General features: G+C 44.9%; 1 protein-coding gene across 4 annotated transcripts; it reads right to left on the reverse strand.

Moving 5' to 3' along the window:
- Window positions 1–24,265: 24,265 nt before the first annotated feature.
- PRXL2A (peroxiredoxin like 2A) lies at window positions 24,266–46,018 on the reverse strand. Of its 4 annotated transcripts, none has more exons than XM_082855224.1 (6): window positions 45,891–46,018; window positions 35,096–35,258; window positions 32,661–32,752; window positions 29,393–29,533; window positions 28,625–28,789; window positions 24,266–25,784 (listed from the first exon to the last, which is right to left on the reverse strand). In XM_082855224.1, exons 2-6 carry the CDS (start codon window positions 35,238–35,240, stop codon window positions 25,671–25,673), a joined length of 657 nt encoding a protein of 218 aa, XP_082711350.1. In that variant the 5' UTR covers window positions 35,241–35,258; window positions 45,891–46,018; the 3' UTR covers window positions 24,266–25,670. The 4 variants fall into 4 exon arrangements, with proteins under 4 accessions (XP_082711350.1, XP_082711347.1, XP_082711349.1 ...); XM_082855221.1 differs by having other exon boundaries at window positions 35,096–35,275; window positions 45,891–45,994; XM_082855223.1 differs by having other exon boundaries at window positions 45,840–45,944.
- Window positions 46,019–70,318: the final 24,300 nt, after the last annotated feature.

A 70,318-nucleotide genomic window follows, 5' to 3' on the forward strand; every position in this document is an offset into this window, starting at 1 on the left:
GAGGGATTAAGGAGCCTGAGAAAGAGCAGCCAGTGAGATAGAAGCAAAGCCAGAAGGATGGTGTGTGTGCAAGTCAAGGGAAATGAATGTTTCCGGAAGGAAGGAGTGGCCCCCAGTTTCTAGTGCTGCAAGGAAGGCTGCGAGACAAGGCTGAGGAGTGACCACCGGTGTTGGGAGCTTCAGAGAGCTGGGCCAGTGGATAGTTGGGTCACAAGCCTGTTAAGTGGGCTGGAGAATAAATGAGGATCAGAGTGAGGTCTTTAGCTGGAAGATGATGAGGGTAAGAGGCTGAGGGAGAGGTTTGTTTGTTTAAGAAAGAGACTTGAATATGTTTAAATGATGTAGGGAAGAGGCAGTAGAAGAAGAGAAATTGAAGAGTCTGAAGGAAAAAAGATGATGCTTGCTGGAGAAGGTGGGAAGGATTGGGGTTCAGAACAAGAGGGCAGCGAAAGACTGGAGGACAGATAGGCCTCCATGGAGACAAGAGGATGGGGGAAGAGCTGAGTGAGATGCAGATGTTTGTGGATTTAGTGGGGGTTCCTGAGTGAAGGCTTCCTTTTTTTTTCTGAAAATAGGAGGAATAGGTCACCTGTTTAAGGAAAGTGGATGTTTGGTGGGATCCAAGGATTTCAGAGAAACTTAGTAGAAAGTGAGAGAGGCTTCTGAGGAGGGGCAGACAGAAGGATTTGAGGAAGGATTGGGAGCCCAGGTGAGGATGGCGAACCAGAGTCAGAGTTACAGCTCAAATGGCACAGCCTTCATCAGTCTTCAGCGGCTGGGGTAAGTCCAGATGCAGAGAGCACAGGCAGTAGGATTGATCAAAGTTTGAGGGTCTGCTAGAAAGGCATGATAGAAAAACAATAGTGCCGAGGATTGAAGAATATTGGAAAGAAAGCACTGAGGTGTCGTATCATGAGTCTTGGGTGGTAGGGGAGAGAAGTGACAGCTGGAAGGGCCAGTAGGTGGGAAGAAAGGAGAAGGTAGGGGTGAGGCAGGAGGGCCCTCATTGACCACAGAAGACAGGAATGGTTGCACGTGGCTACGGTCAGACAGAGGGATGTATCCACGGGAGTGAGTGATCAGGATGAAATGAAGGAATCAGTGGCCCTTGCAGTGAGGAAGTCAGGGCCAAGAGGCCAGTGGGAGGATGGGTCGCCCCAGGAAGTATGGCAGGACTTGGCTGAGCCAGGTGCTAACGTCTTTGGTAGACCTTTCACTCCGAGCTGTTTTGAATTGATGTTGCCTTTCTTGAAAAGATCAGGGAGCCCTAGAGAAAGGTGAACAGAAAAGAAATTAATTTCTTGGCCTGTCACCCAATGCCTGCCCTATTTGTTCCAGAACCATCTATTTTTTTTTTTAAATCTGCAGGACTTCCCTGGTGGCACAGTGGTTAAGAATCCACCTGCCAATGCAGGGGACACGGGTTTGAGCCCTGTTTCGGGAAGATCGCACATGCCACGGAGCAACTAAGCCTGTGCACCACAATTACTGAGCCTGTGCTCTAGAGCCCGCGAGCCACAACTACTGAAGCCCGAGCACCTAGAGCCCACTGAAGTGGGAAGCCACTGCAGTGAGAAGCCCGCACACCGCAGTGAAGAGTAGCCCCCACTCGCCTCAACTAGAGAAAGCCCGCACACAGCAATGAAGACCCAACACAGCCAAAAAAAAAAGAATAAATAAAATACATGAAATTTTTTAAATGTTAAAAAAAAATCTGCAATTTCCCAAGGGCTTCTTGCTCCTATTTGCATCTGCAGCCACAGCCCTGAGACCTCTGTCCTCAGACAGTGTCCCCTACCACACTATAAAGATTTGTGATAGGAACCCATGTGTTAGCACACGACACAGTGGAGCATACTTTAATGATGGAGGCCAGGACTCTTATAGATGATGGTGACAAGGAGTCTTATCACCCCTTAGTTGTCCAATCCATAAATTGAAGGTGGGAGGGAGAGGACAGTTGTTTAGTAGGTAACCTCCCAGAGCCCTTCTAACCCTGACTGCCTGTGAGTCAACCCTACTGTTATTTCTCCAAATGGAAGAAGACGGTTTTGCCAAAGAAGGAAGTCCAGATGTGGCCAATAAGACACCAGAGGGAGGAGGCCAATCAGAGAGGTCGAGAGCAAGGTCAGACTGCCTAGGTTCAACCCCAGCTTTGCCCCCTGAAAGCTCTGTCCACCAGGGGAACTGTGGACTATGTGCAAATGTGAAAATCACTTGACAGTGAAAAATTTTTTTCTTCTGAAATAATCTCATGTGAACTGACTTTCACAGAGCTATGCATTTGTAGGACAAATGTGGAAAGTAGGCTCCGAGGGAGTCACTCTCCGCATAAGTGGTAGAATCAGAAGTGTTAGCTTTATGTCCAGACCTTTGTGTCTCAGTCTTCCACCCAAGACTGTAGAGTCACGAACACACGGATTTGGGGGTCCGCTAAGCCCCTGGGACCCCTATGTATGTTCAGGCCCTGCCAGGAAGGACCCTGATAGGAACCCCTAGGAAGGGGAGAAAGAGGCACCAGCCCCACCCACCTGAAGCAGAGCAGAGCACAGGTGGATGCTGCAGGCATCACAGGTGCCTCTGCCTGTCCCTCGCACGGCTCTGGGGACTTTTCCCTGGTCCCCTGGGAGAACCTGGCCTTCCCTGGAGAGCAGTGTGGGACAGCTGCTGCCGCATGCACACACTGCCATCTAGAGGCAGCCGGCTGAACTGAGTTTACAGAGCCACAGCTGGGTGTGTTGGGGCAGGAGACAAGGTCTTTCAGTCTTGGTCTGAAGATTCCTTCCTGGAGCACTTGTTCTCCTGGCTCCCTCTTCTAGTTACCCACTCAGGCAGCACCACATGTTGTAGTGGCAGGACCACGCACCTACTCCTCTGAGTGTCCTGATCTCCCCTCCCTGTAATTGTTGCTGCTCTTCCCCGTGCCCCCATCTCCACAGGGTCTCTGAGGTCTCTGCTGTTCCTGTGTCTTTAGATGCCTTCCCTGGCCACACTTCATGTTTATCACCAGACTTGCTCTCTCTCCTGAGCCCCAGCCCCAGTCTAGAAGGAAAATCTGATCCCATCATCCCCTTCCCCCAGACCATGAGAAATTCATTTCACTGAACATTCTTCAGAGGCCGACCACACCTGGTCACTATAACCACATCTGAGCAGGTCTCTGTAATCACATCTCTGACCACAGGCCTCCTTCACACTCGGTGACCCAGTCTGTCACCTCTAGTGTAGTGGTGACCACACAGACTGCCCTTCAGGACCAGGTATGGAATCTGATAGGAAGGAATTGCCCCGGGTAGAAGGGAGCTACCTCAATCAGGGTTCTTGGGCCCAAAGCTCACCAAATCCCCCTTTGCTCATTTCTGGACAACTAATGAGTGATCCCGGCTCCAGCCTCCCCATGGGGTCAATTGAGGCCTCCCTTGGAATAACCTCACAGTTCAATTTCTCCCCCCACCCTGTCCTGCTTCCCTCACTTCCTGCGCATAAATCTCCGGATCAGCTTCTGTTTTCTGTGCACTTAGCCTCAGCACATGTCATCACCTGAGCTCAGAACATCTTTTGCCCATTCCTTTTGCCTGTGTGAGAACACTCAGGGAAGTAGAAACTAGCCAGCCTAGCCCCTCAGCCAGGCTCTTCAGGAGAACGGGCCTGGGTGTCCCCATGTCACCAGCTCCCAGATGGTCACTCATGCTCTGGCACCAGTGTCTCACTTTGTTTCTCCGGCTCCAGCTGCTTCTGGCCAACTGGTCCCCAGCTTCCCCTCGGGCCCTGCCTGAGGTCTGCCCACTGTCTCCTCTGTGAGTCTTCAGCCCTTGCCCCCTTCATCTCTCAGGCACATTTATGTACCCCAAGAGTGAGATGCTGATTGCTTTGCTCAGCTGTCACCATCCACATCCCTTCTTGGGCAGAACTTTTGTGCCAGCCTTGCAGGTTGGCATTCCTTGCATGTCTGGCCAGCCTATGAGGTCCTGACTCAGAGTCCAGGACCAGTGATTCTGGTCCAGTCACTCTGCCCAGGACGGACAGTTTGGGGTACAGAGCTCTGGTGAGACCAGAGCTGCGTGGCCAGCTCTCTGAGATCCCCAGGAGAGGGCAGTGATGGGTGACAAATGGGTACATAGTGTCGTGTCTATCGAGTCTGCTGCTAGGGCTGCTGACTCGAGATAATGAACAAATTTAGACCTACACGTTAGCATTTGTCATTTTCGGGATGAGTTTCGGTATGAGTATGCAGATCTGGTTTTGTGATGATTATATTCTTATTTGTCGATTTTTTTTTTTTTTTTTTTTTTTTTGCGGTATGCGGGCCTCTCACTGCTGCGCCCTCTCCCGTTGCGGAGCACAGGCTCCGGACGCGCAGGCTCAGCAGCCATGGCTCACGGGCCCAAGCCGCTCCGTGGCATGTGGGTTCTTTCCGGACCGGGGCATGAACCCATGTCCCCTGCATCGGCAGGCGGACTCTCAACCACTGTGCCACTAGGGAAGCCCCTTATTTGTCGATTTTTAAATGTGTTTGAAACATTTATGAGACTGAAGCATTAGAATTGGGAAGAGTGTAATTGATTACATTTAACTTCAATTGTTCAGGGAACTCTACTTTGTTAAAATTATAAAAAGTCAATTTGTTAGTTATACCAATAGTATGTGAATATTTAGAGAAACGTTAACTGTTTCAGTTTTCCTACATTGCACGTGAGACAAGGTGCGGAGTTGGCTATGTTTCTCTGTGGGTAAAGAGCTCCTTAGGCATTAAAGAGCAGCTGTGGGGAGCCCATGGGGTGCTGGGAGCCAGTCCAGGGAGCAGGACCTTCACTGTCTATGCACCAGGAGGTGGGAGGGTGTCTGTCCTGTGCTCTGCCCCATGGCCCAGCTGGGGCCGGTGAGGGGCCTGACCCTGTGCACTTGGGTGAGGGGTTCACTGCTGGTGGCCCCCAGCCCTCACCCCACATAGGCCCAAAGTTACCCCAAGGTTCTCTTGAGTCACAAATGTTGGGATAGAAATGAGAGCCAGATAAGAGCAGCCAAGGCCTCTGCCTGGCAGATGCTTCAAAGGCTTTCTGCTTGAAAGGGCAAGCCTCACGGCCCACCCCAGGAGCTGGCTGTGTCTCCAGGCCCAGCTCCCAAGCCCCTCCTGTCCGGAGGGTGCTGGCCGCCTCCTCCTTTTGAGTATGATCGGTGCTGGGGTAAGGGCCTGGTAGCAGAACTGGCCTTCTGTCCCCCTAAACAAGCACAGTCAGGAAGGGCACAAGGAAGGCCCAGTGCCAACTGGGTCCACTGTCAGGGAGAGCAGCTCTCCCAGCTGCTTATCTGAATTTGCATTCCTCTCCAGGCCTCTGCCTGTGCAGGCCCACAGGGCTTCCCTGGCTCCTCAAACCATACTGATTTAATAGAGCTTAATGTGGCCCAACTTTCATGCCACATCTATAACCCTCTCTGAGGGGCTGAGGGTGAGGGCACAAAAAAACTTCTGATCAGTGAATCAGATATGGAGGTTTACTAAGTGCACAGGATAATGCTATTTTATTACTTTGTTAAAAATATTTAATTAGTTAATGCATTCATATGTATTAAAGTTCAAAAGGGCATTAAAAGGGACATTTTCCTCTCACCTGTGCTCCCAGCCACCAGTACCCTATTCCTAGAAGCAAATACTGTTACTGGTTTTTCATGTATTTTCCTATCAATATGTTATGGCAGACACTGTTGGTTGAACCCTAAAATCCATTCTGTTTTCTTTTTTTAGGGATAGAGTCACCAAAGTTTGGCAACATATAAAGCCATCCATGAGAAAGACTACATTTCCCAACCACTCTTGCAGTTAAGTACAGGCATACCTCATTTTACTGAGCTTCACTTTATTGTGTTTTTTACAAATTGAAGGTTTGTAGGAACCTGCATCAAGCAAGTCTATAGGTGCCATTTTTCCAACAGCATTTGTTCACTTTGTGTCTCTGTATCACATTTTGGTAATCCTAGCAATATTTTAAACTTTTTCATTATTATTATATTTGTTATGGTGATCAGTGATCTTTGATGCTACTATTGCAAAAAGATTATGACTTGCAGAAGGCTCAGATGATGGTTAGCAGTTTTTGGCAGTATTTTTAAATTAAGGTATGTACACTGTTTTCTTTGACATAATGCTACTGTCCACTTAACAGACTACAGTATAGTATAAACATAACTTTTGTATGCACTGCAAAACCAAAAAATTCATGTGACTCGCTTTATTGCTATATTTACTTTATTGCAGTAATCTGAAGCTGAACCCACAATATCTCCAAGGAATGGATGTACGGCCCTTAGTCCTGGCCAAAGGTATGTGAGCAAAAGTTATATGTGCTTCTTCCAGGTCATACCTTAAGGGAAAGAAGTATGTTTAGCATTTGACAAAATTCAACATCCTTTCATGATAAAAACTCAACAAATTAAGTATGGAAGGATTATTCCTCACCATAATAAAGGCCATATATGACAAACCCATAGCTAACATCATACTCAATGGTGTAAAGTTAAAAGCCTTTCCTCTGAGATCAGGAACAAGACAAGGATGCCCACCATCACCATTTCTATTCAACATAGTACTGGAAATCTTAGTCATAGCAATTAGGCAAAAAAAAGAAATAAAAGTCATCCAAATCAGAAAGGAAGAAGTAAAAGTATCTCTGTTTGCAGATGACATGATATAGAAAACCCTGAAGACCACCAAAAAAACTGCTATAACTGATAAATGAATTCAGTAAAGTTGGAGGATACAAGATCAACATACAGAAATCAATTGCATTTCTATACATTAACAACAAACTATCTGAAAGAGAAAGAAAGCAATCTAAGCTTTCTAAGTTAATACACATCTAAGCTAATAGACATCTATAGAAAACTCCATACAACAGCTGCAGAATACATTCTTCTCAAGTGCCTATGAAACATTCTTCAGTAGAGACCATATGTTAGGCAATCAGATAAGTCTTAAAAAATTAAAAGGATTGAAATCATACAAAAAGTTTGTTTTCTGACCACAATGGAATGCAATTAGAAATCATTACCAGAAGGAAATTTGAGGAATTCACAATTATGTGGATATTAAACAACATACTCTTAAACAACCAAGAGGTCAAAGAAGAAATCACAAGGGATATTAGGGAATATTTTGAGATTAATGAAAACAAAAACACAGCATACCAAAATTTATGCAGCCAACACAGTGCTCAGATGGAAAATTATAGCTGTAAACATCTATATTTTATTTTATTTTTATTTATTTATTTATTTATTTTTGCAGTATGCGGGCCTCTCACTGTTGTAGCCTCTCCCGTCGCAGAGCACAGGCTCTGGATGCGCAGGCTCAGCAGCCATGGCTCACGGGCCCAGCCGCTCCGCGGCATGTGGGATTCTCCCAGACCGGGGCACGAACCTGTGTCTCCTACATCAGCAGGCGGACTCTCAACCACTGCGCCACCAGGGAAGCCCAACATCTATATTTTAAAAAGAAAGATCTCAAATCAATAACCTAACCTTACACCTCAAGACACTAGAAAAAGAAGAGCAAACCAAACCAGACACAAACAGAAGGAAGGAAATAATAAAGATTAGTGCCAAAATAAATGAAATAGAGAGTAGAAGAAATATAGAGAAGAAATCAACAAAACCAAAAGTTGATTCTTTGAAAGGATCAACAAAGTTGACAAATCTTTAGCTAGACTAGTAAAAAAGTAAAAGACTCAAGTTGTTAAAATCATTAATAAAAGAAGGGCCATTATTTTATTTTCAGAAATAAAATGATTATAGCAAAAAAATAAAGCAATTGCATTTACAATAGCATCCCCAAAAAACAATAAAATATTTAGGAATAAATTGAACCAAGGAGGTGAAAGACCTGTACACTGAGAAGTATAAGACATTGATGAAAGAGACTGAAGAAGACACAAATAATAAAAAGGAAAAAGAAGACACAAATAAATGGAAAGATATTCCATATTGCTTGATTGTAAGAATTAATATTGTGAAAATGTCCATCCTGCCCAAAGGAATTTACAGATTCAATGCAGTCCCCATCAAATTTCCAATGGCATTTTTTAAGGATATAGGAAAAACTATCCTAAAACCCCAAATAACCAAAGCAATCCTAAGAAAGAACAAATCTGGAGGCATCACACTTCCTGATTTTGCACTATATTACAAAGCTATAGTAATCAAAATAGTATGATACTGGCATAAAACAGGCACATAGACCAGTGGAACAGAATAGACAACAGATGACATGATAATCTGTGTGGTTTTAAAATAGATATCAAGTTGAGGAAGATCCCCTCTTTTCCTGTTTACTGAGGAGTTTTATTATGAGTAGGTTTTGGATTTTGTCAAATGCTTTTTCTGCATCTATTGATTTGATCATGTGGCTTTTTTCTTTAGCCTGTTGATGTGATAGGTTACATGAATTGATTTTTGAATGTTGAACCAGCCTTACATACTAGGATAAATCCCACTTAATTGTGGTGTATAATTCTTTTTATATATTGTTGAATTTGATTTGCTAATATTGTGTTGAGGATTTTTGCATCCATGTTCATGAGAGATATTGGTCTGTAGTTTTCTTGTAATGGCTTTGTCTGGTATTGGTATTAGGGTAATGCTGCTATCATAGAATGAGTTAGGAAGTATTCACTCTGCGTCTGTCTTCTGAAAGAAATTGTAGAAAATTGGTATATTTTCTTATTTATTTATTTATTTTTGGCTGTGTTGGGTCTTTGTTGCTGCACGTGGGCTTTCTCTAGTTGCAGCGAGCAGGGGCTACTCCTAGTCACGGTGCATGGGATTCTCGTGGTGGTGGTTTCTCTTGTTACGGAGCACGGGCTCTAGGCACGTGGGCTTCAGTAGTTGTGGCACGTGGGCTCAGTAGTTGTGGCTCACGGGCTCTAGAGTGCAGGCTCAGTAGTTGTGACACATGGGCTTAGTTGCTCCGCAGCCTGAGGGATCTTCCCGGACCAGGGCTCAGACCCCTGTCCCCTGCACTGGCAGGCAGATTCTTAACCACTGTGCCACAAGGGAAGCCCGAAAATTGGTATATTTTCTTCTTCAAATGTTTGGTAGAATTCACCAGTGAACCCATCTGGGCCTAGTGCTTTATGTTTGCAAAGTTATTAATTATTGATTCAATTTCTCTAATAAATATAGGCCTCTTCAAATTGTCTATCTTTTCTTGTGTGAGTTTTGGCAGATTATACCTTTTGTGGAAATGGTCCATTTCATCTGGTTATCAAATTTGTGCATATAGGGTTGTTCATAGTATTTCCTTAATATCCTTCTAATGGCCATGGGATCTATAGTGATGTCCCTTCTTTCATTTCTTATGTTAGTAATTTGTGTCCTCTCCATTTTTTTCTTAGTTAGCCTGGCTAGAGGCTTATCAATTTTATTGATCTTTTCAAAGGATAAACTTTTGGTTTAGTTGATTTTCTCTATTGATTTCCTATTTTCAATTTACTTGGTTTCTGTTCTAATTTTTATTTCTTTTTTTCTTCTTACTTTGGATTTAATTTACTCTTCTCTCTCTAGTTTCTTAAGGTAGAAGTTTAATTATTGATTTTAGATCTTTCTTCTTTTCTAATATGTGCATTCAGTGCTATAAATTTCACTCTAATCACTGCTTTCACTGTACCCCACAAATTTTGTTAAGTTATATTTTCATTTAGTTAAACATATTTTTGAGATTTCTTCTTTGACCCATGTATTATTTAGAAGTGTGTTGTTTAATCTTCAAGTATTTGGGGATTTCCAGCTATCTTTGTGTTATTGATTACTAGTTTAATTCCATTGCAGTCTGAGAGCAGACACTGTATGATTTCTTTTCTTGAAGAACAGAAGTTACGTTTGATGGCCCAGACTATGCTCTGTCTTGGTGAGTGTTCCATGTGAGCTTGAGGAGATTGTGTATTCTGCTGTTGGACAAAGCAGTCTATCAGTGTCCATTATATACATTTGATTGATGACTGTTGTTGATTTCAACTATGTCCTTACTGGTTTTTTGCCTGCTGGATCTATCCATTTTCTGATAGATGGGTGTTGAAGCCTCCAACTGTAATGATGGATTCATCTGTTTCTCCTTGCAGTTCTACTGATGTTTGTCTCATGTATTTTGATGCTCTGTTGTTAGGCGCATACATATTAGAATTGTTTTGTGTTCTTAGAGAATTTACCCCTTTATCATTATGCAGTGCCCTTCTTTTTCCCTGATAGCTTTCCTTGCTCTAAAGTTTGCTCTGTCTGAAATTAATATAGATACTTCTGCTTTCTTTGGATTAGTGTTAGCATTGTATGTATTTCTCCGTCCATTTTTTTTTCTTTTAATATTTTAAAAATAAATAAATTTATTTTTGGCTGCGTTGGGTCTTTGTTGCTGCACGTGGGCTTTCTGTAGTTGCGGCGAGCCGGGGCTACTCTTTGTTGAGGTGTGTGGGCTTCTCATTGCGGTGCCTTCTCTTTGTTGCAGAGCACGGGCTCTAGGCACATGGGCTTCAGTGGTTGTGGCATGCGGGCTCAGTAGTTGTGGCTCGTGGACTCTAGAGCACAGACTCAGTAGTTGTGGCACACGGGCTTAGGTACTCTGCGGCATGTGGGATCTTCCCAGACCAGTGCTTGAACCTGTGTCCCCTGCATTGGCAGGCAGATTCTTAACCACTGTGCCACCAGGGAAGTCCCCATTTGTTTTTAATGTATACATATCTTTATATTTAAAGTGGGTTTCTTGTAGATAACATATAGTTGGGTCTTGTTTTTTGGTCCACTCTTGACAATCTTCTTTTATTGGTATATTTCAAACATTGACATTTAAAGTGATTATTGATATAGCTGGATTAATTTCTACCATATTAGTTTTTATTTGTTGACTTTTTTATATTGTTCCTATTTTTGTCTTCCACTTCTTTTGCTGTCTTTTATAGTTTTAATTGAACATTTTATATGATTCTGTTTTCTTTCATTTCTTAGTATATCACTTATCCTTCTTTGTTTACTTCTTTTAGTGTTTGCCCCAGAGTTTGCAGTATACATTTGCAATTAATCCAAGTCCACTTTCACATAACACTATACCACTTCATGGTGCAGTGTGAGTACCTTGTAATAATAAAATAATTACAATTCCTGCCTCCCATCCATTGTATCATTGCTATCATTCACTTCACTTATACATAGCATATATATAAGCATGCGTAATTGAATATATTTTTACTATTATTATTTTAAACAAACTTATCTGTTAGATCAATTAAGAATAAGAAAAATAAAAATTTTTGTTTTCCCTTCACTTATTCCTTCTCCAATGCTCTATTTTCTTTATGTAGATCTGAGTTTCTGACTATATCATTTTCCTTCTCTCTGAAGAACTTCTTTTAACATTGATTGCCATGCAGATATACTGGCAACAAAGTCCCTCAATTTATGTTTGTTTGAGAAAGTCTTTATTTCTCCTTCATTTTTGCCAGATACAGAATTCAATGTTGGTGTTTTTTTCCCCCACCACTTTTTCTTTCTTCCTTCCTCCCTTCCTTCCTTCCTTCCTTCCTTCCCTCCCTCCCTCCCTCCCTCCCTCCTTCCTTCCTTCCTTCCTTCCTTCCCTTATTTATTCTATTTTTTTGGCTGCACTGTGCAGCATGTGGGATATTAGTTCCCTGACCAGGGATCGAACCTGCACCCCCTGCAGTGGAAGCACAGAATCTTAACCACTGACCGTCAGGGAAGTCCCTCCCCCAACACTTTAAAAATTACACTCTACTCTCTTCTTGCTTACATGGTTTCTGAGGAAAAGTTGGATGTAATTCTTATCTTCATTCTTCTATAGGTAAGGTGTTTTCTCCCCTGATTTTTCAAGAATTTTTCTTTTTGATTTTCTGCAATTTTAATATGATATACCTAGGTGTAGGGTGTTTTTTGTTCTTGTTGTTTTGTTTTTGCATTTATCCTGCTTGGTGTTCTCTGAGGTTCCTGGTTCTGTGGTTTGGTGTCCGACATTAATTTGGGGGAAATTCTCAGTCATTACAGCTTCAAACATTCTTTTGTTTCTCTATTCCCCTTCTGGTATTCCCATTATGCATATGTTACACCTAACTTTTAGTTGTCCCACAGTTCCTGGATATTCTGTTCTACTATTTTCAGTGTGTGTGTGTGTGTGTGTGTGTGTGTGTGTGTGTGTGTTTTTGCTTTGCTTTTCAGTTTTGGAAGTTTCTTTCTTTTTTTTGAATTTTTGAATTTTATTTCATTTTTTTTTTATACAGCAGGTTCTTATTAGTTATCTATTTTATACATATTAGTGTATATGTCAATCAAAATCTCCCAATTCATCCTACCACCACCACTGCCTCCGCCACTTTCCCCCCTTGGTGTCCATATGTTTGTCTTTACATCTGTGTCTCTATTTCTGCCCTACAGATGGGTTCATCTGTACCATTTTTCTGGGTTCCACATATATACGTTAATATACGATATTTGTTTTTCTTTTTCTGACTTACTTCACTCTGTATGACAGTCTCTAGATCCATCCACGTCTCTACAAATAACCCAATTTCGTTCCTTTTTATGGCTGAGTAATATTCCATTGTATATATGTACCACAACTTCTTTATCCATTCGTCTGTCGATGGGCATTTAGGTTGCTTCCATGACCTGGCTATTGTAAACAGTGCTGCAATGAACATTGGGGTGCATGTGTCTTTTTGAATTATGGTTTTCTTTGGGTATATGCCCAGTAGTGGGATTGCTGGATCATTTGGTAATTCTGTTTTTAGTTTTTTAAGGAACCTCCATACTGTTCTCCATAGTGGCTGTATCAATTTACATTCCCACCAACAGTGCAAGTGGGTTCCCTTTTCTCCACACCATCTCCAGCATTTGTTGTTTGTAGATTTTCTGGTGATGCCCATTCTAACTGGTGTGAGGTGATACCTCATTGTAGTTTTGATTTGCATTTCTCTAATAATTAGTGATTTTGAGCAGCTTTTCATGTGCTTCTTGGCCATCTGTATGTCTTCTTTGGAGAAATGTCTATTTAGGTCTTCTGCCCATTTTTGGATTGGGTTGTTTGTTTTTTTAATATTGAGCTGCATGAGCTGTTTATTTATTTTGGAAATTAATCCTTTGTCCATTGATTCGTTTGCAAATATTTTCTCCCATTCTGAGGGTTGTCTTTTCATGTTGTTTGTAGTTTCCTTTGCTTCGCAAAAGCTTTGAAGTTTCATTAGGTACCATTTGTTTAGTTTTGGTTTTATTTCCATTACTCTAGGAGGTGGATCAAAAAAGATCTTGCTGTGATTTATGTCAAAGAGTGTTCTTCCTATGTTTTCCTCTAAGACTTTTATAGTGTCTGGTCTTACATTTAGGTCTCGAATCCATTTTGAGTTTATTTTTGTGTATGGTGTTAGGGAATGTTCTAATTTCATTCTTTTACATGTAGCTGTCCAGTTTGCCCAGCACCACTTATAGTAGAGACTGTCTTTCCTCCATTGTATATCCTTGCCTCCTTTGTCATAGATTAGTTGACCATAGGTGCGTGGGTTTATCTATGGGCTTTTTTTTTTTTTTTTTTTTTTTTTGTGGTATGCGGGCCTCTCACTGTTGTGGCCTCTCCCATTGCGGAGCACAGGCTCCGGACGCACAGGCTCTGGACGCACAGGCTCAGCGGCCATGGCTCATGGGCCCAGCCGCTCCGCGGCATGTGGGATCCTCCCAGACCGGGGCACGAACTCGTGTCCCATGCATAAGCAGGCAGACTCTCAACCACTGCGCCACCAGGGAAACCCTATATCTGGGCTTTCTATCCTGTTCCATTGATCTATATTTTTGCTTTTGTGCCAGTACCATATTGTCTTGATTACTGTAGCTTTGTAGTATAGTCTGAAGCCAGGCAGTCTGATTCCTCCAGCTCCATTTTTTTCCCTCAAGACTGCTTTGGCTATTCAGGGTCTTTTGTGTCTCCATACAAATTTTAAGATTTTTTGTTCGAGTTCTGTAAAAAATGCCACTGGTAATTTGATAGGGATTGCATTGAATCTGTAGATTGCTTTCGGTAGTACAGTCATTTCCACAATATTGATTCTTCCAATCCAAGAACATGGTATATCTCTCCATCTGTTTGTGTCATCTTTGATTTCTTTCATCAGTGTCTTATAGTTTTCTGAATACAGGTCTTTTACCGCCTTAAGTAGGTTTATTCCTAGGTATTTTATTCTTTTTGTTGCAGTGGTGAATGGGATTGTTTCCTTAATTTCTCTTTCTGATCTTTCATTGTTAGTGTATAGGAATGCAAGAGATTTCTGTGCATTAATTTTGTATCCTGCAACTTTACCAAATTCATTGATTAACTCTAGTAGTTTTCTGCTGGCATCCTTAGGATTCTCTATGTATAGTATCAAGTCATCTGCAAACAGTGACATTTTTACTTCTTCTTTTCCAATTTGTATTCCTTTTATTTCTTTTTCTTCTCTGATTGCCATGGCTAGGACTTCCAAAACTATGTTGAATAATAGTGGCGAGAGTGGACATCCTTGTCTTGTTCCTGATCTTAGAGGAAATGCTTTCAGTTTTTCACCATTGAGAGTGATGTTTGCTATGGGTTCGTCGTATATGGCCTTTATTATATTGAGGTAGGTTCCCTCTATGCCCACCTTCTGGAGAGTTTTCATCATAAATGGGTGTTGAATTTTGTCAGAAGCTTTTTCTGCATCTATTGAGATGATCATATGGTTTTTATTCTTCAATTTGTTAATAAGGTGTATCACATTGATTGATTTGCATATATTGAAGAATCCTTGCATACCTGAGATAAGTCCCACTTGATCATGGTGTATGATCCTTTTAATGTGTTGTTGGATTCTGTTTGCTTGTATTTTGTAGAGGATTTTTGTATGTATATTCATCAGTGATATTGGTCTGTAATTTTCTTTTTTTTTCTTATCTTTGTCTTGTTTTGTTATCAGGGTGATGGTGGCGTCATAGAATGAGTTTGGGAGTGTTCCTTCCTCTGCAGTTTTTTTGGAAGAGTTTGAGAAGGATGGGTGTTGCTCTTCTCTAAATGTTTGATAGAATTCACCTGTGAAGCCATCTGGTCCTGGACTTATGTTTCTTGGAAGATTTTTAATCACAGTTTCAATTTCATTACTTGTGATTGGTCTGTTCATATTTTCTGTTTCTTCCTGGTTCAGTCTTGGAAGGTTATACCTTTCTAAGAATTTGTCCATTTCTTCCAGGTTGTCCATTTTATTGGCATAGAGTTGCTTGTAGTAGTCTCTTAGGATGCTTTGTATTTCTGCGGTGTCCATTGAAACTTCTCCTTTTTCATTTCTAATTTATTGATATGAGTCCTCTCCCTCTTTTTCTTGATGAGTCTGGCTAAAGGTTTATCAATTTTGTTTATCTTCTCAAAGAACCAGCTTTTAGTTTTATTGATCTTTGCTGTTGTTTTCTTTGTTTCTATTTCATTTAATTCTGCTGTGATCTTTATGATTTCTTTCCTTCTACTAACTTTGGGTTTTATTTGTTCTTCTTTCTCTAGTTCCTTTAGGTGTAAGTTTAGATTGTTTATTTGAGATTTTTCTTGTTTCTTGAGGTAGGCTTGTATTGCTATAAACTTCCCTCTTAGAAATGGTTTTGCTGAATCCCATAGGTTTTGGATCATTGTGTTTTTGTTGTAGTTTGTCTCTAGGAATTTTTTGATTTCCTCTTTGATTTCTTCAGTGATCTCTTGGTTATTTAGTAACGTATTGTTTAGCCTCCATGTGTTTGTATTTTTTACATTTTTTCCCACATAATTGGCTTCTAATCTCATAACATTGTGGTCAGAAAAGATGCTTGATATGATTTCAATTTTCTTAAATTTACTGAGGCTTGACTTGTGACCCAAGATGTGATCTATCCTGGAGAATGTTCCGTGTGCACTTGAGAAGAAAGTGTAATCTGCTGTTTTTGGATGGAATGTCCTATCAATATCAATTAAATCTCTCTGGTCTATTGTGTCATTTAAAGCTTTTGTTTCCTTATTAATTTTCAGTCTGGATGATCTGTCCATTGGTGTAAGTGAGGTGTTAAAGTCCCCCACTATTGTTGTGTTACTGTCGATTTCCTCTTTTATAGCTGTTAGCAGTTGCCTTATGTATTGAGGTGCTCCTATGTTGGGTGCATATATATTTATAGTTGTTCTATCTTCTTCTTGGATTGATCCCTTGATCATTATGTAGTGTCCTTCCTTGTCTCTTGTAACATTCTTTATTTTAAAGTCTATTTTATCTGATATGAGTATTGCTACTCCAGCTTTCTTTTGATTTCCATATTCATGAATATCTTTTTCCATCCCCTCACTTTCAGTCTGTATGTGTTCCTAGGTCTGAAGTGGGTCTCTTGTAGACAGCATATATATGGGTCTTGTTTTTGTATCCATTCAGCCAGCCTGTGTCTTTTGGTTGGAGAATTTAATCCATTCACGTTTAAGGTAATTATCGATATGTATGTTCCTATTACCATTTTCTTAATTGTTATGGGTTTGTTTTTGTAGGTCCTTTTCTTCTCTTGTATTTCCCAGTTAGAGAAGTTCATTTAGCATTTGTTGTAGAGCTGATTTGGTGGTGCTGAATTCTCTTAGCTTTTGCTTATCTGTAAAGCTTTTGATTTCTCTGTCAAATCTGAATGAGATCCTTGCCGGGTAGAGTAATCTTGGTTGTAGGTTCTTCCCTTTCATCACTTTAAATATATCGTGCCACTCCCTTCTGGCTTGTAGAGTTTCTGCTGAGAAATCAGATATTAACCTTATGGGAGTTCCCTTGTATATTTTTTGTCATTTTTCCCTCATTGCTTTCAATAATTTTTCTTTGTCTTTAATTTTTGTCAATTTGATTACTATGGGTCTCGGTGTGTTTCTCCTTGGGTTTATCCTGTCTGGGACACTCTGCACTTCCTGGACTTGGGTGGCTATTTCCTTTCCAATGTTAGGGAAGTTTTTGACTATAATCTCTTCAAATATTTTCTCAGGTCCTTTCTCTCTCTCTTCTCCTTCTGGGACCCCTGTAATGCGAATGTTGTTGGGTTTAATGTTGTCCCAGAGGTCTCTTAGGCTGTCTTCATTTCTTTTCATTCTTTTTTCTTTATTCTGTTCCACAGCAGTGAATTCCACCATTCTGTCTTCCAGGTCACTCATCTGTTCTTCTGCCTCAGTTATTCTGCTATTGATTCCTTCTAGTGTATTTTTCATTTCAGTTATTGTATTGTTCATCTCTGTTTGTTCTTTAATTCTTCTAGGTCTTTGTTAAACATTTCCTGCGTCTTCTCGATCTTTGCCTCCATTCTTCTTCTGAGGTCTTGGATCATCTTCACTATCATTATTCTGAATTCTTTTTCGGAAGGTTGCCTATCTCCACTTAATTTAGTTGTTTTTATGGGGTTTTATCTTGTTCCTTCATCTGGTACAAAGTCCTCTGCCTTTTCATTTTGTCTGTCTTTCTGTGAATGTGGTTTTCCTTCCACAGGCCGCAGAATTGTAGTTCTTCTTGCTTCTGCTGTCTGCCTTCTGGTGGTTGAGGCTCTTCAGTTTTGGAAGTTTCTATTGAGATATCCTCAAGCACAGAGGTTCTTTTCTCAGCTGTGTCCAGTCTATTTGAAAGCTCATCAAAGGCATTCTTCGTTTCTGTTCCAGTGTTTTTTATCTCTAGCTTTTCTTTTTTATTCTTTCTTAGAATATCCATCTCTCTGCTTACATTGTCTATCTGTTGTTTCATGCTGTCTACTTTATCCATAAGAGCCCTTAGCATAGTAATCATAGTTATTTTAAATTCCCGATATGATAATTCCAGTCATCCCTGCCATATCTGAGTCTGGTTCTGAGGCTCATTTTTGTCTCTTCAAACTGATTTTTGTCTTTTAGTATGCTTTGTAATTTTCTTTTTTTGATTGCAGGGCATGGTATACTGGGGGAAAGGAATTGCTGTTTAGCAATTTAGTAATGTGGGGGTGGGGTAGAGGGAGTGTTATTAGTCCTGTGATTAAGTCTGAGTCTTTTACTGAGCCTGTGTACCTGGACTGTGAACTTCTCAAGTGCTTCTTAGTATCCCATCCCCGCATAGGTGGGACAGGTTGGCTAGAGTGGGCTGTAGTTAGGGATTTCCCTTCTCCTACATGGAAGGCTAGAGTCTGCTGGAGTAGGGTATTTCTTTTCCCCCATGCCAGCTAGGCTCTGGTTAGATAGCTCTGGCATAGTTCAAAATGGTTGCTTTTCCCCTCCCCCTACCAGAAGCATGAGGGGATTTTTCTCCGATACTTACTGTGAGAACCTGGTCAAGTTTCGGAGGTAAAACTCACAAAGGTGTGGGGACTCCCTATGACTTAGTGCCCTGGAGTTTTTGACTCGAAGACTTGCCCACACTGAGCCTCCAGCAATTCATCAGTTACAGTTTAGGTATTCCTGTCCTAGAATTGGTGCCCACAGAGGTTTCTACACATGGATTTGTGCTTCAGTAAGTTGTAATTCTCTGTATTGGCCTGTTGGACTCTCCACTTTTGGGGCCAGCAGTTTTCCCTGTTGCCTCATTTCTTTTAAAGATATAAGAAGAGTTGTTGATTTTCTAGTTTTTTACTTGTTAGGATAGAGTATTAACTTCCAAGCTCTTTACTTGGGGGGACTGGAAACTGGAATTCTGTTAACCTTTTATTGATTTGTAGGAACTGGTATTTGAAAAACCATCCTTTTGTGGTTTGAATTGCAAGTGTTTTTTCCCCATTGTTTATTGGCCTTTTGACTTTTCTTATGGCTGTTTTTGCCATCCAAGGTCTATTATTTATTGAGGAACAGGCTCTATACTGGGTGCTGAGGAAACCAGGATGAACAAGATCAACAATTTCCTGCTTTCCTGGAATGTCCAGTCCATTGATCCAAGGAGGGCTGGTTCTGTAACAACAGCATAGAGATCTGGGCTATAGGTTTGACCTGATGAACGAATTATATGAACTATACAGGGCTTGTAGCTACCAAATCTAGAATAGCCCATAGATGACACAGATGAAGAAATAGGCCTAGAGAAGGAAGAGACCAGCACAAGGTTTCCTAGCAAATTGGTGTCCCAGCTCTGGAGGCTTAGTTCAGAGCTCTTTTCTCTCCATCAAAAAGCTGCTCCTGACCAGTTCGGGTCCTATAACATCATCTCCCCAGAATTCTGTTTTCCCCCATAAAGTGAGGGGTAGGATCAAGATTTTAACTGACTCAGTCTGTACTGAGGGAGCATTTGGAGTAGGAAATGGAACCAGAATGTCTTGCTGGATGTAGAGAGTAGTTCGAGGCATCATCTGCTAGGAGGAAGCTTGTAAGGAGCTGCCCTATGGACTGAGCCAGACAGGCATTTCCAGGGACTTGGCCTCTCCCACTGGCCACACCGCGACCATTCCCATTCTAACTAGGCTGGACCAGCCCTGAGTAAGTACTTCTGTAATGAGAAACTTCTCTCATCAACTCTTTGGTTACTGTGAAGCAACAAAGATAGGATAAGTGCTTATTTCTTTATTCTTTTCCAGGTTTTAAAATGAATTGATTTCTTAGTATCATCCAATGATTTTTTTATTTTTTAAGGATCATTATGAACTTATGGATATCTGATGTGTTTTAGTCCATTTTAACTAAAGATGCTCATATTGTCCCATCTTTAGCAAGAAAGAACCTTTTCAAGGTGGATCCTGGGTCCTTTCTTTCTACAGGCCTTCAGTAGTGTTTGGGAGCTTGCTTGACAACCGATATGACAAGATGTTCCAGGCTCATCTTGTACATTCTCTGCCCTAAGCTTGTAATCAGCCATTTCTCCGAGGAGGTCCTTGGATGTTAGAAGACCACAGTCTGGGCTCATCTGCCTCTTGGGAGAGTTTCTTCTTGTGTCCTGGCTGAACAACATGGAAATTAGGGCATGGGTGTCTCTTGCCTAGCTCTAAAACAGATACTCTATTCAAGCCTTAGATATAAAAGGGGAAAACTCCTTGTACTTCTCTAAGATATCACAGTTGTTTCTCAATTTAAGGCAGTGGTTTTCCACCTTGCCTACATACTGGAACCCCCTAGGGAGCTTTAAAAAAATACTGGATCCATCCTGGATGCATGCCCAGAGATTCTGGTTTAACTGGACTAGGATCTGGCCTGGGCAATAGAATTTGTAAAAGTGCGAAGCAGCCAGATGGTGTGGAACCCTGGCTGCACATTGTTTATCATTCCATATGTGTTGTTACACTTTACTACCTTGTGTATGGAGTTTTAAAGGTTACTGTTGTGCAGTCTTAAAAATTTATATGAATTGTATCCTACTGAGTATGCCACTGGGAGCTTGTTTTTACCTAGCATTGTTTTGATGCATCCCAGTTGATACTTACACCTCTGGTTCATTCATTGTAACTATTATAGCTGGTTAAAACCTTACTTCTACACCATCATTTGCTGCTCTCTTTTACTGCAAAATTCATGTGCAGTTAGTGGTTCAGGTCAAAAACCTTGGAGTCATCCTTGACTCCTCTTTTTTAATGTCCCAAATCCATTCATTTGGAAATCCCCTTAGCTCTGTCTTCAAATATATCTGACAATTTCTCATCACCTCCACTGCTACCACTGGGTTCCAGCCATCATAATCTTTTGCCTGGATTATTGCAGTAGCACCCTAAGTGGTCTCCCTGGTTGATCTCCTATAATTGATTGTCTCAAAGCAGTCAGGATAATATAAATCAGATCATTCCTCTTCTCAAAACCCTCCAATGGATTCCCATCTCTCTCAGTAAAATCAAGTTTTACCTGGGCCTGCCAGAACATGGCATGCATTTCTACCATCTCACCACCTTCTGATCTTGTTACTGAGTCCAAGATCGTACCGCTCACCGCCACATGTCAGGCCATTAAGTCGAGAGAGGAGTTGTTGGGGCAAGGAATAGCAACTTTATTCAGAAAGCCAGCAGACCAAGAAGATGGTGGACTAGTGTCCCAAAGAACCATCTTACCCGTTAGAATTTGGGCTTCTTTTATACTAAAAGGGGAGGCAGGTAGCTGGTTGTTGCATACTTCTTGATGCAGGAATCCTTTGTTCTTGCAGCTGTCCACAGAGGTCTGGTTACACTGTTCCTATAAATTTCCAACAAGATAATTGCTATTTTCTATTCTGCAACTTTTTTTCTTAATTTTTTTAAATTTTTGGCTGCATTGGGTCTTTTTTGCTGCGCGTGGGCTTTCTCTAGTTGTGGCAAGCAGGAGCTACTCTTCGTTGCGGTGCGCGGGCTTCTCATTGCAGTGGCTTCTCTTGTTGCAGAGCATGGGCTCTAGGCACACGGGCTTCAGTAGTTGTGGCACATGGGCTCAGTAGTTGTGGCTCGCGGGTTCTAGAGCACAGGCTCAGTAGTTGTGGTGCACGGGCTTAGTTGCTCCGCAGCACGTGGGATCTTCCCGGACCAGGGCTCGAACCCGTGTCCCCTGCATTGGCAGGCGCATTCTTAACCACTGCGCCACCAGGGAAGTCATATTCTGCAACTTTTTGAAGGTCAAAGCCTTAAGAATGGGCTATCCTGTATACTTCAGACTATAGGCAACATTCTTTTACAAAGGTGCAGAGCCAGCATGACTAAGCACAGGCCACAGAGCTCAAGAGTTAGCACTAAAGGAATAGATCCAGTATGGAGTCAGGCTTGTTCTTCTGTTAGAGTCTCATCTACCTCTGCTCCTCACTCATGTTGCTGTAGCCACATTCGCTTTCTTTTTGTTCCTTGAACATAATCCCATCCCCACCTCTGGACCTTTGGATTTGCTGTTTCCTCATTGATCTGAAAAGGGTACTGCTTTTGAGAAATCAGTGTATTGGGGAAAGGAACACAGAATCAGGAAAACAAAACAGACCCGCCTCTCACCTGTTTTCCCCATGCCGATTCACTGTTCCTCTGGTTACCTCTTTGGTTCAGGGGCTTGATCCTATCTGAAATGACCTCTTTACACTGGCCACCTACCCAAATCTTCTCCACCTTGAAGGTTCAGTTCCAGCCCGGGCTCCCTCTACATCCATGTCCATACCATCCCTGACCCTTGCCATCCAAACACTATTTTCCAAAACTCATCAGAGATTACCAGGGGCAGCCTGGTTCTGGGTAAGTTCTCTTAAGTTGTGAGTGCTGGTCTTCTAGACTTGATGCTAAATTCTTTTAAGATGGTTCTCAACTTTGGTTGCATATTGGAATCACCCAGGAGGTTTAAGAAATGTTGTTGCCTGAGTCCCATCCCTGAGATTCTGATTTAATGGGCCAGGGTGTGTGGCCGGGACATCAGAATTTTTTAAAACCCCCTCAGGTGATTCTACTATGCATCCATTTTGAGAACCATCAGCTTTTCTACAAGGACTGTCTCGTGTATTCTCTTGGTAGTTTGAATTATTATGGATTCTCGATTAGTTTATAAAATAAAGAAAAGAGAACATGCTAATGCTTGTCAAAGGCTAATCACAGCGATCAGTCCCCCCACCTGCTTTCTGTCATTTTCCACTACTCTGACTCTGCTCAAGCCCCCGCTTGTCTCCCCTCCCACTTCTTCATTTTCCCTTTAAAATTCCAGTCACCTTTGTACAGAGCCTGCCTGAATTCAGTTCTATACTGAGGGCTCTCCCCTAACTACAGGAGTTACCAAGTAAAATCTGTCTACACTGCCTTTAACTAGTGTTTGGCTTTCCTTTAACCATCTCCATTCAACAAGATCCTTAGGTGAGTTGCATGTATATGAAAGTTGGAGAAGCACTGTTTCATAATATTTATCATTCCCTAAATGACTTCTAATAAACAGCCCTCAACTATAGACAGGAATTATTATGCCCATTCTACCATTGAGAGATTAGGGTCAGAGCTTTGCTCAAAGTCACACAGTTAAACTAGAACTTGAACCCGCTACAGAACTCAGTCTGGTGTTCTTTCCATAATGCCATGCTAATTGGAGAGAGAAGACACAATGCACGTAAAGACCCAGGAGTAAAACAGCTGGTGAAGGAGATCACAGTAAGGTTCCTCTCTAAACATCCATTGCAGCAATGTCCTTGCAGGCTCTGCTCTTCTTTGGTTGCAGAGAACTGTTTCAGAATCAAGTGTCTTCCAGGCACCAAAGAATTCTCATCTGGGGGCTTACCTGGTGGCTCCGTGGTTAAGAATCTGCCTGCTAATGCAGGGGACATGGGTTCAAGCCCTGGTCCAGGAAGATCCCACATGCCGCAGAGCAACTAAGCCCGTGCGCCACAACTACTGAGCCTGCGCTCTAGAGCCCACGTGTCACAACTACTGAGCCTGCGTGCCTAAAGCCCGTGCTCTGCAACAAGAGAAGCCACCGCAATGAGAAGCCCACGCTCTGCAACGAAGAGTAGCCCCTGCTCGCCACAACTAGAGAAAACCCGTGTGCAGCAACAAAGACCAAACACAGCCAAAAAATAAATTAATTGATTAAAAAGAATTCTCATCTGGGTTATCCTATCAATAGCTGGAGTCCCAGAAATCACAGCTACTGGGGGCTGAGTCACTGTATTGACCCTCTTCAAGTACTAAAGAGCGCTGCCTCAACGTCTGCAGGAGCCCAGCACTTCAGGGGCCCCTGCACATACCACATAGCCGCCACCACGTGAAGTCAGACCCAGTCCTGGTCTTAGTCCTGAACTAGCTGCCCCTACTTACTGTACACTCAGTGTCGACACGCCTGCCTTCCCAGCTTTACCTCCAAACTCAGTCTTCATCCTTGCTTTCCTGGATGAACACTGACTCCCCTCCTCCTGGCTGCTTTGGTTCCTTGGGTAAATACAATAGTTTCCCCTTATCTGTGGTTTTGCTTTCCACCCTTTCAATTTCCCACAGTCAACTGCCCTCTGAAAACATTACATGGCAAATTTCAGAAAAAAACAATTTATAAGTTTTAAATCACACACCATTCTGAGTAGCATGATAAAATCTCGTGCTGTCCCACTCTGTCCTGCCTGGGATCCCCAGCCATCAACATCGTCTGCTGCTGACATCCAACCACTGACATTGTCATGGCTCAGTAATCCAGAATCACCTGAAGCAGACAATCCTCCCTCTGACTTAGCGTCAGAAGGTCAGTAGTAGTCTAACCCTACATCACAATGCCTACATCATTCACCTCGCTTCATCTCAGCACATAATCATCTCACATCATCACAAGAAGGATAAGTATGAGAGATGTTTTGAAAGAGACCACAGTCACATAACTTTTATCACAGTATAGTGTTATAATTCTATTTTATTATTAAGTATTGTTAATCTCTCATTGTGTCTAATTTATAAATTAAAATAATAGGTACGTATGTATAGGAAAAAACACAGTATGCATAGTGTTCAATACCTTCCATGGTTTCAGGCATCCACAGGGAGTCTTGGAACATATACACATGAGGGGACCACTGGACTCCTCTTCTCTGGACTCCCATCCCCGCCTTCCTACTCCTGGGCCAATTTGGTGCCTTGAGCAGACTACCTAAGGCAGAGCTCCCTTCAGGCTCTTGCTGACCTCATACTTACTCACATGACAAAATTTCAAAGGTAACAAACCAATGAACTAAGTTACATTTCATCTTCTCTGTCCATTTTCCTCCTCAGTCACCAAATTAGGCTAGAAAACCATCAACAGGAAAGCAGCTACCCGTTTTAAATGCCAAGTCATTCCTCTAGGAAAGTCAGCAAAATCACTACCATGAATGACAGGATGAACTTTCCTGGGCATTTGGAAACCTCTTAGATCATTAGAACTAGAGGAACTCCTCCCCCGACCCTACCCCATACACATGCAGAATACTGATTTTTCATGTTCAGTGTCTTTGGCCCCACTGATTTAATAAATTCAGCCGTTATTACAGTAAATATTTTTATTGTTAGTTTTGTCAGAAACATTTGTACATATGGGCAATTTCTGATGCCTGATTTTATTAGAGCCTAATTTTACTGATCATCTCTTCTAGAAAATCAAATCTCCAAGATTAGAATGGAAGACAGTGAAAAAATAGATTTCACTTTATAGTTTACCTTTATCGAACCATCCAAAGCACATAGTCCTTTTATACGAGTATTACTTTAACATAATACAATAAATCATAACAAACCAGTGAACTAAGTTACATTTCATCTTCTCTGTCCTTTTTCCTCCTCAGTCAACAGATTAGGCTAGAAAACCATCAACAGGAAAGCAGCTACCAATTTTAAATGCCAAGTCATTCCTCTAGGAAAGTCAGCGAAATCACTAACATGAATCATTCATTGAAAACACAAGCCAGAACCTTATACCGTTAATCTTCAAGTCAATCACCAACTTTTCTTAGATTTTTAAAGACACGAAAATGAAAATCATTTCAAATAACAGCACTCAAACACCATATATGTTTGTAATGAGGTGTAGCAGTCAACTTTAAGCCTCAGATTTTCCAGGTTTTAGCTGAAATAAGCCTTATTAATTAGATTTTTATCAGTCTTGTTTGGGGGTTATTTTGCCTTATTAGGCCTAAACAGAGTACAATATTAAAATATGTTAATTGTCTATACTGAGAATATGGCATAAATGGGTTTCTAACTCCTTAGGGACAGCAGTGGAAACGCAACACATCCCATGAACACGGGTGAGAGCCCTAGTTATCCCTGAGCTGGGCAGTTTCACACAATCATTTCTTCTCTGAGGCTGAAGTCTGTGGTTTGATCTTCTTAGCAGCTTCCAGAACAGAAACTAGGTTTACTTTGTCTCCAAATTCTTTTTCTCGGTGCTCCAGAAGAATGCCCTGAAAGGAAACAAGAGGGTACATCAGTCCTCACTCTGAGTCATTCATTCATGAGACAGACACTGAGCGCCAGCTGTCCATCAAGGCCCTTGCTTGGGCAGCAAGGAACAGAGATCCGAATCGGTCCCGGCTCTGCCCTTGAAGAGTTCAGTCTTTTGGGGAAGGTAGATCAGGGGAGGCTGCTCTGCAATATTTGGACTGTACAAGCAGCACTTTGGGAGCCGAAAGTCAGGAGGCTTCACAGGTGACAGAGCATGTCTACAGGTAGAGATGCACGTAAAAGAACATTCCAGGCAGAAAGAACAGAATGAGCTTGCACAGAAAAGCCTGGAGTTGTGGAAGTAGAGCTCAGAGGTCAGACCTTGACAGGCACTAAGTGAACACCTGAAAAGGAGACGCTATCCTTAGTTTTCCTACGAAACTGGAGGCCACTCACTTCTGATACCATGAAGCAAAATGCACTAAGACATACTACACCCCAAAATACCCTAAAGTTGTAAAAAAGATAAAATGAGTTTGAGATCAGCATCAAGGAATCCTTGTTAAAGGGTTCTTTGATAGGTGACAAATTAAACTCAAATTGAATTTAAAAAATAAACATTTATAAACATGTTCTTTGTACCATTATTTATAAAGACTTTTAAAAAGAAAAGTGCCACCACACTGTGGTGACCACAGAGAAGCAGATCAGGAAAGTATATTCACTCGCTCATTAGCGCGGTTTGCAGACGTTAAAAACACTGAGGAAGAACATATGACGACATGGGGAAATGTTCATGACACGCTGTTAAATGAAAAAAGAATATCTAGTTTAGTAAGGTACCGTTTTCTTAAAAAAAACAAAAGGCCTGTCAGCTCAGCTGTGTCCTAAGAGGTTGTCCCTGATAGCTGAGCTTATAGAATGGCTCTCCCCACCTTCCCCGTTTTCAAATTTCCTATGTTGAAAACATACTGCTTCTTTAAAGTTAAGTATGCTTTAAAGATTATTATGACAAAGGAAATCCCTACTGAGTGGTACCTGGCACAGTGGGACTGCAAAAACTCTGCTCTGAAGAAACACGGAGGTAAGCCCTGAGGCCAGGCCAGCCTGGTCAGCCTTCCACCAGGAAGGAGGAAGACAGGAGCTCCAGGGAGCACCAGCAAAGTCAAACAACACCCCAGGAGCGAGCCAGCCAGGCTTGGGCAGCCCGTGAGCACCAGGTGAGTCACTGCCAGGCAAGAGGAGGCTGGCAGGTGAGCCAAGCCCTTCCCTGGGGGCTGAGGAAAGGCAGAGATAGGAAGAGGAAGGAATCCCAGGGGCCCGGAGTGGGAAGAGGCTGAGGGATCCTGAAGAAGTGGCCTGCCCAAGTGCAAGGGTACCTGGAAGGGGTCTTTGGGAACCACCTCCAAAGAGGGGCTATGGGCAAGGGAAGGGCAGGGTCTCTGGAGCAGGACAGATCGGAGTTCCTGAGTTTCATTCCCTTTGCACCACATACTAGCCCCATATCTTTGGCTGAGTTATTTCATAGGCCCACTTCCTTACATGTAGATAGGAATAAAAATACCGACCATCCCAGAGTGGTTGCAGAGAAGACAGGAGATCACGTATATGAGCACCTGGCACAAGGCAGGCACTCACTGGCAGCCGTTATCACTAAGACATTTCGATACATTACCAGAAAGTTAGCAAACAGGTTTATGTTATATCAGACACCAATTCATGCTAGATTCTCACACAGACAAGCAACTGCAGATACCAAGGTTTAAAAGGAAGAGATTCGAAATACAGCTTAAAATTGAAGGCATTCTAGTCCCACTAGCTTTCCTCCCCAACTGGGGAAAGTATGCAGTTATCAACGTCAGTGGTGAGTTCCACCATGCAGACCAACCCTGTCTTCTTTTTTCTTTTTGGCCGCACCATGCGGCTTTTGGGATCTTAGTTCCCTGACCAGGGATCGAACCCGTGCCCCCTGCAGTGGAAGCACCGAGCCCTAACCACTGGACCGCCAGGGAATTCCAACCCTGTCTTTTTACAGACAAGCTCAAATGTTAATGTCATGCCCGAAGTTGGTGAGACGAGCCTAGAAATCAGACCGCTGGGTCTTCCTGCCAGGCCTGGAGCCTGCACTCACTGTACCCTGTCCTTTCTCTGTGCCCACCCGGCCTCTGCTGGCACTGCTGTGAGTCTGACATGGAGCATCCACCCACCCGCCTCCTGAGCCCACAGAGACCTCATCTCTCCACACCTTCCCTTAAGCCCCCGTGCTGACTCTGGATCCCCACAGCCAGGGCCTGAAATAGAGTGTGCAGAGAAGTCTGCTGCCCCTCCCGAGACAGCCAGGCCACCAGGACCCCCGCAGGGAAAGCACCACCCAGCACAGCTCCCTGCTGCTCCCCCAACGAGGTCTCTTTCCATTCCTTCTCTCCTCTTCACTTTTCTCTACTGTCCATCCTCGATGACAGGGAACACTGCAAGGGAGTAAATTCTTCACAGAGTAAAGACTCTGCTTTTGTTCTAGTGTAGAAAACAGAACTTGACATCAGGAAACCCGGGTCCAGGCTCCTGAAGTGCCACTGAGGAGCCGTCCTCCTCGGTGCAGTCACTTGGCCCCTCACAAGTTATTTACCTGCAAGACTCAGACTGTGTCGCGGTGTTACTGTGACGAGGGAGGCGGTCGTGTGTGAGGTGCCGAGAGAGCAGGCGTGCAATAAATGATCATTTCCCTCCCTTCCCCTTCCTCATGCTCCCTGGCTTTCTGGAAGGAAGGCTGGGAGACTCCGAGCAGGGAAAGCCACCCTCCCACCCGACACATCGGGGTCTCATGCTCACAGACCCACGAGTGAACACGCTAGCAATTTACCTGCTTTCCTGGTCCCACCACAAAAACTCCCCCAAGGATGAAGCCCTCGCCTTCCAGGTTTCCAGAAAAGCCTCCACTCCGGGCCCGGAAGAAGTTGTACCAGACACCCAGACGGACAAATCCCATGAACATCATCTTCCGCCTTTCCGGACCATAGAACTTCTTCTGTAGGAGCGAGGAAGACAGACCCTATATGAGTAGCCCATATGCCTGCCTTCCCCAGGGAGGAAAGTTCCCAGCAGGTCATCTGTTTTCGGACAAAGACCCAAAGGCTGCTGGTTCCTGTCCTCCACCACCCGACACACAGCTGCCACCCAGGAGCGCTCTCAACTGCCCGAGCCAAAGAGAACCCTGTGGCCTGCCACCCTGACTCTAATCTCTTGCTATGGACATACAGGGTTCTTGGGCCTGACAGAGTGATAACAGTCCTCCATTCTGCAGAGGTTAGTAGAGGGGAAAGAACTATGGCTGCAATGAATTAAGGGACAGGGGCTTGTGCTGGGCAAACCCCTGCAGCGCAGGGAAACCGGTGGAGCTTTAGCTAGTTCCAAGGCTCCCATTCCCGGGTCACAAGTCAGGAAGGGCTCAAGTAATAACTGAAGGACAGCTCTTAAGTTTATTTCACTCATGCTCTGCTCAGAGGGCTAGGGGCAGCTGAAAGGGAGGCCGACTCCAACTCCTGTCCAGACATGCTTTGGGCCACCGAACTCTCCACACACCAGCGCAATCCCCAACGGTCTGTGTCCGACAGGCTCACAGCACACGTACCTTTTCATCCAGGAAGATTTCTCCTTTGAAATAAGGCTGGAAGTCCTTCACTTCAGTCTTGACGTGCTCCTTTACCACTGCGTAGAGGGGGATGCCCAGCTCGTCCAACTTGGGCTTCAGGGAGGACAGGTCTGCAGCCTCCTGCGGAAGACAGGAAAGGTCAGGGCCATGAACTCTCGGGGCTCTGCAGCCAACCAACACCCTCTTTCCTACAGGCCCAGAGCGTGGCTGGCACTGAATGCAGAAGAACAAAGGCAACAAAATGCCAAGAACAATTAAGGCCTGTGTAGACCAGCAAAAGACTGTCCCAGCTGGGCACGAGGCCTCAGGATAGAGTGTCAGGTCCCCTCCTCAGCCCAGGTTCCTGTCCTGTCCATGGAGGGAAGGAGAGGCTAGTCTCCTGTTATGGGTGTCCTAACCATGGCCTGGGGAGCATCCGATAACTAAGAGCTTGCACCCAAACTCAGTCCTCCACTCCTAGCCACAGTGCTTCTCTCCTAAACTCCCAGCCCCTCCACTACACTAGAGCAAACTAGCACAACGGCCTAGCAGTCGATCTCCATGCAGGCCATGTGAACAGCTGCCTCCACACCTCTGCTCAGCTGGCCCCCTCTCATTGCAAAAACCTTCCTTCTCTCTCCAGCTCAAATCCTACCCTCTAGAAAAGGATCCCTGTTCTAAAAAGTTCTCCCTGGCTAGCGCAGCCTGGAGTAAAGGCCTGATTCTCTGTGTATATCTAATCTTTCCTGCTTGGCGACTTTTTCTGTACTGAGTCCACTGGGTTCCACTAAGTTGAGCTTTGTCCCTTAAGTTCCCAAATGTGTCTCAGAGTCAGAAACTGCCTTCCATTTCTTGTATCCCTCAGTGCCTAGCACATGGCTGGATATGCAGAAGGTACTGGGTACCAGGAGGAAAGATTCCAGGTGAAGGTGGACAATGGGGAGACCGCAGCTGAGCTGGGAAGTATGGACATCTCTGATTCTCAGGAACTGCGGGCTAGATGAAAAGATGAAACTCATACATCAGGGTAGAGCTTCGACGTTAAGAACAAACTACTTTTTCACATTTGGTGTCAGAATGCAAGAAACAGCAGGAAATCCTATCAGAAGCAGCCTACTTGCCTCCAATACATTGCTATGTGGTGGCAACTGCATTTAATTTTTCATGTATTTTCTAGAACAACAACAAAAGGATAGCTAATGAAGCAGAATTCATTACAATGCATTTGTCAAGAGGTTCAGTGAGTGGCAGACTCTGCCCAAGAGCAGAGAGGACTACAGGTCTGATGTGGTCAAAGAGCACCTGTGTGTGAGAGGAAAGGTTTTACTCACTTTCCCTGGGCTTTACTCAGAAAAAGTGTGAAGTGGAAACTGAGTCACATGCCTCCCCCCTCAAAGTAACTTTGCCTGCCGTCCAACCATCCTTTTAGAAACATAAGTTTCCATAAAATGCTCTACCAGGGTACGGACCAGAGCCCAGAAAAACAGGTTGTAATTAGAGCAGGTGCTCCTGGAACCTTGGGGTTTAGCTGGCCTTGAGAAATCAAGTCACAAAAGGCTTCCATGTTGGTATTTGGAGGCATCAGAGATTGGACTCAAAAGCCCTGAGTTTAAATGTCACCCCCTGTGGTAGGCAGAATAATACCTCCTAAGGATGGATGTCCACATCCTAATCCCAAGAACCCGTGAATATGTTTTGTTACATGGGAAGGGGGAATTAAGGCAGCAGATGAAATTTAGATTGCTAATCAGGTGATCTTAAAGGAGATTATCCTGTTTTATCTGGGTGGTCCCAATGTGGAATCACTAAGGTCCTTAAATGTGGGAGAGGAAAGCAGAATGGTCAGTGTCATAGTGACACAACGTAAGAAAGACTTGGCCAGCTATTGCTGGCTTTAAAAATGGAGGAAGGGGGCACGAGCCAAGGAATGCAGATGGCCTCCAGCAGAGGCTGGAAAAGACACAGAAATTATTTATCCCCTGGAGCCTCCAGAAGAATTACAGCCCTGCTGATACCTTTATTTTAGCTCAGTGAGACCCATTTCAGAATGCTGACCTTTAGAACTGTAAGAAAATGAATCAGTGTTACTTAAAGCCACTGAGTATGTGATCACGTGTTACAGCAGCAATAGGAAATTAATACACCCCCTACAGCAGTATGACATTGTCACTACCTCTGTACTTCAATTTCCTCCTCTGTAAAATGAGAATAACAACAACAGCTGTATTTTCCAGGGATGCAGTGGGGAACCAATGAGGTACCTACGGAAAGTGCCCTGAATGTATAGTACGATAGTGCACCATGCAATGTAGGCAGATTCTCAGCCAGCCCAACCACACAAGCAGGGGAGAGCTCTGCAAGGCTGAAAGGAAATGCCTCAGGATAAGACAGGACAAGCAGGGGAAGGAGGATGGCAACTCGGACAGGACCAAGACGATGACCTGAAAAGCAAAGTTTTCTCAAGAGCTGGAGTACTGTCGTTCCCAGTTCTCCCCCAGGCAAAGTCGTGAACCTCGGGACCTGGGTCTTCTGTCACTGACTGTATGACCATGGATAGGTCAACAAACCACTCTTATCCTCAGTTTACCTATGTGTAAAGTGACAAGGCTGGACCCTGCCTTCCCTTGACAAGCTTCCTCACTTACTGAACAGACGCGATGGCCTCCCTTTGAGGGGCCAACCTGGAGACCTCCCAGTCAGTGAGCCCCAAATTGCCCCAAACTCTCATGCCCACTGCACCCACACTATCGGCATGACCAAAATCCCCTGGGCTTCAGATCCAACGCCGAGAGCACAGAGAGGCAGCAGAGTCACCACGTGCGGCTCTCAGCCGTCCAGCAGGGACACCAGCGGGCTCCCCAGGAAGAGGCAGACAGGCAGGTCCATTCTAAAGATGTGGCCCTGTGCTTCCCCGGGTGCTGTAGCTGCACCACAGGCGAGGCTGCCCATGCCTATACCAGTAACGATCCAGGCACCTCATTTCAGTAAGCAAACCCCTGTGCTGAGAACCAGGGACATGCAATTGGACCTGGTCCAGGACACAGATACTACAAGAGTGAAAGGCCTTGGAATGCCAAAGAAAAGTCAAATATGTTGCTAACCCTAGGATATGGTGAGCTGTTAAATGAACAGAAGCAGAGAATTAGGCAAAAAACAAAACAAACCTAGAGTAAATAACATAATGGGCCACTGTTGGTCGTGGCTGGAAATGCCCCGGTCCCCCCTTGCTAAGATCCCTTCCTCTGAACAGATCCTCAAATGCACTCACCTCTCGACAGAGGAAACAGCCTGGCCTCCGCACAGCCATAATCACAGCTCCATTATTTTCCCAGAGCGCCTTTGCTTTAAAAGTCACTGGTTCTGAGGAGAAGAAAAGGGAATTCAGTATCATTTCCTCTCAGCCTGGCCCCAACCTCTAAGCACCTCATAAACAGCACCAGGCCAAACAGAGGACCTGCAAAACTATTTCACATGTGGGAAAAAGCAAACAGGAAACACGGATAGGGAATATTCATCTTTCCAAGGAAAATGAATCCAGTGTAAGGGTCCTACTGTATAACCAGAAGGCCCCTCCCCCATAAAAATCTAGTTGTGAACTTGAACATCCCAAACTGGAACATTTCTGGAAAAATAGCATATTCCTTTGCTGTCTCAATGTAACTTGTAACAATCCTTTAGGGCAGATACATGGCCAAAACTTGAACGAGATCTTGCACTTTGGCCAAGAAAACCCCAATTCTTAAAAAACTATTCAAAGAAATTAGGTCAAAAGAAATTAAAAACAAAAACCAATTTAACCTAAATATGTTAACTGCACCATTATCCACAGGAGAGGGTAGAAGATGTCCAACAAGGAAATTCTTTGGGTAGCAGAGTAGCGTAGCTCAAGCCCGGCTCCAGTCACGCTGAGTCCGCATCTAGGTGTGACCCGGGGCAGGCTACATCTCCGCCCTGAACCTCCATTTCCCCATTTGTAAATGCAGATGCCTAGCAGCTCCACTTTGGGCCACAGGGAGTATTAAAAGATGGATATAAAAGTGCTCTCCAGGTAATACAGAGTCAGTGAGGGCTCAATAAGTACTATCCCTTATTATTTTAGCATTTCTCAGAGGAATCCATGTCCCTGTGGGATGTTACATAGGAAAAAAAGAAGGTGGGAGGGGATCGAAATCAAATGACACTGGGAAACGCTGGGTCGAACATAGCTAAATAGGACTCTCTCTGCAGGGCTTCTTAGTCCCTTACTGAGGTGACCTACATCATAAATGTGCAGTCACAGTTCCTGCCTTCCCTTGACAAGCTTCCTCACTTACTGAACAGACGCGATGGCCTCCCTTTGAGGGGCCAACCTGGAGACCTCCCAGTCAGTGAGCCCCAAGTTGCACCAAACTCTCATGCCCACTGCACCCACACTATCGGCATGACCAAAATCCCCTGGGCTTCAGATCCAACGCCGAGAGCACAGAGAGGCAGCAGAGTCACCACATGTGGCTCTCAGCCGTCCAGCAGGGACACCAGCGGGCTCCCCAGGAAGAGGCAGACAGGCAGGTCCATTCTAAAGATGTGGCCCTGTGCTTCCCCGGGTGCTGTAGCTGCACCACAGGCGAGGCTGCCCATGCCTGTACCAGTAACGATCCAGGCACCTCATTTCAGTAAGCAAACCCCTGTGCTGAGAACCAGGAACATGCAATTGGACATAGTGTTTCTCAAATTTATTGGACTCAGGAGCTCCTGTCTTTGAAGATCCAGGAGCCTGGAATTCCTCAGAACACACTCTGGAAGGTTTGGTTGAGTAAACAGTGGTACAATTTTACTAAATATTATGGAACGATTATCATTATATTTAGAGAGACAACATGAGAAAATGAAAAATGCTTTTGATAAGAAAAAACTAATACTCAGCCATAAAAAGGAACGAAACTGAGTTATTTGTAGTGAGGTGGATGGACCTAGAGCCTGTCATACAGAGTGAAGCAAGTCAGAAAGAGAAAAATACCACATGCTAACACATATATATGGAATCTAAAAAAAATGGTTCTGAAAAACCTAGCGGCAGGACAGGAACAAAGATGCAGATGTAGAGAATGGCTGAGGACACGGGGACGGGGAAGGGTAAGCTGGGACGAAGTGAGAGAGTGGCATGGACATATATACACTACCAAATGTAAAACAGATAGCTAGTGGGAAGCAGCTGCATAGCACAGGGAGATCAGCTCAATACTTTGTGACCACCTAGAGGGGTGGGATAGGGAGGGTGGGAGGGAGACGCTAGAGGGAGGGGATATGGGGATATATGTGTACGTATAGCTGATTCACTTTGTTATACAGCAGAAACTAACACACCATTGTAAAGCAGCTATACTCCAATAAAGATGTTTAAAAAAAAAGAAGAAATAGATTTTATCTCTTAAAAAAAAAGAGAAAGCTAAAATGTAAAAGATCAATATACAAGTACACCAAGATCATAACTACAGATTATTATGTGTACACCTGGAAAAATATGTGTGAAAATAAAAGAGATTATTGTGTTAGGGTAATGGAATTATCAGTAATTCTTAAAGTGTTACTAAATTTTTCCTAATGTTATATTGCCTTTTCAATTAAAAAAAAAAAAAAAAGAACTACTTCAGAGAGAAAAAAACTAAGTAAGCCTGCATCCCAGCATCTTGGAAAAGTACTGACACCAGTGGAGTCACTGCTTACCCTTCTCCAGTGTTTTCAGGTCTATATCCTCCAGATACTCCAGCGTGGCTTTCTGGGGCTTGGGCAGAAATACATCTGTGTTGGCCAGGAGCAGTGCCAAGGCAGCAGCCCCTAGGGCCCCCGCACCAATGGACCACATTCCCATGGTGAAGAAACTTGGATCCTGGAGGAAAGACATTTCTGGGGATTGAGAGAAAGGAAGACGACGTTACTGCTCCCACAGGACAGCCGGAATCTGATCTCCCGGACAACAAGGCTCTGGCTGGGCAGCCAACCAGGGGGCCAGAGGCAAAGGGAGGAGAAGCAGCAGTGTCAGAGATGGGACTGGACAAGGGCTGCTAACTGAGCCCCTGCCCACCTGCCGCTACAGGAGCCTGGGAATACAACAGACATGTGGAGGTTCCTGCCCCAGGGAGCTCACTAGTGGGTCAGCAGCCACGACAGAGGCGACAGCCTCTCTTGCTGCTCCCTCTCCCTTGCTCAAGGCTGTGTCCTCCCAGCTTGATGGCGCTCCTCCAGGCTGTGTCACTGCCCTCCTCATCAATGTCTGCTCTCTTCCTTCACAGTCCAGGAGTGGCAGCTCCCACCTCCCTGGGGAGGCAGCAGCCTCTCTGTGTGATTAGATCACTTAGAGACCAACCACCCTGTTGTAACCCTACCCTTCCTCCTCGCTGTGAATCCCTTAGACACAGAGCCCAGGTCCAATTCATCCAGCCCCCAGACAGTGCCCAGCAGGGCCTCACTCGAAGTAGGCAGGCAATCCCAGTACATTTCTCCAACTGAGAATACCTTTATTTTCTACTCATTATACAAATAAAACAGGCTCACGGTGAAAACAAAACAAAACACCAAAAAAGAAGCAATACATAAAACCACAGCTGACAAGAAAGCAAATATCCTCTCAACATCTACCACCTATTAAATTATACAGTTTAATAGAGATGGCCACTATTAGTCTGACATTTTTCCCTGTGAACAGAATTATACAGATGCCTGTCCAGTGAACAGGTAGAGAGACTGAGAGAGAAGGCAACGTGTAAGAAAGAGCACGGTGCTGGGGTGTCTGCTTCAGAGGACTGGGCAACAGACAGTCTGCACTGGGCAGGGGGCTCTGTAGTTGAAATGGAGGTCCAGGCAGGTCCTATAGCATCCGGCCTCCTCCCCAGCTCATGCTTGGGGGCCTCGCCAAGGCTTCCTCTAGTTGGGAAGCCTTGTGCTTCTGCGTGGGAGCTCCTGGAAGCAGCCCACCCCTGTAACCGCAGCAAGTAACAGGCTTTGTTTCTTGACAACCACTTACAATACCTATCTTTCCATCTGGCCCTCTCGCCATCCTAGGATCTGACTTACGCAGGAGCCTTCCTCCCCAAGTACCTGCACGACTCTATGTGCTTGGATCACTGGGTACCGACCTGAGGTGTGTGTCTACGTGTATGTGTGTGTGTGTGTGTGGCCCACCTGACCTCATCCCACCCAACCAAAGGCTTAATTCTCCCCTGCAGGACTTGACTCAGGAGAGGACCTCTCCAAAGGATTAAGCAAAGGCCCAGAAATCCGCATGTCACTGCCAAGGGAGGGGGCTGTGAGGGATCACTGCCATGAGGTAGGGTTGGGAGTAACTTGGTGGTGATAACTTTGGGAAGAAAAGGGTAGGCCAGACTAGTGTTTAGGCCAGCCCGGGAAGTTCAGACTTGAGTTCAGAAATAAAACGGAACTTTCAGACAGGGGATGTGGAGTGTGTACTGGGAATGACCAAATGAAAATAGCCTTTAAGAAAGAGGAATTTGGCATCTGTACACTAGGGGAGAGGAAAAAGAAGGGGACTGTGTGTGTTGGGGGAGGAGGTGAGCTGGGAGAGAAGAGTTTCTTATAACCTCAAAACGTGCTCTCGTGCGCTGGCAGCACTGGCATCGTGGAGAACTGCAGAATTTCCAGCCTTACCTCAGAACTAAAAAATCATAGCCTGCGTTCATCAGACACGGCAGGCAATTCACAGGCACATAAAAGTTTCAGAAGCATTGTCTTGGAACAAAGAATTCAGGTTTTGTGGTTGGCCATAAGCCACAGAACAAAGTACAGCCATGAGCGCAGGCTGGCCTTGGAGAGCTGGGCCTTCCTCAAGGGCCAGCTTCTGTTTCCTCAGCTCATTGTGTGAGGGCAGCCACGGAGACAACGAGAGTCAAAAACCAGGGCACAACTCCACGCCTCTGCCCGGAGTGTCCTTCTTCATTCGCTCTATTCTGCATGACTCAGACGCCTCTTCCAGGGGTCTCCTTGGATGCTCTGCCTACCCCCGTCCCCCAAGAGGGGACTATTCACCCCCACCTGTGTCCAAATCACAGCGATCCTTCTGATTTGGACCTGTTTGCAAGTTTTCTCTCTTTTGACTGTTCCTCAGTTTATCTCTGAATTCCCCCGTGCCCAGCACAGGGCCTGTTTGTGGTCCACAGTGGGCTCTCCATCAATGTGTGCTAAAATGAATTCAGTAGGATTGAGTGATGAAAAGGATGACTTATGGAGGACTGAAGCACTTGGGCAAAGCAGGAAAGAACATTCCACAGGCCAGCTTCCAGTTCTTTCATGTGTCAAAGTTACACATTATACTGCATTATAGTTCACAGAACAATCAGAAGGAAAACCACAGCTCTCACCTGCCTGCTGTAAACAGGAGATTCCCCAGAGCCTGGAACAATTTCTGTACCTTGACGCACTTCCAAAACCTCCCTGGATGCTGACATGTGTATATGATTAAGGCCCACACGGCACGGTCTCTGATCACAGATTTGCTAACATTTCTGCATCAGTTCGCAAAGGCCAGCTTACACCTACCCTCCAAAAGGACTCACTTCAATTCCTGGGACACATCAGAGCGTTGCAGGAAGTCCAGGGACCCTTCCAGTCAGCTCCACATCCTTCTAACACACCACTGGCTGTTTCTGGAGGCAAACAGCCTCCGGCTCCCCACCGCCCATCAACAACCATCGAGCCTGTTTGCTCGCGAGCACAAGACTCAAACAGACTCAACATTTATTTCCAAACATTTATTCAGCACTGACCTGTTGAATAAATGGCAGTTTGGGATGACATAAAACTAAATGATAAACAGTCCTCAAGGAGATACAGGCCTAGTACACAGATAACAGAAATTCAAGTGGAAAGGTACGAACACGGGGCTAAGGCAGTGCAGCGGTGAGAACCAGTTACATCCGGTCTGGGCAGCCGTAGAAGAACCCAGAAGGAAATGGCTTTGAAGCAGGCATAGGATTCAGAGAGCAGGATGGAGCAGCTAGGCCAGGCTTGGGCTCAGTAAGCCTGGGAAACAGCGGACTGGCGGGGGTGAACGTCCCAAAGGCGCCCGACACCCTACCTCAAGTTCACACGCCGGAGCACAAGATATGGGCTTCAAAAGCCCCCGGAGCACTGTTTAGCACCCCAGCCCCCGCCTCCAGCTGTGATCCGGAAAGCATAAGCACAGAATCACCCCTTTGGGGAGCTTGGCCCCGCAGCACTGAGATGTGAAAACACTGTCAGCACCAGAGGTGAGAGGCTGGCCTCTCCGTGAACATATACTCCCAGCGGGCCTCTAGCAGCTGCCTCTTCTGCCAGTGGGAGGCAGTGAAAACTGACTTCCGGAAACACCTACAGAGTGTATAGATCTGGCCTCTCAGGCAAGGCCCCCTGAGCTGCAAAGCAGTTCCCATCCCAGCATGTCTTTGGAGCATGTGCCATGCAACTCGCTGGCTCTGCATCCTGCATCACAGCTATTCCCACCCACAAAAAAGGACTGGAGGTAGCAGGAAGCTTAATATCTACAGGGAACAATGCATTTTCACATGGGCCTCTAAGGCTACTAACTGGAGAGATAGGGAGGCCGGTAAACGAGCACTTACTCAGCGCCACTCGAAATGCGTGCTTTAATTTCACACAGCCGTATGAGGCAGATAGTATCCTGTTAGGCAGCTGACAACACTGAAGTTCAGAGAAGTTCAGTACCTTTTCCAGTGTCACACAGCCAGCAGGACAGTGCTGCGTCCTGGACCCAGATCACTAGGACCCCAAAGCCTGTAGTCTTTCTACTCCACAGGCCTCCCCACACATTCACTGGTGGGTTTCTGGAGGTCAAGAGGCATGACCCCTTTTGTCTTAAAAGAGAATTTTAAATGATCAACCTATTTTTTTTTCAATCATCACATACAGTCAAACCATGTTTACTCTAAAGGAAATGTACCGTGTGACAGATGTCCCTTCTCTTTCCTCCCCTCTCTATCCCCTTCTGTTAAGGAAAGGGTCAGTTTCTCTGAAAGATAATAGCAAGGCTGTTTACAGAAGAGCCAGCCGCCACCTGACACAGCCATAGTATTCGGTTCCCCACTGTGGCACTTATCTGATCAGGTCTCTCCCACAGAAGAACTGTGAAGCGTGATAAGACCACAAACAAGCAACAGCTGGGGCAACTCAGAGTGGCAGCGCTGGTCTGGGATAAGCGTCTCAGGGCAGGAGACCCAGCCGGGCTCCCTAGGCCCAGATGGCTTGATCCCTCCCTCAGCCTCATTTTCCTTAACTCCAAAATGAGGGGGTTGGATGGGGTGAATGGCAAAGCTTCTAAAGCACCCAGCGACATCGTGGGATTCTATCAAAAACAGCTCACTTTGGAGCCTGCACATTCTCGGTTCCTCATCACAACTCTACCCCACCCCACCCCCATTTCAATTTCCAGAGTGTTTCCTCCCCGCTGCCCAGAGCGTCACAAGCCACCTCCCCTCCCCCACACATGGTCCCTCATCCCCAACCTCCGGCACCAGGCACTCACCATCCGCAGTGCGCACACCCTGGCTTCTGCTGACCCACGGGGAGCTGGCAGCAGGGGAGGGCTGGAGGTGGGGCTCTGGAGTCCCGCCTATGGTCCTAAGCTCACTCCATTGGCAGGACCGGGCCACCCAGAAACCCTGGGGCTCCTTCTGCTGCGGACAATCTCCAGAAAACATCAATATGGACAGCTGCCAAGATCCCCTAGCCCTTCAAAACGTGGAGCAAATGTTGAGTCATTTGCAGTCACGCAGATTATAACATTTATCAAGCGCCAACAGACTCCCTCTCTGCTTCCCCGGGCAGGCTAATGAAGTGAAGCCCTTAATGTGGCCCTTAATGCAGCCCAGGGGTCACACTAACTGAAATCAAAGGAAGATGTCCCTTTCCCCCTGGTGCTTGTGTAACAGACAAACAAGCCTGACACCATAGTGGATCTATTCCTTTAGCTCTAACCCTTGTGCTCTGCAGCCTGTGCTTAGTCATGCTGCCTCTGCACCTTTGTGAAAGGATGATTCCTAGAGCCTGAAATATCCATGATAGCCCATTCTTGAGTCTTTGACCTTTAAAAAGTAGCAGAACTAAAAATAACAATTGTTTTGTTGGAGGTTTATAGCAACACTGTGAGGAGACCTACATGGACAGCTGCAAGGACAAAGGATTCCTGCACCAAGAAGTATGCAACCACCAGCCACCCACCTCCCCTCCCAGTATAAAAGCAGCCTGAATTCTAACTCGGGTAAGATGGTTCTTTGGGACATGAGTCCATCATCTTCTCGGTCTGCTGGCTTTCCAAATAAAGTCGCTATTCCTTGCCCCATCACCTCCTCTCCCGATTTACTGGCATGTCGTGTAGCGAGCAGTATGAGTTTGGACTTGGTAACACTTGTGCAGCCTGCTCCCTTGCCCTGCCCTCCACCCCACACCACTGGGGCCCCTTACCTGCTGTCTATTCTTTACCTCCCTCTGCCTTCCCTTCTTTTTCTGCCACTTCAAGACTCCTCTCAATCCACACTCCCTGCCTCAGTGACCTCACCTACAGCCAGCACTTCACTCACCACCTTGGTAGTGACTTCCAGGTTCCAAGTGCTGCTCCGGACTCAAAAGTTTCCACTTGGGGGTTCTATAGGTTATCTCTGTTGCATCACAACCAAAGCTGAGTCAGTGTCTCTTCCGGAGTTCTTTTTCCCTAGCTCAGTGAATGACACAAGCATGGAGCCAACTGCTCAAGCCAGAGACTGCAAGTTGCATTTTACTCTCTGTTCTCCCTCATTGCCCACGTGAAGTCAGTCAGGAAGTTCTGACCATCCTATGACATGGGTTCGCTACCCATCCTCTTCTCAGCCTCACTGCTGCTTGTCCACAGCAAAGCCCCTATTACTCTGTACCTGGCCTATCTCAGTAACTACAGAACTGAGCTTGGCTGGCTCCAGCCAGGTCCTCTTCAGCCTATTCTCCATGCTGTAGCCAGAGCGATTGTCACACTCCCTGGCCTGATCACGTGCTTCCCTTGCTTTCAGACCCTCACTAGCTACAAACCTCTCAGCACGCCGCCAGGGCCCTTGACAGCTCAGCTTCAGGCCACCATTCCGGCCTCATCCCTGGCCACTTCAGCACCCTCATCAGATCACTCAACGTGTAAGGACTGTAACATGTTTTGTTAGGCCTTTGCACTGTTGCTCGTGTTGTTTCCGTTACCCAGAATGCCCTCCCCACCCATGCCAACTAGGGAAAGGCCCAAGCACATGTAACACTTTCTCTCCGGAGCCTTTCCTGAAAGCCCCGAAAACTGACTGCACCCTCACCTCTAGTCAGATAGCAGGCACGTATGTGCAAACACACACATACCTTTGCACAATGCACAAGCAGATGGACTTAGTGCATTTAGTTATTTACATGTCTGTCTACACAATATGGTGGAGCAATCTGAGGGCAGGGGCTGTTGTCTTATTCATTCCTGCAAATTCAGCATTTAACACAAATCTTGGCAACAAGTAGGCATTCAATCTCTGAATGAAATGATCTGAATTTTACTCCTTAAACTCCGCAGTGAGGCAGAGCTGGAACTAATTTGCAGCTGGTTTGACCTTAAAGAAACACTCAAGCCTGGGGCTTAGGTGACCTTAGGTTGGGTCCTACCTCCACTGCTCATCGGCAGGGTGATCTGACACAAGCTATGAAGACACTGGGCCTGGGTCTCCTCATCTGTACAGAGGAGAGAACTAGAAAATCTACAAGTTCATCTCAGTTCTGACATCCAAAGACTCTGAAGTACTGCATGATTGCAACTCCAGGGTTCTGACATCCAGAAAGCCACGGGGACACCTGCCACTACTGCTCTTCTGCTGGGTGTGTACAGTCTCACCCTCTGCTTCCCCAGGCCTCATTCTACCTGTTCAAGGAGCTGCGTCTGGGCAGGAACTGATAAAGTCTTACTAAGACAAAGTATCAGCCCTGGGTGGGTTAATTCATGCCTGAAACAAGTAGAGACAGCATCATATTCCAAACATTAAGGGTACACCTGCCCAGCCAAGCCCGACCCAGGGAATCCTCCCTCCTCAGAATGAGCTGGCTTGAGGCAGACACAGGGCAGAAGGAAGAAAGGGGTCCTGAGGGAGACAAAAGGAACTAGGAGTGTACATGGGCTTTCTTGTCTCAAGCCCTCAGTGAACGAGGCTGGAAAGGATGCTTCATCTTCTTTTCTTTGCTCTCCTCTGTTCCTTCAGAGCTCTAGTTCAGCCCCTCCTTCACTGAGCAAAAGAAAAAACTAAGGCCCAGAGATGGGACCAGCTAGTCCCAGGTCACTTGCGGGGAGGACTGGTTAGTGGCTGTGCCGGGACTCAGGTCTCTCAACTCCCAGTCCATAACTATCTATCCTGCATTGGACACTCCTGCATAGGCCGAAACAGTGTGGGATCAGAGCCCAGGAAGAGGGCCTGCAGATCTTCAAGTCTGCTCACTGGCCTGAAGAAGGCTGAAAGCAAAACTGCTCCTGGACAGAGCCTGAGAAATCGGGTGGCTAGAGAGAGCACTAATCTTTCCCAAGCCCAGTACTTTGTGAGCAGTTTATAATTCAAAGCCAAATGTTTTAAGGGTCACGTTGCCCATTCTCAGCTGAGAAGCCACTCCATACCTCTCTTCCCCACAGTAACAAGGTCCTGTCAATTCTGGATAGACAGCCTTGAAAATGTGGTGACACGGGCACCCAGGGCCCCACGAGCAGTAGGACATACACTCCCACCCACCCTTGTTGTCAAGCCCCATGGAACTAGCCAGTTGCAAGGAGCTCTCACCTACTTGCCTCGGTCTCTGACTTCCTACTTGGCGTGACTGCTTAGCTCTTAAATGCCAGATTCAGAAAGTTCTGATCAGATGCTGAATGTAGAACAAGAGGACTGGGAAACACTGAGTCACTGCCAGTGTGAGGAATATGGGGGCTGGAAGAGGTCTTTGATCAGCTACCCTGCGGCTACAGAGCCCCACGCAAAATGCCTGGCTGTTCTGCCCCTTGCTTGCACAGCCTCCTGTCTGGGCTCAGTGACATGAGTGTGGGTGGAAGGCAAGGGAGATACCACAAAAGAAACTGGGATTCAGGACAAAAATCCTGGGTTCTCACTCTTCGATTATGAGAGGTCACGTCGTCCCTCTGAACCTCAGTGTCTTCTTAAAAACAGGGCACTTTGGGCTTCCCTGGCGGCGCAGTGATTGAGGGTCCGCCTGACGATGCAGGGGACGCGGGTTCGTGCCCCGGTCCGGGAAGATCCCACATGCCGCGGAGCGGCTGGGCCCGTGAGCCATGGCCGCTGAGCCTGCGCGTCTGGAGCCTGTGCTCCGCAACGGGCGAGGCCACAACAGTGAGAGGCCCGCGTACCGCAAAAACAAAAACAAAAAAAACCCAGGGCACTTTGAAGGGTTGTTGGGAAGACTATACGAGCAACGAGGAACAAACTGTAAGGCAGCAGCATCTTTCTCTTCTTTGCAGGACTCAGATTCACTCATTCTCCTATGAGGGCAGGAGATTTGAAGCAGAACAGACACAAAACACTGAACAACTTCTTCAGCTGTGTCACTGCAAGCCTGCCTCTTGGGCGGAAGTTCTGGATCTGGAGGGAACCCTGGCTTTTCTCAGGCCCCTGTGGTCTAACTGCCACCCCACAATGCATACTCCATGCTGCCCGTCTGCAGCCTGCCAGCACCAGAGAAGGCAAACAGCCCTGCCCAGTTGTAATCTCCCTGTGTCAGAGGCCACTGAGCTCAGGGGTGGGCTGGCTACCGCACAGTGTCTCCAGACAGTTCTTGCCACACACGCCTCAGCAGAAGGAGGTTTGGAGTGTCTCTGCTCAACATTTCACAAAAAGGCAAGTACCCAGCTGGCAGGAGAGCTGCCTTATTTCTGGGATACTAATAGAGGCTGGGGCTTTGAGCCTCAGAATTCCAGTCCTTACCAAACTTTCCAAGCACCATTTAAGTGACAGAAGCAGATAAGACAAAATAAGAAATGTCTTCATACCCCTCAGGAACAACACATAAGATGTCAAATGAATGGCATGCCCTTATAAAGAACAGCAATACAGTAATGGCCACACCAAGAATAGCTCAAGCCTAATTCAAATTCCTACAAGCTGTTAGAACCTGGACAAGGCACTGTTTTTGTATCAGTACAACAGGAATGATTCCCAAATTACAAAATGTAATCTTCCACGGAGTTGTAAGAATCAAAGGATTAAATGTATACGTGGTGCTTTGTAAGCTACCTTACAAAGAGTGACATGATGTGAGGTGTAATTCTTACTCATTTCTAGATTAGTCAATGATTGCCCCTAAAATGTTGATTGTACATGAGACGGAGGGTTTCTGACGACCGGGTATGTTCCAAGGAGACAGGGTTTCTGATCTCCAGGACTGGGCTGGAGCAGAAGCATCAGAGCCTATACAAGCTGGCTCCCGGACAATGCTTTGCTAAATAAATCCCAAGTAATTATTTTCTGTTTTTAACCACCTGACAAGTTCAAAGGAAAATACATTAAAACAAAGACAAAAACAAAAACTACACAGGGTTAGAGAATTGGGTTGTGGAAAGAGCCTCGTGTTGGTAAGGAAAAGAGGCCCAGAGTCAGCTGGGACTGGACCCCAAGCCGGCTTCTGGCCCCCCCGGGGGTGCTGCCTCCCCACGGCCCTGGCCAGGCTGGGTCTTAAACATCTTCTCCAAATGCTTCAGCTCCGATCCCTGCAACAACCTCGAGGAGAAACTGTCCGATCATCAGTGCCTTGTCTTTTCACTCCCAGACTTCAGCACAGTGTTTTAAAACGTACGGCTGAGCTCTTTTCAAAAAAAGTTGCCAGGGGTTGTAACCTTTGGGTAAGGGAGGTAAAACAGGTGCCTCTGAGATGATGAAAAACGCGAGAAATCACGGCGCCATAAAACACAGGACCCTAAGCAGGCACAGAGCCCAAGACGACCAGGCTCTTGGCCTCCACCCGCACATCGCCCATCGCCAGCTGGTCGGCCCGCCACCCACAGGCAACCCCGCAGGCCCATCCCGGGCTCGGCCCCGCAGAACAGACGCGCCAGGACAAAGCCCCTTTCTCAGTTCTTTGTCCCAACAATCCAGGCAAGCCGGTGCCATTAGCCTCTCTCAAAGCCTGGGGGCGGGGAAGAGGGGGGTTTCTCGGCCGGTCAGATCAGCGCAGGGTCCCGGCCCCGGGTTTTCTGACCGCAAACGCTGCGTTTTTCCGCGGAGCGCGGGGCTCAGGGGCGGGAGGGGCGTCGTCCTCCGAGGGAGGTGGGGGCCGCCTCGAGACCCGCAGGTGTGGCCGCGCCCTGCCGGCTCTGAAGCAGCTTCCCGCGGGCTCCGAAGCTGACCTAACCAGCCCCGCATCCGGCCAACCCGCGCGCGCCCCGACCTGCATCATTCGCCCCTCCCTGCCTCAGTTTCCTCACTTGCCTTCACGGACGTCACGTGCCCCGCAGAGCCCTGCGCGCCGCACTTACCGCTCGCGCTCCCCTGCAGCCCGCCTCCTCTCGCGCCCGACGCACGGTGGCTGGCGGATGGAACACTCCCCGGCCCCAGGGGTCCCAGGGGTGGCCCCAGCGCCTGCGCAGGTTCGCGCCTGCGTCTCCCCGCGCGCCACTCCCACGTGACCCGCCCAGCCCTCCCCCACCCCCCCGTGGCTCAGTGCCAGCCCGGCTGTGGCGCTGTCGCCAGCTCGGAGCGCGCGTCCAACCCTATGCGGCTCTCGGGACCCGTTCGCATTCGGTCCCTGGTTCTCACAGCTCCAGCTGCTTTCAGTCCTTCACGAGTGGTGACCCTAGGCTCCTGATTCATTGTCAGGGGCGCCTTCTGGAGCAAAAGGAGGCTCTCGACTGCCCTGCTGGGACCTGGAAGTCCTGTAGCCGAGGACAGTCCCCTTTCAGTCCTCAGCGAGTTTCTGAGCAGTTATTTTTTCACGGTTTTTTGGCATAGGGAGGGGGAATCTTTAGGACCGACACACTTTAGCGACAAATTCAGAATTGCCAGCCTCTGACCCCCATCCCACATCGTCTTTCACCCCAAAATGCTGGCCATTGGGCAGAGCGTGGTGAGTGGAGATGGCTGGCTACTGGGATGTTGCCTGACTTAACAGATTCTGAAGTCGGGGTCTAGTTGGACCCACATGGTTCTTCCGCTCATTCATTTACTCCTTATATTTAAGTGTCCACATTGTTTTATAAAAGTAGGCAGTTGAGAGGACACCTTTTCAGAGACAGGAAGACCTGATTCACAATATAACACTATAAGTAACACTGGGACAACTGATCAGTCACAGGGCAGTGTGCAATGAAATAGCAAAGCAGGGCTGCCACACCCACCGGTCAGAGGTAGCTGTCTGCCTGCAGTTTGGCCCCTGAGTTCACCTGGCACCGCCTCCTGGTGTACAAAGTCCAAAGCGTTCCCTGTCACCTTCCTGACCTCCCACCCAGACTCCAAGCTCCTTGTAAATTTATGGGCCATTTAGGAGATCTCTCCTTCACCAGATTGTGAGTTCCTTTGCTCCATCTCTGGGAACCCAGAGCCTGGCCCAAGGCCAGCATGGAAGTATACAGGGGAAGTGCTGTGAAAGAGAGGATGTTTCTAAATTGGAGGTGAGAGGAATCAGTTTGAGTGATCATGCAGCCTTCTTGCAGGAGTAGGTATTTGATTTGAAGGCCTGAAAATATTTGGTATAATTTGGTACAATGTGGGTGTAGTCATAAGAAGACAATTTACCCCCAGAGGGCCTTTCTCACTGCTGCTTAATACCTTCTTACCAGGTGAAGGGGAGGGGGAAAAGGCTTATTCTATCCATCCCGAAATAGGATATTTGGTCAACAGGGAGAAAGGTTGCAGGCGAAAAAGCCCACTTAGAACAAAACAGGAAGCCATTTCCCTTGAGTTTGGGTCCCCGGAGACTGACCATTAATGACAGAGCCATTCAGGGATCACCGGTAGCAGAATCCTGGGGTGGAAGGCTCCCTGAGGCTTCAGCTGTGGTATAATTACCAAATACAAAAAGCCATGATTATATTTGTACTTTTGTAGCATTCCAAAGCTCTGGACTTCAACAGCCAGGCTAGATCTGATAGCTCATTAACACACTCTTCACACTCCCAATTTGTCCAAGAAGGCGCAGGCTGAACTCATTAAAAAGCAGTCATCAGACCAGAAGAAAAAGTAGACACAGGAAAATTTACAGACTCAGGGATTAAAAACAAGAACATCAATCTACCAAGTATGAAAAAGAAGAGTAGTTCTGGTGTTGTAAAGACCATGACATAATCTAGATTTTAATTTAAGGGGGTAGAAATTAAGGTCGACTACTACGAGCTTTGTGACAATTTAGGTGTGGTACCCTCTCAGCAGGGGCAGGGAAACTGCTCTGTCCTTCAAAAATCCCCTGGGGCAGGCAGGAACCATTGCTAACAGGAGGCAGTTTGGGTAAAGATTTGTGATTCTTTCAGTGTCACAGACACCCCTAGCTTCATCTGCTCACTCAGCAGTGACCCAGGCCAGCATCATAACATGATTTTTTAAGCTGATGGTCCTGCAGTGTGTCTGGGCTCATTGGGGACAGTTCTGGAAGCAGCTAGCATCAACATGAAAATAAAGTAAAAATAGGTGCTTGATGTCATTGTTTCAAGCCTAGGTTCTTGTTCTGTGAATGCATAAAAGTCAAATCAAAATCTGGAAACATGTATGAACCACAAAAACAGATGTGCACGGATCAGCTCCAAATATCTTTCTACTTGTCAATATCCCTGAATTCCACTTTCTTATTTTATAAAAGCATATAAAGATGCTCTGCTTCCACAGCGCACCTCACAGCAAAGCCTTTCTGGAGCCCTCAATAGACGTGACCAGAGGTTCACCAGATGGACCAGTGACTGACCCAGAGCTGGATAGTAGGATAATTCTGTCCCCAGGTTGGGGAAGCAGGGCTGCCTTGAGTGTCCTCACTCATTATCTTTTTCTCTATCCACTAACATTCATTCAGGAAGCTTTAGTGTGCAAGTAACAGAAACCCAACTCATACTGCCTTGAGGTGATCCTATGATTCAATAAAGTTATCAACTATCCAGGTCCTTTTGCTTCTTTGCACTGTTAGCCAGGTGTTGGTTCATGTTAAGACTGGTTCATCTTGTGGTCACAGGATGGCTTCCAAGATCCAGCATGGGGAGGGGCCAGTTAGACTAAGGAGTGAACAAAGCCCAGAGCCAGTCAGCCACTCTGATTAGCCAGTCACTGTGGTCAGGGTATTGCTGCGCTCTGATTGATCTAAGTCTGGGTTAGCGCCCATCTCATACATTATTGCGTGCATAGTTAAAAGGATAAATAGAAGTGAAATAAATGTCTTAAGATATTCCTAAGACATTTTCACATCCAAAGTCCAACTCTTCTCCATCATTTTTGGACTCAGAATCACTGATGTCTGCATTTATCACACAATATTATCCTTGGGCTATTAGAAACACTGGTGATGCAGCATTTCTTAAAGAGTGCTCCACTACACTGCAACGAGAAGCCCACGCACTGCAATGAAGAGTAGCCCCCGCTCGCCACAACTAGAGAAAGCCTGCGTGCATCAATGAAGACCCAATGCAGCCCAATAAATAAATCTTTTTTAAAAAAAGAGTGCTCCACTATTGTCTTCTGCTCAAAACCAGCAGGAAGTTTTGATAAATAGACGTTTTACATCTTAATGGTAGTCCTTCAAAACACAGGAATTGGGCTTCCCTGGAGGTGCAGTGGTTGAGAGTCTGCCTGCCGATGCAGGGGACACGGGTTTGTGACCCGGTCCGGGAAGATCCCACATGCCACAGAGCGGCTGGGCCCGTGAGCCATGGCCGCTGAGCCTGCGCGTCCGGAGCCTGTGCTCCGCAATGGGAGAGGCCACAACAGTGAGAGGCCCGCGTACCGCAAAAAAAACCCAAAAAAAAACACACATGAATTGTGATGACAATCTGTCATTGCTTTGGAATTTCTTTCATCTATTTCAAGAGATTTGGGAAATTTTCCGTTGCATTACAATCCTTTCGCATGGATCTTGTAGTGAAAGATAATAGACTTCATGTGTGTGTGAAGGGGGATTGGGGGTAGCTTTATTTCTTGGTTCTATAAACCTCTTGATTTTGCTTTGCAAGAAAACAGAAAAATGAAGTCATTCCTTGGATAACAAAATTCCCTTTACTAATATAAATTTATTTTCCACTTGCTGTTTCCATGAATTTCTGTGTTCACAATAACTTTTTCACTTTAGTGCCAAATCCTAATGTAATCTCTTAGAAGATTTTTATACAGCAATTAAACTCAACTCATGGACTATAAACAATGTGCACTCGCAACTGGAGGCAACTTAACAGAGAATCCAAGCTTTATAAGGAAAACAAATGTCTGAAAGTAGTTGTGAAAGTTACATGAAAAAACAGACAAAATTTGCCTTACCAAATATCAAAATACACCATAAAGTCGTTGTAATTCAAATAAATACGGTATTTTCTAAAAACTCTGCTTTATCTCTAACTATATCCCAATTTTCAATCCTGGTATTGATTTCCTTCTCACTTCTTTTGCTGGACACCAAGGTCCAGGTGAGCTTCTCTGGTTGCCAATACTCTATGCATATTGTCACACATCACTGCTGGAAAAGTAACACTTTTAATGACTCCATAGTTAGAGGAAGACCGGAAGTTCTGAGTTTGGTACTTACTCTGCCCTGTGCACTTCTTCCCTTGGCTAATTTCAATCTGTATCTTTTCCCTATAATAAAAATATAACCGTGAGCATGATGGCATTCAGTGAGTTCTATGAGTTCCCCTAGTGAATTATCAAACCTAAGTGTGGTCTCAGGGACCCTAAACTGGAAATTGGTGTCAGAAGTCTTGCTTCCCTCAAACTCCTCACTGTCCTTGACAGGTTTAGGGGCACCTGGGTTATCTAGCATAGTAAAACCTGTTAAGAACTTTCCTGTTGACTCAGTTTATTGTTATATTTTTCTGAAAAATTGTCTATTTCAACTAAGTTTTAAGATGTATTTATTTAAAGTTGTTCCCTAGTGATTTTCTAAAAGCTCTGCTTTTCCTGTAGTTATAGCCCATTTCTCAATCTGGTTATCACTTTCCTTCTCACCTATTTTTGCTTGAATTAAAAAAAATGTTTTGGGGACTTCCCTGGTGGCGCAGTGGTTAAGCATCCGCCTGCCAATGCAGGGGACCCGGGTTCGAGCCCTCATCTGGGAAGATCCCACATGCTGTGGAGCAACTAAGTGCATGTGCCACAACTACTGAGCCTGCGCTCTAGAGCCCAAGAGCCACGACTACTGAAGTCCGTGTGCCTAGAGCCCGTGCTTCACAACAAGAGAAGCCACCGCAATGAGAAGCCCACGCACCGCAACGAAGAGTAGCCCCCGTTTGCCGCAGCTAGAGAAAGCCGGCGCACAGCAACGAAGACCCAACGCAGCCAAAAATAAATAAATAAATAAATAAATTTTTTAAAAAAGTTTTGTCAGCTTTAGTAAAGTACAATTTTTTATGAAGTTAGAGTTGAGGTAAAATTCACCAATTTTAACTGCTGAATTTGAAGAGTTGGAACCCACATATGCAGACATCTACCATCACCACCACCACCATCATCATATAGAACATTTCTATTACCCCCAATAGTTCTCTCACGGCCCCTGTGGTCAATTCCTTCCCCAGATCCCTAGCCTCAGGAGATCACTGCTTCCTATCGCTATAGTTTTGCTTTTTGTAGAATCTCATATAAATGGAATCATGCAGCATGTAGTATTTTGTTTGGCTTTTTTCACTTAGAATAATGCTTTTGAGATTCATCCATGTTTCTGTGTACAGCAGTACTTCATTACTTCTTATTGCTAAGAAGTATTCCATTGTATAGGTATGCCAAATTTTGTTTCTCCATTCACCAGTTGATGGATATACTTGGGTTGCTTCTAGCTTTTGGGCAGCTATGAATAAAGTTGCTGGGAACATTGGTAGGCAACCTCTGGACATATGTTGTCATTTCTCTTGGATCAATGTCTAGGAGTGGTCATATGGTCAGTGTATGTTTAACTTTATAAGACACTCTCAAACTGTTTTCTAAAGTGCCTGTATGATTTTCATTCTAATTCTAAGAATTCCAGTTTCTCCTCACCAAATTTAGTATTTTCCATCATCCCCTGTGGTTTCCTCCACTGACAGCACACTTGCCATTAGACCCTTGAGGCCACCGTCAATGCTTTAGGGCATATGGTCAAGTTTCTACAGAGATCCTGCAGCAATCCAGGGACAGAGAGGGCTCAGGCCCTCCATCATGTCGGGTAACCTTAGACCCATCTCTTCTGTTTGTCTTAGAAATCTCAACATCACCATGGGTCTGGCTTCTCCAGCCTCTCCTTCCTCCCAAGTATTGGCTTGTCTCTCCCAGTGTAACTGCTCAGCTGGCTGGAAACAGAAAATGTGTACTCCTCACTCCCTGTTCCCAAGAGCTAAGCTCTTCTATTCTCCGTTCCTGATGAACAGGAAGGGACAACTGACATCAGCTGTGTCTCTATCCTTATCTGTATCCCAGTTCCGGTCCTGTCTGTCTATCTCTTCATCTAGCTATGTGTAGGTCTGTATTGACACATGCTGACGCCCTATGGGCATAGAACAAAGTCTAGAAGGAAAACCCACAAATTGATAGCAATTGTTCCATTTTGGGAAGGAGGAAGATGAGAGGAAGATATACTTTTCAACATGTAGACTCATGTTGGTTTTTTTAAAGCAATATAACTAAAAATAAAATAGCTACAATGCTAAAAAAACCTGTTTCCTCATACTCCACACTTTGGGCATCCCCCTGCTCTGGGAGTTCTCCATAGTTCTGCCCAGCTCTGCCTACCTCTCATTAAATCATTCATTATTATTTTAAAAAATCACCTACAGTTTCTGGAGGCTAGAGAAGACACTCAGAACTCCCGGACAAAGAGAAATCTGTCTAGTGAGACAGGACTGTTCCATATTCATTAGAGGCTCTCCCAGGAGACGCAGTTTCAGTCTAAAAATGTTTAGAAAGAAGAGCACCCCAGAGAGAGTCTAGGTTTGCCTAACACTGTCTAATTTTTCTCTCTTTTCCTAGTGTCCCATTCAGTATAGCTTGTGTCCCAGATAGAAGAGCCATGGTTGGGATGATAAAAAGCATTGTCTCCCAAACCACAGGTAACCTGCTTTGGACAATAGCGGGCTGCCACCAGCCAGTCCTTCTGAGAGAAAACGAAAGCTTCCTCCCCGCCTGCAGTCACCTTGCCTTAGGTTCTCTTGCTGCTCTCTCAGAGTGTCACCTTCCCCTCGCTGGCATGCTGCCAGGACACCCAGGGACCTGGCTGGAGCCAGTGGATGCTGTTTCTGCATCCCAGGAATGTTGGTGAGTTCAGGTCACTGGCTGGGTTGGCCAGGGCTGCTGCAGAAAGGAGCCGAGAGGTGAGTATTCTTCACACTCTCCTCAGCCTCACCGGAGGAAACATGCCCTCAAAGCTGGCAAGGTCTCCTCGTTGGTGATTGAGGGCCTCCTCCCCACACACAGCCACGAACGTGGTGCCTGTGCCACCCGTGAAGCAATGCCTTCTCCATCCTCGGTTCTGGGCACGCAGCTGCACAGTGTAAGCTGTGGTTTCTCCCTGGTCAGACACTGTGGGCAGCCAGGGAGACCAGGAATGGCATCGCATCCCCCCAGAGCTCCTGGCAGGGGTACGGCGGGCCTGTTCTGGAGTTCTCACACTTCATTAAGAGGGCTTCCCAAGTCTCAACCTCACCCTCAACCCTCTGCTGTTCAGCCATCCTGCCATTCTTACGCACGCATGCTGTTTCCCCCGGCCTAGACTGCCTTTCCTTATGCTTTTCTGCCTGTAAGACTCCTCATTCTTCAACACCCAAGTCAGAAGTAATCTGTGCAATGCTTTTCCTCTCACTCTGCCTGAGTTAGCTCTGCTTTTCTGGGCTCCCAAGGCTTGTTCCTACTTCTGTTCCCACACTGCCTACCTCTCTCTGTCTCCCCCACTGGACTAGGACCTCGAGGGTAGAGACTGTGCTCATCACAGCCACACTCCCAGCCAAGGGCTTGGCAAGTGTCATTAAGAAGAACGGCTTGGCTCTCCCCCTACCATCCTGAGAGAGGCATTCTCATTGTGGCAAAAAACCCAGGGCGGAGAGTTTCAATGGACCAGCCAGGTTTCACTACAGTTTTCTCTGAAGAGGATTCTGCGATTAGCGATTTAAGTTACTTCTGTGCCCCAACCAGCAGGCACACCTATACTGAAACATTAATCATCTAACAAACACCCACCACCCCACTGAGTCATCGTGCTGAAAGCAGAGGTTCCAATATTTAGTAACATGCCTGCCAGCCTGATTGTTGGCCAGACCTTTCAACCATGCTATTCAGGAGAGGAAAAGCAAACCTTTATTTCAAGGGAAACTGTATGGATCCTAAATGTTTTTCCCTGAGGGTATAGTATACGTGACTGAATTTGAAGAATGTTTTTCCTGCACACCTGGCATGTAATCTCCCATATTTTCCAACAAGTCAATGCATAACTCATCCAGCAAATGACTTATACGGATAGATCCCCATTATCTCTGCTGAAAGGGTTTCCTAGATAATGTTGTGACTGAAGAGCATAATGATGCCGGGGCTTTCTCTGCAAGGCCCCAGTTTAGGGCTATTCTAGTTCCTCCTGGTGCTGCAGCTTTGGGACTTCGTTGAGTGCCAAAATCTTAGCTTTGAGTGTTTAAACTTCCCAAATTAATGTCACCCTGCAGCATCTGAAGTGTTAATCTCAATTAGTTCACTCTTCAAAAGGCTCCATGTTTGTTTATTTGTTTGTTTGTTTAAAGAAAGCAGTAATAAAACACACAACCAAACTAATTGCATCTTAAACCTGAGAGTCAAGCTGGGTCTTGAAAAGATGTTTGCACACCCATGTTCATAGCAACATTATTCACAGTAGCCAAGGGGTGGATGCAACCAAATGTCTGTCAGCTGGTGACTGGATAAACAAAATGTGGCATATATATACAATGGAATGTTATTCAGCCTTAAATGATACTGAGCAGGGCCCTTTGGGGCTCCCGGGCACAAAGCCTTTCTGTGTTCCCCCATTTCTTTGATTACAGGAAATATCCTTCAATCAGCCTACATGACCTTCCCCGAGTTCCAGTGGGCAGATTCAAACAGTTGTTAATTAGGGAAGAGAGGGGATGTGAGACCAGGGAGAAACAAACAGTCAAGAGAAACAATAGGGCAACCTTGGGACAACGTCCCCAGTTCCCCATCAAAGGATACACACAACAATATCCTTGAGCTGTTTTGCAGATACTGAAACCCCTTCCAGGTGGGAGAGGTTAACGATTAACGATTAACGATGGTATGCTGCCCACAGGCATGTAGACCCCAGACCAGTTGGAACCTGAAGGTTGATGATGCTGACTCCTACTTACCTCATCACCAACCCATCAGAAGAATGTCCATGAGCTGATCATGCCCTCTTTGAACCACTGCTATAAAACTTCTCACTATCCTCTCCAAGTGGGGACACATAGTTTTTTGAGTCAGGAGCCCTCTGTGTCCCCCTTTGCCTGGCAAAGTAATAAAGCTATCCTTTTCTCCTTCACCCAAAACTCTGTCTCCGAGATTTGATTTGGCACTGATGTACAGAGAAGCTGAGCTTTAGGCATCAAAAAAATCCTGTCTCATGCTACAACATGGATGAACCTTGAGGACATTATACTAAGTGAAGTAAGCCAGCCACAAAGAGACAAACATTGTATGATTCCACTTATACGATGTATCTAAAGTGGTCTAACTCATAGAAACAGAACATAACATGGTGGTTACCAAACAGAAGGGGGCTGGACATGGGAGTTCTTGTTTAATGGAGTTTCAATTTTGCAAGAGGAAAAATTCTGGAGATCAGTTGCACAACAATGTGAATATACTTAACACCACTGAACTGTATACTTGAAAATGGTTAAGATGGTAAATTTTATGTTATGCATTTTTTTAACCACAAAACAAAAACAACAAAACAAAGTTTCTTCAGGATCACCTGGTTTGTCCTACTGTTTTACAAATGGCGCAAAGATTTGCCCAAGGTCATCATCCACATTCAAGGTGACCTGACTCACGGCCGGATGCTTTCCATGCTCCAGCAGCTCTAGTGAGTTTCCCCTCCTTCACTAAGGAAGGGAGGAGCCCAAGGCCCCCCATGGTGGTCCCAAGAGAGCCAGGGCAGTAGGGGAGGCCCTGCAAGACACTAAATTCTCATCAGTTCCACTCTCTTCTCCTCATCTGCCTCCTGGCTAGCTCATTTTTACTGGGCACAAATGTGTATAACCATGGAAACAAGTCACGTGGCCCTTTGGGTCTAAAGATGACAGAAGCCCAGACTGTTGTCCAAGAGTGGCAGAGTGAGCACAGCCAACACCTGGGGAGACTTCCTCTGTGCCCTGGAGTCACACTCCCAGCAGACACCACCTTACCTCAAATCAGTTTTTCTGCTCCCCAGGTTCGGTTGTGTGTAGGCTTGGGTCTGCATGTACCTTTCTGCTCAGGCTTAAGGAGATTCCACCACAACCTCGGATCTTTCCAAAATGTTCTCACCCCAGAGCTTGCGCTTCCCTGAATGCAATGTTCTTTGCTAGGTATTCAAGGCCCTCTCTGACCGAATCCTAAGGTACTTTTCCAATCATATTGGAAGCTAAGATTGCACAGTGACTTAAGCCTTAGGGTCAGTGCTGAATTCCACTTTAACAGGCTTTATCTCTGTAGCCTTAGATAGTCACTTATCTCACTCAGACTTTCTTAAAGAAAAACACAGATAACAGTATCTAGTGTGTGAGGACTTGATGAGATAAGGCATGCCGGACCTGAGCCTAGAACCCCGTACAATGTAAGCACTCTCTGAAGCACTTGGAACCTGGACATATTGTCAACAGTACAGGTGTCCTCTGCTCCAGCAGAGTAGGATAATTTACCAGATGTACACTGTATACATGGTCTGTGCATTCCAGTCTCTGCCTCTGTCTTACTTCTCTCTTCTCTCTTTCTAGAGCATCTTCCCCAAATCCCCCCAAGGCCCAGATCAAAGTCATCTCATTCTTGAAGACTTCATTGACCCTCCCAGAAGGAAAGTATCTGTGCTAGAGGTCGATCTGTGTAGCTCTGGGCTATAAAGACACTGTGTCACAGAGGCGGTTTGCTGAATGTGTCCTCAGGTGGTCATGAATGCAGGAGGCTCTAGGACCTGAGACAGGGGCTTAGTCTTTCTCTGGCACTTTGGAAATTTCTGTGAGCAGACGCACAGCTTCTCTCTTCACAGGATGTCTGTGAGACCTTAAGGGGGCACCTATATGACCCAGTTTGTCAGCTACTGCAAGCCTTGGAGAAGAAGGAAGCTTTCTTGAGGATATTGCATGGGCACTCCTAGTAGGCTGCCGCCTGCGTTCTGTTTTTCCCAGTAAAAGCAACCCTGGGTGGTGGAGTTGGCTCCCTCTGCACCGTCTTGGGTCCATGGGTCTGACCTTTGCCCCCTCCATCCCCTACTTGTGTTTAGATCAAAGGTCTAGGCTAATTCTCCTTTCCTACATTCACAGCAACTCTCCTGCCTTGGATTCTCTTACAACTTGTGGTTCCTCTCTTGGCATGTGATTCCAGTCAGTCTGTATGATCATTATTTGGTGTATAATTTGTTCCTCTATTGAATTAGAAGCTCTTTCAGTGCAAGGATTATGTTGGATTGATTTCTCTGCTCTGTGCAGAGCCAAGCACGGTACCTGGCTCATGCTTGGTACCTGGTGGTTTGGGGTTAACGTAATTGTTATAATAGGGATGCTAATAACTACCAATTACCATGTGTTCATGATCTGTCTGGCCCAGTGCTAAGTGGTCTATATACGTTATCTCAGGTAATCCTCATCTCAGTTCTGTAAAGAAAGCCTTGCTATCCTCCACTTAAAGATGAGCACTGAGGGCCTAGAGAGGATAAGTGACTTGGCCAAGGTCATGCAGCAAGGAAAAGGTAGAGCTGGGGTTTTAATTCATCTCCACATGACTGGATAGATGCACACATGACCAAAGGAAACACACATACAGACACATCATCGCATTTGCAAAATTTTCACCTCACATCTAAAACAAGTCACACAAGCCTGAGGATATCTGGCTCCCCCTAGACAACGTGACCCAGCATCATGACGTGGGCTGCCTGTTTGGGGGCTGCTATCGATTCAGACCCAGGTTGGGGCTGGCCAGATTTGTAAGATCCTGAACTATACAAGGTGATCTGCACTGTGGCTTCTGTCCTTCCTCTAGCTTCATCTTCATCATTGGCTCAGCTTACTCTGTAAGCTCCAGGAGGGCAGGGACTTTGTCTCTCCTAGGACAGTGCCCGCACCTGGCAGGTGTTCAATAAATTACCATTATTCTTTTCAAGTTGTTCCTTGGTGTGCTTCTATCTTCTCAGCATAATTAACAGGAAATATGGAGGCTAAAGCAGCGGTACTTTACACAAAATTCAGTGCTAAATACATCTCCATGAAACAGACATATAAAGGAAATGTTTCTGCCATCCACGGAAAGATCTGTCTGATGAGGCTTGGCTCTTTGTTTAAGCAGAGGCATGATCCTGTTGCTGAAATGAACAAGCCACTTCAGATGAACGTTTGTGAAGTGCTGGTGACACCACATGGCTGTGAAAGGAAACACAGGCTGGAACTTTTGTAAAGGGAGAAAGAAAACTCCTGGAAGTGGTGGGGAGCTGGGGGAAAGCCCCCGCAGCAACACAACTGCAGGTTTAGAATTAGATGGTTCTAGCACAACAACAACAATAGTGACAATAAGAGCATCAGCAGTTGATGTTATTGAGGATTTCCTATGTTCCAGGCACACCATTCTAGGAGATTTATGTGAATTAACTCATTTAAGTGTCACAGAGGGTACTGGAAGTTGGAGGTGGATGTTCATGGGCGGAATAACCAGAGGCTGACTTTTTTAAAAATTTATTTTATTGAAGTACAGTTGATTTACAATGTTGTGTTAGTTTCTGGTCTACAGCAAAGTAATTCAGTTTTATATATATACATATATATATTCTTTTTCACATTCTTTTCCATTATGGTTTATCACAGGATATTGAATATAGTTCCCTGTGCTCTACAGTAGGACCTTGTTGTTTTTCCATCCTATATATACTAGTGTGCATCTGCTAACCTCAAATCCCAATACATCCCTCCCCCACTGCTCCTCCCTCTTGCAACCACAAGTCTGTTCTCTATGTCTGTGAGTCTGTTTCTGTTTCATAGATAAGTTCGTTTGTGTCATATTTTAGGTCACATATGAGTGATATCCTATGGTATTTGTCATTCTCTGTCTGACTTACTTCACTTAGTATGATAATCTTTAGGTCCATCCACGTTTCTGCAAATGGCATTAGTTCATTCTTTTTTACGGCTGAGTAGTATTCCATTGTATATATATACCACATCTTCTTTATCCATTCATCTGTGTATGGACACTTAGGTTGCTTCCATGTCTTGGCTATTGTAAATAGTGCTGCTGTGAACATTGGGGTGGGTGTATCTTTTCCAATTAGAGTTTTCTCTGGATATATGCCCAGGAGTAGGATTTCTGGGTCATATGGAAACTCTATATTTAGTTTTCTGGGGAACCTCCATACTGTTTTCCATAGTGGCTGCAGCAATTTACATTCCCACTAACAGTGTAGGAGGGTTCCTTTTTCTCCACACCCTCTGCAGCATTTGTTATTTGTAGACATTTTAATGAAGGCCATTTTGACCAGTGTGAGGTGATACCTCATTGTAGTTTTGATCTGCTTTTCTCTAATAATTAGTAATGTTGAGCACCTTTTTATGTGCCTATTGGCCATCTATACGTCTTCTTTGGAGAAATGTCTATATAGCAGAGACTGACTTCTTGAGCATGAGACCCCTGAAGGACTATGCCTGGTAGGAAAGAGTTAGAAGCATTTAGCTAATGATGGTTGTATTAGTGATCATTATACTTGTCATGAGCAATGGATAATGGCAACTTCAAAGGCCATTAAAATAATAATAATCTGAAGGGCAGTGTTATGACGAGAGCAGTTTCAATGGGTTCTCCTTGCATTTCAGTGGAATTATAGTTTATTTAAGATTGTGTTCAGAGATAGGTAAGCTGCTAAATGAAGAATGTGGTAGTGTCTCCCATCTCCCTCCACAAGCCTGACTTTCCCACCAAATTGTAGGTGGAGAAGCTGAAACCAAGAGCGTGAATACCTGCTGAGCCTCTGACAAGTACTGACAGGTTCAAGGGACCAGGGAGGAAAAGAAATCCCAAACAGTGTGACATTTAATACATTCCCTCTGCCCAGCAGAGAAATGTGACCCGAAGACTATCAGGCGCCAGACGATCTCAACAGCCAGAGAGGTCAATTCTCCTCCTAGAGGGAGGACTGGTGGAGCAAGTAACCAGAAGAGTTCACTCCATTACTGTCCCATCTGGAGGTTGGTCTAGAAGAATTCTGCGGAAACACAAGGACTGGGAATTAAGCATCCATTTAGCAGTCACAGTGAAAGCTCAAGTTTAAATGTACATTTTACACTTAAAAAAAAATTGGGGCTTCTCAGGTTCATATTGATAAAGTTTACTTTTAAAAAGTAAATCTTGTTTCCCCGATGGAGAAAATAGTTTTATTTCTTTTTTTTCTTTTTAATTTTATAAAAGATTTATGATCATTATAAAGAAGTTTGTGATGCAGAAAAGTATAACAAAATATAAATTCAGCAGTATTCCTATCACTTAAATGACCATCATTCTATATATTTCTCTATGCATAGACACACACGCACACTCTAAGACATTACATTTGCTATGCCAACACATATCTTTCTACATTATTGCTTTTAATGGCTGCATAATAGTCATCGTGGAATGTTTCCATGATGAATTCCAGTAATGCCTTTTGTGCTATCTGTCTTTTATCTATCTATCTCTGAAATATACAAGAAATTAAATACCAAATCAAAGTCCTCTTTTTGTAATCAGCTCTCAAAATTGTTGTCAGTCTATGTTTGTTTGTTTTTGTTTTTGTTCTGTGAAGTTGTTTGGGAAATGTTCAAATATTTAAGAAAAGTTTAGATGCTAAGCAGATTGGAACCGGGGATAGGATAACATAAGATTCTGGAGTTCATTTGGCCACTTACGTAAAACGAAACCCTTAGATGGAAAGGTGGGCAGGCAGGGCTTGAAAAAGTTCAGAAACGTGGCGCTCCTCGCAGGCCCCCCTGCCCTTGTCTCTCTGATGCTGCCCCCTGGTGGTGGGCTATCAAGGTTGGGCCCTGCAACCTCCAGTCATGTCTGTCTTTTAACCTCTTCCCCTTCCCTTGGGTTCTTGAAGGGCACTACTTAGGCAGGAGGAAGAAATAGTAAAAAGGAGAGAAGCTTTCTTTTTAGTCATGTAGATTCTGAGTCTAATAAAAATAGTTTTTGAATAAGGAGAAGCAATCCACCCTTTTTTACAGCATCCTTTCAAACCCCTCTTATTTCTCCCACCTGTCTCTCTCTCTCTCTCTCTCTCTCTCACACACACACACACATTCACACATACATAAAAATCATGTGATCATTTAGCTGTACCACATTCTCCCTATTGGTGGACATTCTGATTGCTCCGGGTTTTTCATTTTTATAAACTTATCTTAATGAACAACTCTCTACACACATCTTTATACAGCTTGATAAATTAAAAAGCTCTTTCTCATGTCTTACTTACTTTGTGAGAGCAGAGGGGCTGCCATCAGAAGCTGCAAGAGCTATTTCCAAAGAGACTTCTTCCAGACTGGGGGCAACAATGACCAGGTGAAAACGGGTGGCACAAAGAGGCAAGAGATCCACTTCTGCCAGAAGGCCCCACAGCCCAGGGCTCTGCCTCTGGGGACGCGGTGCTGGGTTAGCCCTTGGAGGGTGAGCAGTGCGGCAGCAGCCGTCATGAGGTGGAAGGGCGCAGCAACTGCCTGGTGGCAGAAACCTTCAAACCACTCCTCAGAGAGTAGAAGCCTGCGGAGCAAGCTCACTGAGTGGGAGAGGCATTACATGGCATTGTGCGTGAGCTCGCCTGGCATATCATTAGGGATGACAAAAATAAGCTAGGGAAGAGTCTGAACTAATAGGTGGAATAAGACACTAAAATAAAATATGCATAATCACTTTTTTTTTTTTTTTTTTTGGCAGTACGCGGGCCTCTCACTGCCATGGCCCCTCCCGTTGCGGAGCACAGGCTCCAGACGCACAGGCCCAGCGGCCATGGCTCACGGGCCCAGCCGCTCCGCGGCATGTGGGATCTTCCCGGACCGGGGCACGAACCCGCGTCCCCTGCATCGGCAGGCGGACTCCCAACCACTGCGCCACCAGGGAAGCCCATGCATAATCACTTTTAATGCTATGGTTTTCAGAGGCCAGTTTAAGCTGCAGAAACATGGCCAATAGCTATTGTGTATTGTATGTACTGCCTCATGGAAACCCCAAAACAACTTTACGTGGTGAAGCTTATTAGAATTCTAATTTTAGGAAGGGCAGGCATATGGGGCCCAAAGTGCTTAAGTAACTTGCTCATGGCCATACAGCTAGTAAGTGCCGGGGCGTGGATTTGCACCCAGCTCTTGTGGAGGCCAAAATTCTTGCTCTTAATCCTTAGGTTATGCTGCTTGCTTTCCAAATAAATAACAATTTACTTGGGATGAAAATCAAGTAGAAATTGGCCAATCTTATCATCAGTTTTTTATTTTTTGTTTTGTCTCCATTATTCACTGAGAGAAGGAGCTCCACTCCTCTCATTTATCCGTTAGGTACTTCATCCTGACTGACCTCATTCGCTGATGCTGTGACTTTCATTTCTGTTTGCCGTTATCTATCAGCTTTGTTAACCTTAGTCTGGAGTTACCTCTCGTGAAAACTTCTGAAAAGATTTCTTTTGAATCACTAAAGGCAAGTAAATTAAACTTGAAGTGGAGAAAATCTTCATGCCTTCATGGCTTTCCAGAAATGGGTCATAGAATACAAAAGGAAGACCTAAAGCTTTAGCTTGGGTGACACTGACTACAGGGTTTGCACTACAAGATGACATCTGTGGAACTACTTGGCCTGGATTTACTTTACCTTGGCTATCTGTTTTTTCTGAAAAGAAATGAATTGAGATAACGGAGTTTACCTCAGGAGAGGTCATTTCTGCAGCAGAGAATGTGCAGAGTACTTCTTTCTGATGGGCTACAAACATAGGGCATCATGAGCTCGTGTCAGCTCAGCCTTGCTCCAAACTACTCCCAATTCCTAAGACGTTTTGTCTTGACTACCTGTTTCTAAAGATTTTCTTCCTTTGAATCGTGTTTGCCAGGGAACTTCACTGAGTTGGATCCTCGCCATAGATTTTCTGACAGCATTTGCTGGGGAGAAGTTCCTGGCTCAAAGTATGCATTATTTGTTCCTCTCCTAAAGAATTGCTTGCAAGATTTTTATCCTGACTAATCATATGCTTGAACCTTTTTTTTTAATCTCCAGATGGCATTATTTGACTAGACTTACTTACTATTATTTGTGATGACATTTGCTGAGAAATTTGTTCTTTATTTAAGGTTCTTTATTTGGTTTGGTAGCTTTACCCATGACAGTGATAATTCTTTTGATATTTTGTGTTCAAGGGATCTAGTGATGAATACTAATGTACCCCAAGGCATGTTCTCAGGAATATCACCCTGCAGAACCCCTTCAGTAAACCTGACTACTGACTGTTCAGAGGAATAACCCTAACAACCTCTGCCCTGGGGCTTGCCCTTAAACAATTGTTAAAGTTCTCCAGATTTCAAGGTTTTCTTTCTCTCTTTCTTTTTTTTTTTAATTAATTAATTTATTTTTGGCTGCGTTGGGTGTTTGTAGCTGCGCAGGCTTTCTCTATTTGCGGCGACCGGGGGCTACTCTTCGTTGCAGTGCATGGGTTTCTCATTGTGGTGGCTTCTCTTGTTGCAGAGCATGGGCTCTAGGAGTGCGGGCTTCAGTAGTTGTGGAGTGTCAGCTCAGTAATTGTGGCTCGCGGGCTTAGTTGCTCCTCGGCATGTGGGATCTTCCCGGACCAGGGCTCAAACCCATGTCCCCTGCACTGGCAGGCAAATTCTTAACCACTGCGCCACCAGGGAAGTCCCTCAAGGACTTTATCATTTCTCATTGAGTCAACAAACCATTCTTCAGATCCTGCCTCTTTTGAGGGTTTTATTCTAAACATCTTGACCTTTGGGCATTATTTTTCTGTATGACTTTTCTGAACATCTGTTCTGGCCAATCCTCTTGATGGAAACTTCTCTTTCTAAGGCCAGCAACTGATTTTTCAGGCATCTCATAAACACTGGTTTTATACACTGATTGTGACAGTGATGAATATTGAGGAATTTTTCCCCTGGCTAACTGTTCTCATGAAATTGCTTTCTATTGGCCATTATTCATGAGGATTTTCCTTAGCCAGGCTCATCTGCAGAATTTATCTCCCCTAGTGATAATTCTTGCAAAGTCTCTCCTCAGCTAGTTTTGTCCATGTAGTTAGTTTTTCAGACAAATGATCTGGAGGTAATTCATTCTGGCGCGTTATGGTCTTGGAATACGTCCCCAGTGGTGACTTTTTTGGGGCTGTAGGGAATTATTGCAGTCTGGCTTAAAATAGACTTGTGTTTCATCATTAGGGGCAATGATTCCTGACCAGTTTCTCCCTTCTTGGCATTCTGTATGTGGACTTTTCTTTTCTGGTGCCTCTTGTGGAGCAATTTTTGCCCCGATAACCGGTATCTGTGAACTGTATTTCTCCTGAAATTTTTGATAATTCCATTTCACTTTAGCTAAACTTATCTATGAGTGTAATATTTTTAGACAATATCTTTGGTTGCTATCTTTTTAGTCCTGGAAGTCATCCTTTTTGACAATGGCAACCAACTTTTTTTTTTCTTTTCTAATAATTTCTTTGAGGTGGGAAGACCCAAGAAATCCCTGACACTAGGGAGTCAGGATGACTTCTGACCATGGCTTCCAAAAGTCTGCTTTCTGGGAACACTTAATGGGACTTTCTGCCATCTGTGACGTTTGGACTTGCCTTTTGTTGAAAAGCATCAGAAGAAGTTTCTTCTTGACAAATAGAACTCAAACATGAACACAGAAAGACCCAGAGAACTTTCCCTTTAGTAATATGAGACATGCAACAGGGTTCAGAGCTGTTCCTTGAGGAACTGTTGGTGTAAGCATTGAACTCTCTTCATACACATCATAAATTTTAATCCTGTCCAGAAAATCACTCACTAGTTTTTCTTTGCTGACAAGCGTCTTCTTAGAACCACATTTTTAGTTGATTTAAGCCATTTCATTCTCAAATTCTGAAAATATCTGGTTGTGACATCACAGGTTTTGCATTCGTTCCCCCAAAGTCATTCTTCGTGTTCTCTTTCCAAAGATAGAAAAGTGAGATTTATTCCACCCCACAAGATATTATTCAACCTTTTGAAAAAATTTACAATCTACATAAAAATATAACAATGATATTACTAGGTACTAGTTATTCAAAAGAATATTTTCACTGGATGGTATTACTCTGTCACTGGGAAGAGCTTTAGTGATGGACTTCATCACTTATGTGGTTATCACAGTGTCCCTAAAGGGTCTAACATGAATTTTTGAAGTATCCTGCTTGGGATTTTAAATGCTTAAGAGTGTTGGTTAATTTTGGCTGATAATCAAGACAATAAAATATGCATGAGTGAGGTTAAACGCTTCCGGATGACAATGATCATTTGAAAGCTCTTTGAAGATTTGATTTCATCTGAGAGGTAAGAAAAAGACTGTAATTGGGCTTCCCTGGTGGCGCAGTGGTTGAGAGTCCGCCTGCCGATGCAGGGGACACGGGTTCGTGCCCCGGTCCGGGAAGATCCCACATGCCGCGGAGCGGCTGGGCCCGTGAGCCATGGCCACTGAGCCTGCGCGTCCGGAGCCTGTGCTCCGCAACGGGAGAGGCCACAACAGTGAGAGGCCCGCGTACCGCAAAAAAAAAAAAAAAAAAAAAAGACTGTAATTGACTTGAAGCAAAATATCCACTGACAGAGGAATTAAAATTCCTTCATTAGAAAGCATTAGGCAGCACCGCCTGGCAGTCAAGTGTGTGGGCTCCTGACAGACAGACCCGAGTGCCACTGCCTTGCTGTCTGACCTTGGGCCAGCCATCAGCTTCCGAACCTAAATTGTTTCCTCATCCATAACATGGGGATTATTCAAGTATCCAACTTGTGGAGTATTGTGAGATGTAAATGAGGTAATGCAATTAAGCACTTAGCATAGTGCCCGGCTCATATTCAACGTCCAACATAAGCCAGATATTATTACTGACAACGAAGATCATGCTTTTAAACTATGTCCCTTTCTTTCTTTAAACATGTGTGGAGGAATGAACTTGAGTGGAAAGTGGGAATTTCCATATTCCCTTTTGAAGGGTATGGAAAGTCTGATGAGCACATACCCTTCGGGGGAAGATGTGCTCCATCCTAGACCCTAGCTCTTTGGGAGACGTCCTGATTTTAAAGTCCCTTCAAAAGCAGACATTATTTTGGGGTGAATTTACTCAGCCCCTTAATTTCCCCCTAAACAAATAAAAGCTGGAAGCCGTTTTGGACTTCTCTCCCACTCACTGTAGATTCCTCTCGGATCCAGCCCTTTCCCTGCACCCTGAGCCTCTCTGGCAGCTCCTCACACACACCCTGCTTATGCTTCAGAGTCTTCACTCCTGTCTTTGTGCCTTTGCACGTGCCCTTCTCCTGCTCTGAAATGCTCTTTGTGGTGTCGTTCACCTGCCTTTGTTTATGCCGTCATGTCCCCCTGCACTGGCCCGTTACTGTGGTCACTGAACGTTTCCCATGCACTCAACACTGAATCCCTTACTGCTTCTGTCCATCACAGCGGCTCTTGGTCAATAGACCGGATAAGTGAGGAAAGCTGCCAACCACAAGAACTAGAGGGTGAGGAAAATAAGAGAGTCTTTCTTCAGTTGCTTGTCAATTGCTCAGCAAGAGCAAAGCAAGCCTGGTCAGAGGTGAGACACATAATATAAGCTTAGAGGGAGAGGCGAGAAAGACTCTAACCTGAGTGAAGGCATTCAGCTCCCTTTAGAAAGAATGTGTGCATCAGAAGGGGCAGCACAAGCGCTGGCAGTGACCTCCAGGCATTGCCGGGTGTCGGAGCGGAGAGGGCTTGGTCATTTCACTTTGCCATTTTCAACCCCTGGGCCAGGCTAGCCCCGGGAAAGCCTGTGAGAGTCTGGTAACCAGTCATGACTTGGTCTGTCCTGGACTGCAGGCTAGAGCCATCTCAGCTGGGAGAGGATGAGGCTTCTGAGCCAAGTGCCCTTAACCCTTTGTTTCTAAGCCTGCTTTTCTGAGGACAGTGCTGGTGAGGGAGCTCAAGCCCTCCCTTTGGAACCAAAATGTTGGGATTTGAACGCTGGCTCTCCCACTCCTAGCCACACGGGTTCAGACAGGCTACCTAATGTCTTTGTGCCTCAGTTTCTTCACTGGTAAAATGGGGATAACAACAGTATGTATTTGCAAAACATATATCTGATAAGTGTTTAGTATTCAGAATATACATAAAGAACTTTACTATTTTTCATGTATGACTGGCAGAAAATAAAAGTAAAATAACTAGCTCAGCCTGGAGCCACAACTAAGGAGCCCACCTGCTGCAACTAAGACCCAGCACAACCAAAAAAAAAAAAAAAAAAACTAGCTCAGTGTAGCAAGAGAATAAAGAAATGGCCATTTTCATGTAGGAGTGTAAATTAGTCTAGACTTTCCAAATGACAACTTGGTGAAATTGATTGCAATTAAAAATAAAAGTTTATTTTTTAAATAAATAATAATAAATAAATAAAAGTTAAACTACATTATGGGGATAATTGAGGATGTTTGAAAATGGACTGTACACAAGGTAAGAATTTTACAACTTTTAAAATTTTAAACTTTTAATTTTGAGATAATTATAGATTTACATACAGTTTTATGAAATAATATAGAGAGATCTCATGTACAAAATGTAACATCTTGCAAAACTATAGAAGTACTATGATACTGACATTGGTACAATTTACCAGTCTGGTTCAGATTTCCCATTTACCTGTACTTATTTGTATATGTGTGTGTTTAATTCTAAGCAATTTTTTTCAGATATGTAACTTTGTGTATCTATCACCACAATCAAAAGATGAAACAGTTTTATCATCACAAGAATTCCTCTTGTTGCTCTTTTATAACCACATCCATCTCCCTCCTTCCCCAACCCCTGTCCCTAAGACTTGGCAATCACTAATCTAGTCTGCATCTCTGTAATTTTGTCATTTCAAGAGTGTTATATAAGTGGATTCCTATAGCATGTAAAAACACTTAGCATAATTTCCTTCAGATTCATCCAAGTTGTTCATGTATCAATATTTCATTCCTTTTTACTGCTGAGTAATAGTCCACGATATGAATGTACCACAGTTGGTTTAACTATTTACCCACTGAAGAATACTTGGGTTATTTCCAGTTTTTGCCTATTACGAATAAAGCTTTTATAAACACTCACATAAGGTTTATATGTAAACATAAGTTTTAATTTTTCTGGGATATGTGCCCAAGAGTACAATTGCTGGGCTGTATGGCTATTAATTATATGCTTAGTTTCATAAGAAACTGCTAAACTATTTTCCAGAGTAACTGTATCACTTTACATTCCCACCAGCAAAGTGTGAGTGACCTGGTTTCTCTTCATCCTCGCCATTGACATTTGGTATTGTCATTATCTTTTCACTTTAGCCATTATGACCTATGTGTAGTAATATCATTGTGATTTTAATTTGCATTTCCCTAATGGCTACTGATGTTGGACATATGTTCATGTGCTTATTTGTCATGTGTCCATCCTCTCTGATGAAATGTCTATTCATTCCTGTCTTTTGCCCCCCAAATGCAAATTTTTTTGATTTAGCAATCCATAGATATATCAGTGGAGATTTACTCAGATACGTGTACAAGAAAGTTCACTGTAACAAGTTTTTAGTAATAAAACAACAACAAAAAAGTCAATGTAAAGAACATTGGTAGAGATTGATTAAATTATCACCGCCCATGACATAATCCAAAATTGGAGCCAAATAATGTAACAAAGGCAAAAAAGCATGGAATCCTTTAAAGCAGGCAGAGGTTACACTTCCCTCACACAGATTGTGATGTCCAGGAGACAGCAGCTCCCAGATGGAGGACAAACTACCTGGACTTCACCTTCCCACTGAGGGGCTGCAGACCCACCAAGGAGTCCAATAGGTCTTCTACAAAGCTGTTTGCTCTGTGTGGGGTTTTGGGATTCCCTGACCTTTTTCAGCTACTCTGGAAAGCCTGGCTGCATGCCTTCCCACCGGGTGCAAATTAGATGCAATGACCTCAGCACATGCCTGGAGTGCTTTACTAAAGATGGAGCGGGTCAAGGTCACTCAAAGTTTCCCAGGGTTGCCCTCTGTAGTGGAGTCTGGCTCCATTTTTTTTAGTAAATTTATTTATTCATTTATTTTTTGCCTGCGTTGGGTCTTCGTTGCTGCTCGTGGGCTTTCTTTAGTTGCGGCGAGCGGGGGCCTACTCTTTGTTGGGGTGTGCTGGCTTCTCATTGCGGTGGCTTCTCTTGTTGCGGAGCACAGGCTCTAGGCTCGCGGGCTTCAGTAGTTGTGGTGCGTGGGTTTAGTTGCTCCGCGGCCTGTGGGATCTTCCCGGACCAGGGCTCAAACCTGTGTTCCCTGCATTGGCAGGCGGATTCTTGACCACAGTGCCACCAGGGAAATCCCTGGCTCCATTTTTTGATGTTCGACTTGACAGCTTTTGGCTTCAACTCTTTCTCTTCTCCTTGTGCCTGGCATCACCGGGCCAGCTGATAAGCTCAGGTGCTCCCAACTTTGGCACAGCAGGAGTTTCAAACCACACAAGCCCCTCCCCATGTATGGTAGCTCCTACCTGGGCCCCTCCCCTAAACACAATACAAACCCCAAGCCCGTCTCCTTTCCTAGCTGTCTTAAGCCATTTTCAAACCCGTTTTGGGAAGCCCGGAAGCCTCATTATGTGAGTAATAAACCTCTTCATACCTTCTTGCTGTGTGGCCACAACATACTGAAGGTGTTAAGTCCATGCCTGAGGCCCTTTTCCTATAACCCATAACTGAGATCTAGTCCTATAACCCATCCCTGACCTAGGATTTAATACTTTTTCACTAGGAACCAGTAGGTCTAATCATTTTTACATTTATTTATTTACTTTTTTTTTTTTTAGAAGGAGGCAATTCTTTTTTTTTTTAAATAAATTTATTTATTTAGTTTTGGCTGCCTTGTGTCTTAGCTGCTGCACGCGGGCTTTCTCTAGTTGCGGTAAGCGGGGGCTACTCTTCGTTGTGGTGCATGGGCTTCTCATTGCGGTGGCTTCTCTTGTTGCAGAACACGGCTCTAGGCGCATGGGCTTCAGTAGTTGTGGCACGTGGGCTCAGTAGTTGTGGTGCACAGGCTTAGTTGCTCTGTGGCATGTGGGATCTTCCTGGACCAGGGCTCGAACCCATGTCCCCTGCGTTGGCAGGCGGATTCTTAACCGCTGTGTCACCAGGGAAGCTCCTGGGTCATATTTTAGATTCCACATATAAGTGATATCATCTGATGTTTGTCTTTCTCTATCTGACTTAACTTCACTTAATCTCTAGGTATGGACCTAGAGATTTATCCAGGGGTATGGGGAGATGGGAGCTTTCCAAGTGGAGAGAAGAGAAAGTAAAAGTTCTGAGATTGAACCAT

The sequence above is a fragment of the Leucopleurus acutus genome (assembly GCF_964270905.1).
Source record: "Leucopleurus acutus genome assembly, chromosome: 14".
Lineage (NCBI taxonomy): Eukaryota > Metazoa > Chordata > Mammalia > Artiodactyla > Delphinidae > Leucopleurus > Leucopleurus acutus.

Coding starts and splice junctions, on each gene's coding strand:
- PRXL2A (XM_082855221.1), bottom strand. CDS start 35,273: ATGTCTTTCCTCCAGGATCCAAGTTTCTTCACCATGGGAATGTGGTCC. Junction 29,534..32,660: donor GCTGTTTCCTCTGTCGAGAG/GTGAGTGCATTT, acceptor TGTCTTCCGCAG/GAGGCTGCAGACCTGTCCTC. Junction 25,785..28,624: donor TGGTGGGACCAGGAAAGCAG/GTAAATTGCTAG, acceptor GTTTCCTTTCAG/GGCATTCTTCTGGAGCACCG.